General features: G+C 43.2%; 3 protein-coding genes across 17 annotated transcripts; 1 reads left to right on the top strand and 2 right to left on the bottom strand.

The window, feature by feature from the left end:
- Window positions 1-13,967: 13,967 nt before the first annotated feature.
- Window positions 13,968-37,470, bottom strand: LOC130841038 (protein SCO1 homolog, mitochondrial). The gene is made up of 6 exons (XM_057717220.1): window positions 37,146-37,470; window positions 36,039-36,129; window positions 32,988-33,185; window positions 32,174-32,266; window positions 21,077-21,192; window positions 13,968-16,574 (listed from the first exon to the last, which is right to left on the bottom strand). Exons 1-6 carry the CDS (start codon window positions 37,428-37,430, stop codon window positions 16,440-16,442), a joined length of 918 nt encoding a protein of 305 aa, XP_057573203.1. The 5' UTR covers window positions 37,431-37,470; the 3' UTR covers window positions 13,968-16,439.
- On the top strand, window positions 36,837-59,239 carry ADPRM (ADP-ribose/CDP-alcohol diphosphatase, manganese dependent). Of its 7 annotated transcripts, XM_057717213.1 has the most exons (5): window positions 37,514-37,593; window positions 38,224-38,439; window positions 44,122-44,739; window positions 45,586-45,702; window positions 48,630-51,538. In XM_057717213.1, the coding sequence occupies exons 2-5, from the start codon at window positions 38,412-38,414 to the stop codon at window positions 48,938-48,940; spliced, it is 1,074 nt and encodes a 357-aa protein (XP_057573196.1). In that variant the 5' UTR covers window positions 37,514-37,593; window positions 38,224-38,411; the 3' UTR covers window positions 48,941-51,538. The 7 variants fall into 7 exon arrangements, with proteins under 7 accessions (XP_057573199.1, XP_057573197.1, XP_057573196.1 ...); XM_057717216.1 differs by lacking the exons at window positions 37,514-37,593; window positions 38,224-38,439 and adding an exon at window positions 36,837-36,964; XM_057717214.1 differs by lacking the exon at window positions 38,224-38,439 and having other exon boundaries at window positions 37,459-37,593.
- Window positions 51,640-67,602, bottom strand: TMEM220 (transmembrane protein 220). Of its 9 annotated transcripts, none has more exons than XM_057717227.1 (6): window positions 67,463-67,602; window positions 66,776-67,011; window positions 62,711-62,771; window positions 60,743-60,866; window positions 59,362-59,421; window positions 51,640-52,886 (listed from the first exon to the last, which is right to left on the bottom strand). In XM_057717227.1, exons 2-6 carry the CDS (start codon window positions 66,776-66,778, stop codon window positions 52,751-52,753), a joined length of 384 nt encoding a protein of 127 aa, XP_057573210.1. In that variant the 5' UTR covers window positions 66,779-67,011; window positions 67,463-67,602; the 3' UTR covers window positions 51,640-52,750. The 9 variants fall into 9 exon arrangements, with proteins under 9 accessions (XP_057573210.1, XP_057573211.1, XP_057573208.1 ...); XM_057717228.1 differs by having other exon boundaries at window positions 66,776-66,895; window positions 67,463-67,514; XM_057717225.1 differs by lacking the exon at window positions 59,362-59,421 and having other exon boundaries at window positions 66,776-66,805; window positions 67,463-67,591.
- Between the last annotated feature and the right edge of the window lie 3,619 nt (window positions 67,603-71,221).

Genomic DNA, 71,221 nt, shown 5'->3' with positions numbered 1-71,221 from the left:
ACCTAGAGTCAGCAGGTGTGTGTTTGGCGGTGGGGAGTGGGGGTGGTTCTGGAGGGAACAAGCATTAAGGAGCATCTCAAATATCAGTGACTGAAGCTGAAGCGATGGAGCCAGGGATGCGCAAACACTTCTCGTAGATTAAAGTAGTTGAACTAGACGAGGTTTCCGAACCCAAATCCCACTAAGTCAGAATCCCCGGGGGCTAGTCTTGGGTGTGAGGGCTTTCCAAAGGCTCTCCAGGTCATTTTGAAAGCCCCTGATTAGGAACTACTGTCAGACCACCTCTTCAGTTCCTTCCGACCCCGACGCTAAGCGAGTCCACAAAGACCTTATTCCCAAATCCAGGAGGGCTGGGGCAGCCTCGCCCCTAACTGACCAGCCCTTTCCTTAGGGGGTGAGACACCTTCCCTGAGGGAACCCAGAGGCCTTGGGGAAAAGTAGGTGGCAGGGCTTCCCCCATCGTTGGGTCTAGACTCTAACACGGGCGGGGAGGGGGAGGGGAGGTACAGGGGCAGGAGAAAGGACACAAGCAGATTCCACCAAACATGTGAGCTGCCGGGGCAGGAGGTGGCATCTGCTGCACTCTGAAGGGGCAGGAGGTGAGACAGAGAATCGGCCGGCCCTGACCTGAGACTTCAGCTCATCTTTTCCCTTCACCAGGCCTCAGTCTCATCTGAGAAATGGTCTCTCTGATCTCCTAGGTCCCCCTGGGTCCCTCCTTTCTCTGATTTTACCATCCTCATCAGGGGGACGCACCAACATGCCCTATAAAGGATGAACTGGGCTGCGACGTGTCAGGCTGTTCATTCTACCCTCACAGTAACGTGGGTGGGAGGGTGTGCACACCCCACTTTGTGGCAGCCCCTTGGCCAATGCTGTCCCCTTGCGAGCCTGCCCGTGTGACGCAGGTTCTGACGTCCCAGACAGGAGCAGGCAAAGGTGTAATTGCCATTAGTACCCTTTAACAGAATGTATCTTTGTTTACACATCTCCACTTCCACCAGAGAGGAGAAGACTGAATTTTGTCACCGCACAGTAACTGCGTGGCTTCCAGAATTTTTTAGTGTTGTTTGGTGAACAGTCAATTCAGGATGCCGCCTGTTGCCCTTTCTCCTTCCTGTACCCCCAAACCTACCCTAGATTCAGGGAGGGGGACACCTTATGTTTCACACTGGGGGGATGGGAGAGGAGCCTCTGGTCCACAGTTGCCATCTGCCCATGGTGGTCTCTGCCCTGCCCCGCCTCGTCCAGTCACCACGGCCTCCAGACTCCAGGTTGGTTGACCACACTCTTCACCCAAAATAGAGGCTCCTACAGATGGGCTCAGGCCTGTACCAGGCAGCGGGAGCCAAGTGGTGAACTGAACGGACGTGAAATGTAGACTGTGCAACTAACTGATGAATTCCGTACCTTCGACCTTTGTGGTTCATGCTAAAGGGGAAATGCAGGGAGCTCAGGAAGGAGCCGGGTGAGGCACCTTAGTTAACCCCCCCGGCCCCAGTCAGCTTCCGTGCAAAACTCCAGTCCTCGCCTGCTTTCCACAAGAAACCTGGCCATGGCGAGCGTTCCACAGGTTATGGGACTCTCAAGAGGATGGGATGGGCAGGGCATCGCCTCCCTCCATGTTACTCCCCCCTCCTTCCAGATTCCCCTCCAACCAAGGAGCCTAAGTTCCTCTTCTCTTGGCCAGGCCAAGGAGCTTCCTCATTACCTCAGATCTGGACACAGGCCCCAGGTTCCCCCGCCACCCCAGTAGGGTTAGAAAACATTTCCTTACCAGACAGTTCCAAGGCGTCTCACACCAGGTGCCTCCCCAAATAACACTCCTTCCACTGCACGGCACTCTCACCCCACGCCCACCTGTCCCTACACTCCCTCCAGATGGGGCTGAAAGGGCCACGACCCTGCCCTCTGGCAGCAAATGTCAACTCTCCCCTGCCGGGACCCTCCCGTCACCAGGTCCGTCACTTGTCGGTAACCTCATCCGTTCCCGCGTCCCTGACTTCACGGGTTCCCTGACACGGGGCCGATAGGCACCCCTTCCCGTGGTCTGCTGGGGCTCAGCACGCCCCTCACGTGGTCTAAGATGCCCCTCCTGCCTCATTACGTCTCTCTTCCCAAAGTGGGAAAGCGCCATGGCTTTTCCCATCGCTGCGATGGGCCGGGGCTGGGGGCTCGGCTGAGAACGGGAGTCCAGGACAGGGATCACCCCTCTAGCAGAGTCGTCCGTTCTAGAAACGCAAACTGTGGGCCCTTCGGGAAACTGGGACTGAATGCGTGAAGAGTTACTTTAGAAATGACTTGGTGACTAGACCTTGTGGGAAAATGTTCCTTCCCCAAGGTTTTCTTCTGATTAGAAAACTAATATCCATATAAAAATTTAAATTATAGGACATATAAGATAAAGGCAAGTGATAATCTCCCACTCAGAGCTAACAGTCACTAATATCATATATTACTTCCAAACATTTTAATATGCCTATTCATATCTGTCTTTTCAGAATAAAAGGGGGCGGTTTTTACATATTTTTGTTAAAGCAATACATGCTCACTGTAAAAACAAATTCTATCATACAGAAATGTAATTGTAACCAACTTTGTTTCTACTTGACAAATTGTGGACATTCTTGTCAGGGACTTCAGATTCACATCATCATTTTTCATGGGGCCACACGATGCCATTATGCAAAGGTACTGCAATTTAATCCCACCTTTAAAAATATCATAGTGAAGAACATCCTCATCTCTTTGAACACTTATCCAATTATTTCCTTAGGGTGAACTTCCAGAAATAGGATTACCGAATCTAATACTTTTGGCACATACAACCGTATTAATCTGAAGGATTATATCCAATTCGATCTCCCCTCCCACTGTGTAAGGGCTTATTTCCCCACATCTTTGCCAACTCTGGGTCTCATCACTCCTTTGTGCCCGCCTTACAGGTGGTCACGGTAACTCACTGATGCTTTAATCTGCTTTCATTGAGTGAGGCTGAATCTCATCTTGCTGCTGCCGCTCATTTGTTCTACGAAGTCTTTGTGTCCTTTGTCCTTTTTCTCTTGAGATGTTAATCTTTTTCTATTTTAAGGACAGTCATATATCAGATTTTAGTAATTCCGCCTGTATATTGCAAATGTTTTCCCTATTTGTTCCTCATCTCATGTGAGTCTCACAACAATCCCAGGGGGTTGGCAGAGCAGGTGGGATGATCCCCACTTAACTGATGTGGAAACTGTGACTCAGTGAGGAATACTGGCCCATGGGGAGAGGGCCCCGGGAGGACTGTGGTTTCCCTGACCTGAGTCTGGTGCACCAAGCTGTCCGACTGCTCCAAAGGCCCTGAAGGCATCCTTTAGGATTATGGGAGAAATGACATTTCCCCTATGCAAATTAAAATGTTTTCCATATTTGGGCCTGTTTCCTCTTCTGTTAAAAAAAAAAAATGGAGTTGAACCAAATGATCCCTTATGTCCTCTTCAGCTCAACTATCTTCTGATTCTGTGATTTAAGGCACAAGAGAGATCCACCTGGATGAACTTTGTCTTTATCTTTTGAGCATGTATGGGGGGGCAGGGGCTGGGTTGTCCTTCTCCACGTACAAAGTACAGGGTGAACGTCCACAACAGCACATTACCAAGAGCCCTTCCTCCCTAGACTTGCCCAGGCGGGAACCCGGAGCTTGATCCTGGCCGTGTCTCTCCCCAGTCAAATCAAACACAAGGCAAGGGCAACAGACCCCAGCATCTGCACGTCTCGGCATCAAGGTAGCTACTGCCTCTTCCTAGGATCCCTGCTGAAGTGGTCACGGAGCAGGGCACACGCCACGGGAGCCTGGTCACAGCGTCCTCCTCCTCCTCTGCACCGTATCTCAGGAAGCAACTGCTGTTTGACCAAAATTGACGTGGGGACAAAACTACTTGTCTTCCTGATACCAGGAGATTCTTCCTAATGATGACTCTTTCTTATTACAAAATTAATGTGTTCGTTTAGGCAGGTTTAGAAAAATCGATCCTCGAAAATTAGAAAATCATTCATAAGCATACCATGATTATCAACATTTTGTATGTGTGTTGTTTCTATAAAAAATGAGATCAAACTTTTGCAGCTTATTCAGCATATACTGGGTAACTTTCCACATGACGGAACAGGAGTCAGCACCCCGTTCTCACGGCTCCCCGGCACTCCACTCACAGGTGCACCCTGGCCTCCTTATCCCCGGGATGAGGAGCGCCTGGAATCGGGCAAATAGTTTGCTTTCCATCATCTACTATTTCCATTGTTTTCTATCACAAAAATGTTGCGGTGAACAAACTTTCATGCAAACCTATGGTTCTTTTCATGGATAACACATGTGACCATGGAAGAGTGGGCTTGCTCTACGTTGACAAATTCCTGTCCAGAAAGGCTGCCATGCTATGTTCCACCAGTTCTAGGTGAGGGTCCACCTCTCTAGACCCTCATTCTCAATGGGTAACATTCTTTTTAGCATTTTTTCGACCTGAGAGGCAAAAATTCCATTGTCTTAATTTGCATGATTTGATCACCAGTAATGCTTTTTATTTTATTTTCAGTATGTACGGCTGTTACTATTCGATATTCTCTCCCGAGCTCATGTCCTTTGTCTGGCCCTCCCTTGAGGTGATCGCATTCTGCTTCCTTACGGATTCGTACGTATTCCTCATATATTAGTGATAGTGACTCTGTTACATGATTTTAATCAGGCCTAGCAATGACTTACTCTATGCTTTTTGCCTTTAGTGTCATGTTTACAAAAGCTTTCGCTACTATTTTAGCCTGCCTTTTATGGCTGCAAAAAACAGAAGCTCCTGCAGAACCTCCATGGAAAGGTGGGATGGGGAGGCCGGGTACTGTAAGAGTGCACGTAGGTGAGATCTAAACCCGGAAGCCCAGGAAGTCTAAACCACTGGTCTCCTGACTCAGGAGCACTCACAACACTGGAGTGTGGGAGGGAAACATTAGCGCCTCAACTTATGTGCACATACATCTTAAGTTTTTTTTTTTTTTTCTTTTAAGAACTTTTATTGAGATACAGTTAACAGATGATAAACAGCATATATTTAGATTATAAAATTTGGTATCCCAATCTCCCAATTTATTCGCCCCCAACCCTCCCCGCTTTCCCCACCTGGTGTCCATGTGTTTGTTCTCTACACCTGTGTCTCTATTTCTGCCTTGCATTTCCTCTTTCATAGTTGTTAGCATTTGCCTTATGTATTGAGGTGCTCCTATATTGGGTTCATATATATTTATAATTGTTATCTCCTCTTCTTGGATAGATCCCTTGATCTTTATGTAACAGCTTTTCTTGTCTCTTGTAACATTTTTTATTTTAAAGTCTATTTTATCTGATATGAGTATTGCTACTCCAGCTTTCTTTTGATTTTCATTTGCATAGAATATCTTTTTCCATCCCCTCACTTTCCGTCTGTATGTGTCCCTAGGTCTGAAGTGGGTCTCTTCGAGACAGCATATATATGGGTCTTGTTTTTGTATCCATTCAGCCAGTCTGTGTCTTCTGGTTGGTGCATTTAGTCCATTTACATTCAAGGTAATTATCGATATGTATGTTCCTATTACCATTTTCTTAATTGTTTTGTTTTTGTTTTTGTAGGTCCTTCTCTTATGTTCCCCGCTTAGAGAAGTTCCTTTAGCATTTGTTGTAGGGCTGATTTGGTGGTGCTGAATTCTCTTAGCTGTTGTTTGTCTGTAAAGCTTTTGATTTCTCCATCGAATCTGAATGAGATCCTTGCTGGGTAGAGTATTCTTGGTTGTAGGTTCTTCCCTTTCATCACTTGAAATATATCATGCCACTCCCTTCTGGCTTGCAGAGTTTCTGCTGAGAAATCAGCTGTGAACCTGATGGGGGTTCCCTTGTATGTTATTTGTCATTTTTCCCTTGTTGCTTTTAATAACATTTCTCTGTCTTTCATTTTTGTCAGCTTGACTACTATATGTCTTGGCGTGTTTCTCCTTGGGTTTATCCTGCCTGGGACTCTCTGCGCTTCCTGGACTGGGGTAGCTATTTCCTTCCCCATGTTAGGGAAGTTTTCAACTGTAATCTCTTCCAATATTTTCTCAGGTCCTTTCTCTCTCTCATCTCCTTCTGGGACCCCTATAATGCAAATGTTGGCGCGTTTAACATTGTCCCAAAGGTATCCTGGGCTGTCTTCAGTTCTTTTCATTCTTTTTTCTTTATTCTTTTCTGCATCAGTGATTATCACCATTCTGTCTTCCAGGTCACTTATTTGCCCTTCTGCCGCCGTTAATCTGCTATTGGTTCCTTCTAGTATATTTTTCATTTCAGTTATTGTGTTGCATATCTCTGTTTGTTTGCTCTTTAATTCTTCTAGGTCTTTGGTAAACTTTTCGATCTTTGCATCCAGTCTTTTTTCAAAGTCCTGGATCATCTTCACTATCATTATTCTGAATTCTTTTTCTGTAAGGGTGCCTATCTCCTCTTCATTTAGTTGTTTTTCTGGGGCTTTATCCTGTCCCCTCATCTGGTACAAAGTCCTCTGCTTTTTCATTTTCTCTGTCTTTCTGTGGCTGTGGTTTTCAGTTCCACAAGACGAAATACTGCTGATACTGCTTGATACTGCTGTCTGCCCTCTTGTGGAGGAAGCTATCTGGGAGCCTCCTGTGTGCTTCCTGATGGGAGGGACTGATGGTGGGTTGAGCTGGGTGGGCGGAGCTCAGTAAAGCTTTAATCTGCTTGTCTGCTAATGGATAGGGCTGTGTTCACACCTTGTTGGTAGTTTGGCCTGAGGCCACCTAGCGCTGGAGCCCACAGGCTCTTTGGTGGGGCTAATGGTGGACTCTGGGAGGGCTCACGCCAATAAGCACTTCCCAAAACCCCTGCTGCCAGTGCCCCTGCCTCCTCGGTGAGCCACAGCTGCCCCCCACCTCTGCAGGCAACCCTCCAACAGCAGCAGGTGGGTCTGGTTCAGTCTCCTATGGGGTCACTGCTCCTTCCCCCTGGGTCCTGGTGAGCACATATTTTTGTGTGCCCTCCAAGAGTGGAGTCTCTGTTTCCCCCAGTCCTGTGGAGGTCCTGCAATCAAATCTCGATGGCTTTCAGGATCTGATTCTCTGGGGATTCCTCTTCTCGTTGCTGGACTCCCAGGTTGGGAAGCCAGACGTGGGGCTCAGAACTCTCACTTTAGTGGGTGGACTTCTGCAGTATAACTGTTCTCCAGTTTGTGAGTCACCCACCCAGCATTTATGGAATTTGATTTTAACACGATTGCGCCCCTCCTACCGTCTCATTGCGGCTTCTCCTTTGCCTCTGGATGTGGGGTGTTTTTTTTTGGTGAGTTCCAGTGTCTTTCTGTGGATGACTGTTCAGCAGTTAGTTGTAATTTTGGTGCTCTTGCAAGAGGGAGTGAGCGCACGTCCTCCTACTCCGCCATCTTAATCCTATCTCACATCTTAAGTTTTTATAGGAAAATAGAACATACATACATAAGATGTACAAAATATGTGTTCGGTTTACCGAATAAAACAAACACTCAGGTATCCATTGCCTGTGCCAATAATATCATTTATCTGCTATCTCGTCCTTGCAAATTTCTGCTTTTTCTCCCCATATGCTGCCCCTGACAACCACTTGCCAAACGTCTGTGTACACGTGTGTAATGTGTAAGTAAATGCTTGTGTGCTGGGGGAGGCATATGTTGATTTGACTTTGAGGCCCCCACTCATCTCCGCCTGCCCGCTTCTTGCTTCCGTTGCTGAGCGGTTTGCACGTGCCTCGTGGTGGCCCCGGCTCCGGCCCCTCTTCATCATGACCTTCTTGCTTCAGCTCCTGTTCCTGATGGGCACAGCCTTCCTCTGCCCAGGTTCCAGAGCCGGCGCTGACCGGTCCGGCAGTGAACTGGCTGTCTCCAGGCTACGGGGGGTGCGACTGGCTGCTGCAGTAGGCGGCACTGCCCCCAGCGACCCACGTGGGTGGGCTGCTGCCCTGCAGCATGTTCATTTTAAAGGAGGATGTAGCATTAGAAACTTTCTTCATTTCATTAAGTTCATTAAATTCCAATATTAATTTTTAGTAATCTCTACCAGTACAATATACTACCTTTGTTACATTGTCAAGTTTTATAAGCCATGTATGTTTCCATACTTTCATTTGTGATTTGATCCACCTGTTGAATGCTGGGTAAGCACTAAACTTTAACAAGATCATTATGGCTTTGTAATATATTTTAATAATGGTAAGACAAGTCCTTTCTCCTTGCTCTTATTTTTACTACCTTCCTTTGTTTTCCTGTATCTTTCCTTGAAATATTTTTCAGTTATTTTTCCAGATTAATTTCAGAATCTTTTTCTTGCGCTCCCAAAAAATGCCACTGCAAATTTTTAAAGTTTATTGAGGTGTGTATCATGTATATACTAAGTTATACCCTACATACCTGTCTCTGTTAAGGGTGGAAGTTGATTCTTACAGGGCTCAGTGGCTCTACTCTCTTCTGTAACTGAGAGCCTTTCTGGAGTCTGATCTGACCAGGGGATGGGCAGGTTAAGTCTCTCCCAGCTTCATTTAATTATGTTGGCTGTTCTCATTGGCCTGACTGCTCAATCTGGTTTCAACTCAATATTTGAAAATGCTCAAATGGAAATACTGCATTTAGCCTTGATAAAGCCTCACAGGCTATCCAAACAGCATATCGCTGCTTTTTGCTGGAATTATAGCAACTCAGTGAAGAAACCCTTGGTATCCTATGCTGACTAGAAGTTCTGACAGGGAATGATATATTTCTTTGATTAAATATTTTAAGTGGAGTGATCAAATAATTACCAGAAAATGGAATTTGTTTACTTGAGAGATGCTTTTAAATCTTGTATTTCATGGAAGCGAAATTAATTCAAGAGCTTCCTGGTCAGGGGAAGATGAATTAGTTCATTATTCTTTACTTTTTCTCTTCTCTATTGGGGGAAAATTAGCAGACTCTGTGGTACTGGAGAGGGGAGCTGAGGTGCTGTAGAGCAGTGGTCCTCAAACCTTAATGTGCATAAGAATCACGTGGGGATCTTAAACTACAGATTCTGACTCAGGACACCTGGACAGAGCCCGACTCTGCGTTTCCAGTCAGCTCCCAGGTGGTCTGCTGGTCCAGGGACCCTGTCTGGGCAGCAAGGCTGTAGAGGGAGGTCTAGGGTTAGCTTTGCTTAAGACTTGCAGACAGGTCGCCCTCAGCCCTTCCTCTCCTACACAGTGAGGATGTACGAGATGGTCTCTGCCACGTCTGACACCATGATGACATGACAACCTCAAGGTCATCACAGAGACCTTGGCGCCCAGCAGATGCAGAACCCAAGGCTCTTGAGACTGGGAGACTCTCGCACCACCTACAAAGATCAGCTTGGCCCCATACCTTTGCGTCGTCCCAAATGGAGACTTGATAGGGGGCCCCCAGCTGCAGACCCCCTCTCCCTAGGAGCACTTCACATGGCTCATGTGTAAGGGCAGCACCCAGCCTTGGTCCACAAAATGCAACTCAGCCAGCACATGGATCAGCAGCCCGCGGGGAACACGCCTGCTCTCTCCTCCTGTTTGTTCCCCACTCGGCGTCCTGGGTCCCAGAAAGCCCCCCACAGCCTCTGAGCAAACTGCTCTGCCCCTCGGAGCCGGGCCAGCATTAGCTCTGCGGCTGGGAGGCACCCGAGCTGCTGAGTGGGGCTGAGGGGCCCTGTCTGACTGCCCGCATCAGCCTTGGCTCCATCTCACCTCTGCTTCATTGGAGCTCGCGGAGAGCCTCAGCTCATTCTTACCTGCAGCCTGGCGTGGCTGGTGGCCCGTGTCCCCGTGTTCACGCTGCAGCGAGTTGCTGAGTGATGCCCGATCCTTCTCCACATCGCGCTGTTTTCTTTTAAGCCTGCCCTTCATGGGGACTCTTCCTCCCTTCCTCCGTTTTTTATTTTTTGAGTTATAGATTACAGACAATTGAATGCAAGCAACTGAAGCTTATACTTAACACCTCCTGAGCTAGGCAAGTCAGCGCCCAGATCCAGCTACAGAGCGTCTCCGCGCCTCCGGAAGGGCGCCTGCGCTTTTCATGGTAAACGCCTACCTCCTGCCAGGTGAGCTCTGTTCTCATCACTACTGCAGATTAGCACTCCCTGTTCCCATAGCATCTCACCTCGCCTTCAGCATCTCACCTTGCCCTCAGTTACCCCTGTTCTACGAGTGAACAAACCCAGACTAGTGAGTTGGTCTTTCCAACCTGGTCCTGTAACCTGTGAGGCCTTCCCAGAACAGACCCCCTTCCCCCACCCTGTCCTCCACCTGCCTCTTGTCTGCAGAAGAGCTTTAGGCCTCCGAGGCTTTCCCAGAGTTCCAAAGAGTAAAATTAATCAGAAGTGAGACAATACAGAAAGAAAGGAAAACAGTCAAGTAAGACAAAATAAGAAGAGTTTAGTTATTAAAGTCTGGGACCTTTAATTCCTCCTTGAGGGCTACAGATAATATGCTGAGCCATGTCCTTTGGGCTGCTTTGCAGATACTGAACCCCCCACCAGGTGGGAGAAGTTGACTGCGTGCTGCCCACCAGCACGTAGACCCCAGACCAGCTGGAACCAGGTTGATGGTGTTGACTCCGGATTACCTCACCACCAACCAATCAGAGGAATGTCCATGAGCTGATCACACATCCCATAGCCCCCCTCCCCAACCCTGTCTTTAAAAACCTTTCCCTGAAAGCCACTGGGGGAGTTTGGGGCTTTTGAGCACTGGACTCCGTGCTTGGCGCCCTGCAATGAACACTGCACTTCCCCTCACCACAACCCAGTGTCAGTAGATTGGCTCTACTGTGCATGGGAGAGTGGACCCAAGTTCAGTTTGGTAACAGTCTGACCTGAATACCGCCTCCCCTGTGAGTGGGAGTGGTGGGGGGGTGGTGTTGCAGGGGTGTCTCGCCCCAAACCCCTTGTGTCCTCCTTGACTGGGTGCAAACACAGTCACATGTGCAACATGGACAGGACAGCCCTCCACCATGAGGTGTCGTGACTCCTTGAAAACAGGACCCAATTATAAACTTGACTTTTCACGGACTGGGTATTAAATATTAAGCAAAAGTAAACAGTTTTTGGTGTGATAATGAGATTGTGGTTGTTTTTAGAAGACTGAGTTGATATCTTGTATAGACGTGCACACATGTGGGACAGGGTTGGGTGGGAGTGGGTGGAGGTGTAGAAGAAATGAGCTCAGCCAAGTTGAGAATTACTGAAGCTCGGTGACAGGCATATCGAGTTCACTAAACCAGGCCACTCTCTGAGTATGTTTAAAATTTCCCACAATAAAAAGAAAAAAGAAAACTCAAGTTTTCCTTCAATTAAACATCCACAGAGATGTTCTCCTGAAATATGACACAGAGTGAATGACTTTTAAGACCCTCTAGGAGGGGCGACACTGGCACCCTCAGGCTCCTGTGTGAATCAAAGCAACGGTCGCAGTGGGGGCCCTGGAGGGTGGATCGGATCAGGCTCTGCCCTGGGCCCTTCCAGGGCCTCCCCGACACTGGAAATAGAGCCAGAGTCCACGTCATGAACTCCAGGGCCCGATGAATGTGGCTCCTGGCCCCTTCTCCGGCCTCCTGTCCTCCCTGACTCACCGGCTGCTGTCATGCTGGGCTCCCTGCTCGTCTTGAGTGTCCCAAGCTCACTCAGGGGTTAGGGCCTTCATGCTGCAAGGCTCCCCCCAGATACTCACAAGGCCCATTCCCAGTTTCCAAATGGCCACCTCCTGAAAGAGTCCTTCCATGACCACACTATTACCCATCCTTGCTGCTCTCCAAGCCCTTACTTTATTTTTCTTACCAGCACTTATGACTACCTGACCCCACTTTGTGTATTTATCTGTTGATGGCCTGTCTGCCACACTAAAGACAAGCTCGCCCAGGCAGGGAGGTGGTTCAGTTCCTCCCGGTCTCCCAGCAGAGAACAGTCCTGGCACGTGGCAGACTTGCGATAAATACTGAAGGAACAGACACGCAGGCTGCTGAGCATGGCGTCTTCAGCTGGGGGTCCTGGGGCCAGAGGAGGAGAAATGATCGCTCATGATCTGTTGCTGGACCCTCAAAAGCAACTAAGTACCACCTTGTGAGCCGAGCATAGGCGAAGATGGCACAGAACTAAACCAACTTTGCCCAGAGTGGCAGAAACCAGGCCCCAGGAAAATCTGAGCCGCCAAACACAGTGACTGGTCCTGTAGGTTGAGTGGGAGTGACACGCCATTGTTAAAGCCAGAAATCCTTGATGGAAACAATCACAGCTGCACCTGTGGTCAAAGCCTCTCTGAAGCCAGCAGCCCTCCAACAACCCGCCGTCCTGAGCGTCACATTCTAGAACTTGGAGGACCGCCCTCCTCCTTCACAGACTCAGAGCTGCTTGAAAACCCACAGCTTCACGGGGCCCCTGCGCCCACCCCACTCCAGAGGAAGCAGCTTCTCTGACCACGTATGCATGCCCTTCTGTTCCTCTGTCAAGACCAAAGGCCCCAAAGCTTCTGGTTTCAACCTGATGGTTTTTCCCAGAAACTTGTTTTCTTTATTTGAATACCATTTAAGAAAACAGGTATGAAGAGTTCATTAAGGCAACGTGACCAAGCAGCTCCAGGCTCAGATATGTGTATCAGGGTGCGGAAACAGAAGATGTGGGAGTTCCAGAAATGAGGATACTGCAAGGCAGGCTTAAGGGGGGTGGAGGGAGGGTAGGAAACACATGATCAAACCCACTTGTTGACACCACCTGCCAAGCAAGCCCCAAATCACTGCCCTCTTCAGGACTGAAAATAACACCAGCCATCACTTGCTGAGCACGTGCTGGTGTTCTACACGGCTTCTCCAACCCTCACGCCGACCCTACCACACCAGTGCTATTATATTCCCAGGTTACAGGTAAGAAAAGTAAGGCTTCGAGAGGTTACCTTAGGATCGTCAGGACTGAAACTGGTTTCAGTGCAATGAACTCCTGAGCAGCAACGCACGATGGACGGACAGGCTGTGTGCACAGGCTGCACACCGGCCGCACCTGCAGGGGAGAAGCCTGAGTCTGGCCAGCTCTGAGGTCACCGGCCATGTGGTCCCCAATTCCACGTCGCCATTCTCAGAGAATGAAGTTTCCCCACCAACACACCTGAAATGATGCCATCATTCAACAGTGGTGAAGAGACAACTGAAGTTTGCCCTGAAAACTGTTCTTTCTTTTCTCTAGTTAATCCACAACCTAACCTTGGCAAGAGGGGGCTATTTTGGGCTACCTTCAATATTTACCAACAATATAACTATACAAAAATATAACAAAAATAACAGCTACATAAAAACTGAGCACCTGTGCTACTTTAAGTGTTCCTAACTGGAGCCTGAGAACACGCCTGAGTGTGTCCTTCATACGCTGGAATGATACCTACCAACACTAAACAGCAGTTGCCTATGGGGATGGTGGGGGATTGCTGAGCAAGACTTGAACTTGACCTGTCATGTTTAAGTTTTTAAAGGGACACATTGGTGGATTTCCAGTACAATAAAAGATTAACGTTGACGATTCAAAGGAAATGCATCCAAGTATTTTTCTGGTGGTAGAACAATGGTGATTTTAAAATTTCTTCAACTTAGGATCCTGTATATTCCAAATTTTTATGTTATAATCATGGGAAGACAAGGTTTGAAATACATTTTTAAAATGAATAGAAAATACCTCCTGAGTTGTAAAGGGGGCATATTAAGGAACACTCAGCTGAAGAGGTTATTAATTGTACCTCATTAATAAACAGGAATAACCACCCATATCTTTACAGAGTAACGTAACTCAGAACTACGGGTAAAATGGATGAAAAATGCTTGTGTGACTGCTCTCTGAAAGGGTAGTGCACGCGCACTCTCACACACACACACACGCATTGTGCTATATGCAAATAAAAAACTTATTTAGAGCAGTATTGGTGATTTGAAATTTTTATTTTCTTTTAACCATGTACTTAAAACCAGTAAAAGATATTTTACAATCTCTTATGCAGATGCATTCACAATTTCAAATAACTTACTGGGTTCACATTAGCTGTCCAGCCCACACGTGCTTTTTTTTACTGGCGTTCAGTGAGTCTCGGCTCTTCCATCTGAGGTATCAGCTACCTCACAGGCAGCCAGACGCAGAAAGTACTTCTGGGCCTGCTGCGTAGACAGGATTCTTATAATTTTCAAATAAATGCCATTTCTTAAAATAGTAAACCCACTGAAGAGTCCAGCAAAAACACCATAACCTACCCAGGTCAAAATCTGCAAGTGGCACTTTGCTGAGAAGCAGCCTTGCTTCTAATTTCCCAAGATTCACAATGGAAAGGTTGCCCCAGGGGCACACACCACTCCCCTGCTTTGTCTGGGTTCACAAGGGCCCCGTGAGCGAGCGCCCCACAGCACTGGGACAGGCAGGGACTTGACTAGAAATTGGGACCCAAGGTCTAATTTAGGTTCAGGAGTGAAGCCAGCACCTTAATCTCTGGGATTGTCCCCTTATGAGTAGAGAGATGTGGACGTCATCGCTGAGGTCCCTTTCCGTGCTTCTAAGCCTTTAAACCTGACACTGGAATGGAGAGCAAATAAAAGCCTTTTTCAAAAGCTGCTGTTCCTTTTCTGGACCATGACACAAGCTCTAACCTGCAACAGCTGAGAATGAAGACTGAATTTTCTCCGGCACTAGCTGCTGCAAAGTGATCCACACAAATGTTCTGTGGCTTCAAACAGACCATCTTTTTAAATGTCTGGCATTTTAGATCCTTAAGATCTTCTTTGTTACATGAGACCAGTCTCCTTCTTGACAAGGTTCCTAGGAAAGTCATTCCAAACCAACCATTCCTGAGTTGAAGTTTATATAAGCGACATCTTGGTAGTTTCCCAGTAAAAGGAGTGAGGCACTGCACGCGTCGGCTAGGGCGGTGTCACAAAGCACCACAGCCCCGAGGGCCGCAACAACAGCCCTTGGCGGTCTCGGTTCCGGCGGCCTGGAGGCCTCTCTCCATGCCTTCACACGGTCTTCTCTCTGCCTGTGTCCCAGTCTCTTCCCATGTGACCACCACGCATGTTGGATGAGGGTCCACCCTAAAGGCCTCATTTTAACTTTATCACCCTTTTAGAGACCCTATCTCCAAACAGCCACATTCTGAGGCACTGAGGTTAGGACTCTAACGCACATAATGAATCTGGGGGATACAGTTCAGTCCATGACCGCTACAGAGTTTATGATTTTTCTTTTTCACATACCTTGACATAAGTACTATAGTAGGTTTAACGTTAAGTACTGAGAAGAGAATTTAAAAACCTAAAGACAGTGCTGTGTCACGTGCACAGAGCACAGAACTGAAGCGCAAGGGAAACGCATGTCTGATGAGGTGCCCACCTCTTACGGTTTGCAGTTTGCTGAGACTTTCAGAGGCTCTGCTGCAGCTTCGGGTGGAGGATGGCGATAGTCGAGCGCAGGCACCAGGAAAGTTAAACTCAAAAACAAAAGCCAGCGTCTTCCCAAATGGCTGTGTGCTCAGTACTCTGTGGATGGACGCACCAGAAGGTGACGCACGGAACTCACCCAGACCCAACCTGCTTCCCCCACCCTCAAAACACTCTCTCGAGGCCCCAGTCCCCCAGCCACTGCGTCAGACGCGTGGGATGGCAGGTGTGAACGCAGGTCTCTGTGTCCTTCCTCAGCTCGGTGAACCCAGCCCTGGGCCCAGGAACCTGCACTTTAACAAGCACCCACCTACCCACCCCCTTGAGTCTGGGGGTCTCAGCCCTGAGAGCTGTAAGCTGCCATCTCTGCACCCACGAGAAAGGTCAAGCTTGTCCAAGCTGCAAAACTGAGCACACCTTTATTTCAGACAAGTGCAATCCAGTACAGGCAGGAAGGTACTTTATACACTCATGATTCACACCCTCTTACACCCACTTGGCCCCTGAAAGCCTGGCACATCCTTTAGCTAATAATCAGCCGCCAAGAACTCAGAGAGGAAAGCAAGGTCACCGTGGAGGTTATGCTCCTCCTGGAAATTCAGAACAACCTGCCTGAGCAGGAGTCCAAGTCACTGGAGAGGCAGCAACGCTGATGAGAGACCCCTGCTCATGTGGGGAGACGCCCTGGCTGCGTCCTTTCCAGCTGTGTCCTTCCCTGAGGTCCATTCCACTGGCTTCACAGCAACTTGGTCCTCTGGTCTCAAGGCTACCATTTGGGAGATTTTTGGTTGTAATCTTTACAGTTTCAAAACCCATCCTGGATGAACCCAAGAGTAACACTGCCCCATCCAAAATTTAGATGTTCTCCTAGTATGAAGACCATCCTGTAGGCTGCATGTATATACATGTATGTGTCGGCTCCTACAGGAGACAAAGCTTCCTTCCTCTTTAGCAGCAGAGCAGTGCATGGCTGCGCTGCTTTGGCTAGCTCTTTTTCCTGTGTTGCCTCATGTGCGCAGCAATTGAACCAGCTATTTCTCCATTCTTCTTGTTCTGGCCAAAATAATCTAGAAACTCACCATCTGGTCCAATCAAGTACATTATGATTGTATGATCCACCTGCAGAGAAAAGGGGGGAAGCAGAGATGACAAAAGGTTCACCAGAACAAGCTGCTTATTTTACTGAATAAATGTCGCAGGATAAGAGACATCCCATTACTGGTTAAGCAACCTCTGCAGCATTATGTATGGAATGGGCCTAAGTCTACTACAGTCAATTCACGGTGACAAATTATCTAAAATCTCTTGTGACCCGGAAATTTGCCCTGCTGGACACACGGGCTAGAACGTGGGATTCTTTTAGTTTAACCCTTAACATACACATGCACACAATTTCTAAGAAAAGAATGCATGTCTAAGAGACGGCCGCTGCCGATCTGCATAAAACAGCCAACGCTTGTGGAGCGGCAAAGCCTGCTTGGGAAGAGCCTAGCTTTACGAGTAAAACATTTCATCTGACTCCCTAACCATATTACAAAGAGATGTCACATGGGATTTATTAAGTTCTTGGGTATATTCTTTTCTGTTTTAGGAAGAACTAGTTATCATTCAACGGGCTAAATTCTGCTTACCATGTTTTATAAGAAAAAAAAAACCAGAAAAGTAACCACTAAATATATAATATATAAATTCTAACAGCTTTTAGTCCTCATATTAGTGATTCAAATGGAAACATGAAACTGAGTGTTATCCTCCACTAAGAAATGTTTATACTACGCTGAACAATCCTACATGAAGCAAATCACCTGGAAGTTCCTTAGGAGCCGTATGTGCTACACCCCCAAGGAGTTACCTTAAATCCATTATCCACTTTCCTGGCAAAGTTCTTAAAGTGTTCCTAGCTCCATCTAAAGTTTAGACTAGCCATCAATTTCTTTTTTTTTTTTTTTTTAGTTATATGCTTCCACAAATCCAATTTTAAATGGGCTGAAGACTTGACACTTAGAATCCTTGGAATTTATTCCAGGCTTGATTGCTATTTGGCAACACAAAAAGAAAGACAGGAATGAGATCACACATACCAAGCTGGAGACACCCCAAATATACCCAGACACACACGATGGGTCTGTGAGGTTATCGTATTTTTATACACACACATTCATAAAGAGACAGCAAGTGGAAAGAGCCACTTGTCTGTTCACATAAGGAAAGAATGTACACCTCGACAGCTGTCGGGGGTCTGGGAGTCGTTCATTGTGGGAGTACAGGGAACCTGTGTTTCTCCAAACGTCTGACAGAGTCAGAACCAGGTCTCCAGGTGTCTGTCGCTTCAAGCCCTACTCTGTAGCTTACACCTCTTTCTCTCAATTTCTTCCTTTTTCCTATTCTTTCTCGTCTCTGTTTTCTCTCCCCCTTAAAAACCAGAATTTCAGTGTGTGTTGGGCTTATTTTATGAGTGTTGTTCACATAAATTACTTTCTAATACATAATAAAAATATTGTTCTACCCAAACTGTCAAACCTGTCAGTGGTCACGTCTCAGTGTTCACTTGGGTTGTGGGTGGCGCAAACTGTGTGTACATGAGAATGAAAGAATATATAGTAAACGTATATAATGAAATCTTCCACTCCTTCCAGACTCCCAGAGCCCCTCAGTTCTCCTGATAGGGCACCACTGCACCAGTGCCCTCTGTACTCTTCCAGGGAAACCCTCTGCGCTGATTAGTGTGTCTACGCCCACCTATTTCCTTTTACACACAGTTTAACAACACATGATACTGGTCTTCTCACTTAGCAAATACTGGGCGTTGTTCTGTATCAGTAGATATGCAGTAGACTTTTAAAGAATGGTTGCTTGGTTTTCAGTCTTTTTTACAAACAATGCTGTAGGTTATATCTGAAGGACAAATTCCAAAAAATGGGGTCTCTAACCTAAAAAGTATTCCACTTTAAATGCTGATGATACTGACAAACGGCCTTCTGAAGAGGGCGTATCAGTTTAATTCCTATCAACAATGCATGGAAGCACCAGCTGGTCCAATTTCACTCCAACACTGTAGCATTTTCTCTTTTCCTAAATTACATTTTGACAATATATTTGGCCTTTCTGATCTAACAGGTGAAAAAGGGCATCATAGTATACAATTCACATTTCTTTTATGATGAATAAAACTGAACATGTTTTCTTAGGTTTGAAAGCTACTTGTATTCTTCAAAAGTATTTCCTAATTAATATTTAGAAAATAACGTAATATTATACACATAATGCAATGATGTGGACATGTAGCATTCAGTGGAATCCTAAACGTGTGGCACCCCCAAGTTACACATACTGTCGTCTGAGGATGCCACTTGTATTCAAAGCCAGAAGCTTACTTCCGCTGCTACTGTCTGAGATTAAGAAAACTTCATTCCTTTATATCTCAACCTTTAAGGCACTCTCTCACTCCCCATACCATCTTGTGGCTGAAAATCGGTGGCCTCAACGGACAAAAGTCATACTAACGAGAAACCCAAGCAGCTGGAGAGTGTCTCCCCCTACTGGTTGATTTAGCAAATGTATAACAGTGAACTCACTGATTCTTATCAAAGGTCACATTCTTACGGCAGCAGACCAGTATTTATTTCTCAAAATGGGGATGGATGGGTTCTAGAGGATCCAAGAAATCTCCATAAGATGTGAACATTTACATTTTAATATTTAAGATTAAAAACAATCATATCCATATTCTGGATTGTCTGCATGTCCCTTAGAGGTCAAACCTCAGTGCCCAAACCTCATTTATGTTTACGAGCTCACTGGTACCTTGCCATATACTGCTTGTTACAGTCAGACAAGAAAAAGAGGCATTCTTACTAAGTTAAGACCAACCAGCCAGGGAGGCCACACAATCAACAGTTTCAAAGCACTTTAAATAAAAAACCACGAGGGGCAGCTAACTGAGGAGATGGGTGTCTAATGGCAGTGCGACCCAGACAGCGTTCCTGTGGTGGGCAGTGCTTTGGTTTCAGCCAAGTATCTATTATTACGTTAAGTGACTGTTTTACTTGAGTTTTATAGGTTGTTTGGTCTAATTTGTAAAATGTATTTTAACTTTAGAATTATGAGCTATAGCAACAAGACCAAACGGTGTTACCTAGTTTACAACTGTACATATGTAAACAATTTAATAAAACTATTCAAGGCTGGAAGTCAGACTGATTAGCTCAACTGCTCCCACTGTCATCATAAGTTAAACTCAAAACTAGTCAATACAACTCTCTTGTATAGGAAGAGTAAAGAAGTCTGAAAAGCTCTCCAGTTTCCTCTCTGCTCTCCTCTCATTCTTCTCACGCAGCTGGTATGACAAGAGGAAACCACAGTAGGGTCCCTTCACTTTCCCTAAACTTAGGGTGTAAGAAGAAAATGCTAATTTTTCTCATCTTTCTCTCCCATGAACCCAAGTTTCCCTAAGTCGATGAGGCACCAGAACTAGAAAATAAAGATTACTGTGCGGACTTACGGCAAAGGGACCAGAAACGTGCTTTTAATTTAGGCCAAAAGCTACAGCAGCACACATGCTCCAGGTTCAAAGGTAGTAAGGAAATCACAGTGGGCTGCAGAGACAAAGCACCACAGTGAGATGTCACCCCTGCAGGTCACTCTTGGGAGCTGGCCATGGTGCTGCCGGCGGATCAGTGATTCAGGGTTCTGACCATCTTTCTTTCTACAAAACCAGCTCTGCGGCTGGGAAGGCTCTTATGATTGATCACTTTGTCCAACCAATATTATAGAGAAACTAGAGCATGACAACAGAGGAAAAAACCTGAAATAATACTAAAACACAACACCAACTCTTCATGTGATAGGGAAAAATGTCCATATTGAGAAGAAAACTGGTGGGTAGGGGTGGCGCTTATGCTTCACTGTGAAACCACTGACGAGAAAAGAAGCACATGATTCGGACTCCTGGGCAGCGCTGATGACCGTGAAGACCGCTCTTTATTGTCAGAGTTGCAGAAGAGCCACCTAGCAACACTTGTTCTTCATCATGAAAGAAACACTACTAAACACCTCATTATGCAGAGCATAACAGCTGCACATGCAACTAAACACAAAATTATGCAAATACATAGTTGGTGTGAAAAGAAACCTTATAAGAAGTCTAGCTGCCTATGCCTTTCTTTTCTCTTGCTTTTCAGAATTCTTACTCAAACGCAAAATGCAGCTGCCTATCGCCTAACACTCCTTCTCAAAAGGAGCATATTTCTTACACCTCTTCACTGAGGGCAGAGAGAACCAATACAATGTTTATCAACTAAAATGAGCTCTGCCTCAGATTATAGTCTATCCTACTGAATCTAGACATCCCTGACTTCATGCTGCTCTATAATCTTCTGTGTCACTAGTAAAGAAAAGCAGGCAAGTAAACCATGAGAACAATGAATATAAACAATCACCCTTCAAAATATACATATACCACTTCTACCCTTTCAAATATCCTTGATTATTAAGGAATTTGCTATAATCTGAGATTATCTATCATTTTCACTTCATTTTTAAAGCTGCTCATCACAGAAAGCTATATGAATGTCTGGGACCTGGGAGCCTGCCCAGGTGTTGGAAGCTGAGCGTTTACTTACTATGTAGTCCTCATCTTCGTCCTTGGGGCCAGGGCTGTAATACACTCTGAATGCTCTGGCCACTTGGTCAATCTCTTCTTTTGTGCCAGTCAAGCCAATCAGTTTGGGAGAAAATTCTAAATAAAAAATGAGAAAAACAGTGAAAAAGAAGAAGCAAGCAAAACAACTATCCCTACTTCAAAAAACAGTGCCAGTGACAAAGCAGCCCTATTGCCACTTTCTTCCTGTGAGTCCCTAAACATTTCTTCATGTTTCAAAGAAAAACAGATTCACATAGAACAAATGAAAATTCTCCTCTGTAATATATGTCACTTTCACCAAGACAGATCACACTGGAATTAAACTAGAAATCAACAGCAGAAAGATTATCTGGAAAATCCCAAAACACATGGAAATTAAACACACTTCTAAATAACACATGGGCCAAAGGAGAAATCTCAAGAGAAACTAAAAAATACTTTGAATAAAATAAAAATGGAAACACAACTTATTGAATGCATATAGTAGAAAAGAAGATCTAAATCAATAATTATAAGATTCCACCTTAGGATCTAGAAAGAGAGCAAATTAAATCCAAAGTACGGGGACTCCCCTGGTGGTGCAGTGGTTGGGAGTCCGCCTGCCAATGCAGGGGACGTGGGTTTGAGCCCTGGTCCAGGAAGATCCCACATGCCGCAGAGCAACTGAGCCCATGAGCCACAACCACTAAGCCTGTGCTCTGGAGCCCGTGAGCCACAACTGCTGAGCCCACGCCTTGCAACAAGAGAAGCCACTGGAATGAGCAGCCCACACACCGCAACCAAGAGTAGCCCCCACTCACCACAACTAGAGAGAGCCTGTGCACAGGAACGAACCCAAAGAAGCCAATAAATAAATAAATAATGTCTAAAAAAATCATTATTAAAAAAAATCCAAAGTATGCAGCAATAAGAGAATTAGAGTGGAAATCAATGAAACTTAAAACAGGTTATTAACAGAGAAGAGCAATGGAACCAAAAGCTGGTTCTTGGTAATATACAGTCAAATCCTTTGAGGACTATCCAGTAAAGAGTTGAAATATACTCTAATTATTTGAGTCACATTTTTTGTTAGTTTTTTTAAATACTTAGGTGTAGTTCTGAGATATGCTGACATTTAAAGATATAATTATGAATTAAGCATGACAATTTTCCATTGTATCATATGAGAAAAAAGTTTGCTGACAATTAGTTCATACCAAGTAGAAATACCTACACCTCATTCTCCAGCACATAATCACACAGCATGCATTTGCTATTAAGTTTCTGGAATTTATGTAAGCCAGCTGGGGAAATCACTTAAGACACCTGGACTCATCAGACTACTGAGCTGAGTCTAACATTTAACAGCAGTACCCTCTTCCAAAGGTAGAGAAAGCCTATTTTCATTCTTTGGACTAACTCCTTCTAAATTGAAGAATTGCTCGGATACTGAAAAAGTGAGGTGGCTTGTCTTTCTTTCCCACTCTCTGAGTAAATGAAGAGAAGGTGAGTGAAGCCTGAATTAGTTACACATCCAAACCTTTTAGAAAAGTTGTTGAAATTGCAGTAATTTTCTAAATACCAATTTAAATATTTAAAAATCCCACCCCCCAAATGCAACCAGAAATGATCACATCATCAATCACTGTATGGACTTGCTGATGAGGACTGTTACCACAAGGCTTTGGTATTTCTGTTAGGTTCGGTAACTCAAATATCTACTCATTTGGGATTATCTAAGGTTTGGCTAATACGTGATAATAAATAATTGCCAATATGACACACATTTAAATTGGAGATCATTTATCACCCAATGAGTTATACCTGCTTTTTACTGCTTGAGAAAACAATGATGCTATTGCTCAAATTTCTGACAAACCTGTAAACTGTGGACATAAATTCTGCTTATATATAATAAAAACTAAAACTTCAATGTGAAAACAAACCTTTATAACCTTGGGTTAGGCAAAGATTTCTTACATATGAAACCAAAAAAATTATCTATAAAAGAACAAGCTAATAAACTGAACTTCATCAAAATGGAAACTGCTCTTCACAAGACATGGCTGACAAGAGAAGCCACAGACTGGGAGGAAATATTTGCAAATCACACACCTGATTAAAAGACTTGTATCAGGAATGTAAATAGTGAACAAATAAATAAGTAAAAGTAAAACAAACAGCCCCATAAAAATGGGCAGAAGAAGCGGAGACACTTTACCAAAGAAGACGTACAGATGGCAAATAACGGCATGAAAAGATGCTTAATGTTAAAAGTTACTAAGGGAAGTGCATTATTAAAACCACAATGGGATACCACTAAACACCTAATGAAATGGCTAAAATGAAAAAGAATGACCCCACGAAGTGTGGCAGGATGTGGAGGAGCTGGAGCTCTTATACAGTGCCATTGGGAGTGTAAAAATGTACAACCTCCTTGGAAAAAAGTTTGTCGGTTTCTTAAAAAGTTAAACATTCACCTATCATAGGACCCAGTCACTCCACTCCTAGATATTTACTCGAGAGAAATGAAAGCATGTGTCCACACAAAGATGTGTACATGAGCACTCTTAGCAGCTTTATTTGCAATTGTTGAAGACTGGAAATAACTCCAATGTCCATCAATGAGATACTACTCAGCAATAAAAACGAATGAACTATTGACACACACTACAACATGGATGAATCTCAACATAATTACACTGAAGGAAATCATTTAAAAAAAAAAAAGAGTATATACCATATAATTCCATTTACATAAACTCCTAAGAATGCAAACTAGTCTACATTGACGGAAAGCAGATCAGTGGTTGCCTGGAGACAGGAGGTGGGTGCAGGGGAGGGATATGAAGGAGGGCTGAGGAAGGGCACATGGAAGCTGCTGGGGGTGATAGATATGGTCACTCTGACTGTGGTGACGATTTCCCAAGCGCATACATGTGTCAAAAGGTAGGGGAGGACCTTCAAGATGGCAGAGAGGTAAGACGGGGAGATCACCCTCCTACCCACACATACATCAAGAACACATCTACATGTGGAACAGCTCCTACAGAACACCAACCAAACACTGGCAGGGGACCTCAAACTTCCAAAGAGGCAAGAAAATCCCCATATAAGTGGGTAGGGCAAAAGGAAAAAAAAAAGAGACAAAGGAATCAGGATGGGACCTGTCCCTCTGGAAGGGAGCAATAAAGGAGGAAAAGTTTCCACATACAAGGAAGCCTCCACACTGGGGGGGATGGAGGGGGAGGGGAGCTTCGGAGCCTCAGAGGAAAGGGCAGCAACAGAGGTGCGGAGGGCTGAGTGGAGAGATTCCCGCAAGGAGGATTGGTGCCAAACAGCACTTCCCAGCTTGAGACGCTTGTCTGCTTGCCTGCTGGCATGGGTGGGGGCTGGACACTGAGGCTTGGACTTTGGAAGTCAGACCCCAGGGAGAGGAGTGGGGTTGGCTGTGTGAGAACAGCTGGGGGGAGGCTAGTGTGCCACCGCCAGTTGGGGCGGGGGGGCATCCAGGGGGAAAAACCTGGGCCTGCTGCAGAGGCAGGGGACCTTTCTTGCTCCCTGCGCTCAGAGATGGCAGGGCAATGCCTACGGGAGCATGAGCCACGGCTGTTCTCTCAAGACCCCAGAGGCTGCTACCACAGCCACCAAGGGTCCTGGGTGCAAGGTCCCAGGATAACACACGGCACACGTCAGGGTCTTAAAAATTCATGCAGGCCTCTGCTGCTGCAGGCTCTTCCTGCACGCTTCAACTGTGACTGCCATACCTCTCCTTCCCCCAGGCCTGAGTGAGCAAGTGAGGCCTAAGCAGCCACTGCTTTCGCCTCCTCTCGCCTGGGTGGGGTACAGACACCCGAGGGCAGCCCACATGCAGAGGTGGGACCAAAGCCAAAACTGAGCCCTGAGGGCTGTGCGACCAAAGAAGAGAAATGGAAACCTCTCTGCGCAGCCCCTGGAGCAGTGGGTTAAATCCCTGCAATCAGCTTGGTAAACCCTGCATCTGTGGATTACCAGAATAGACAAGTGTTCCTACAACTGAGGCTGTGGACTCTGGGGGCAACTGTGGACTACTGGGACAAATACATGCAGAAGTAAGGCCAAATCAGGGTCTGAGCTGGCACTACAGTGCCCACAGCAGGTCCAGAGACCTACCTAGAAGTACTGGAGGACTTCCTGGATAGCTTTCTGCATTTGACCTGTTTCTAGTCTTATGTTTTTGTTAGTTTAATTTGTAGTTTGCTTTTGTTTTGGGGTTTGTTTATTGGCTTGGTCACTCTCATCTTTGTGTTCTCCCTTTGTTTTTTCACTTTTCTTTTAGTGAGTATGTGTGTGTGTACGCTTCTTTATGTGATTTTGTCTGTTTAGCTTTGCTTTTACCATTTGTCTTGGGGTTTTGTCTGTTCTTTTTTTTTTTGCTTCCTCTTCTTCCTTTTCTTCTGCGCCATGCAGCTTGCAGGGTCTTGGTGCCCTGGCTAGGGGTAGGGCCTGAGCCTCTGAGGTGGAAGAGCCAAGTCCAGGACGCTGGACCACCAGAGAACTCCCAGCCCAATGCAAAACTAATTGGCGAGAGCTCTCCCAGAGGGCTCCATCTCAGCACTAAGATCCGGCTCCACCCAACAGCCAGTAAGCTCCAGAGCTGGACGCCTCATGCCAAACAACTAGCAAGACAGGAACACAACCCCACCCATTAGCAGACAGGCTGCCTAAAGTCATATTAAGTTCACGGACGCCCCAAAACACACCGCTGGACACGGCCTTGCCCATAAGGACAAGGTTCAGCTCCACCCATCAGAACACAGGAACCATTCTCCCCCACCAGGAAACCTACACAAGCCAGTGGACCAACCTCATCCACTGGGAAAAAAGAGTAACTATGACCCTGCAGCCTGAGGAAAGAAGACCCCAAACACAGTAAGTTAAACAAAATGAGAAGACAGAGAAATATGCAGCAGATGAAGGAACAAGGTAAAAACCCACAAGATCAAATAAATGGAGAAGAGATAGGCAGCCTACCTGAAAAAGAATTCAGAGTAATGATAGTAAAGATGATCCAATATCTCAGAAACAGAATGGAGGCACAGTTGGAGAAAATGCAAGAAAAGTTTAACAAGGACCAAGAAGAACTAAAGAGCAAACACACAGTGATGAGCAACACAATAATGGAAATTAAAACTATTCTAGAAGGAATCAATAGAATAACGGAGGTATAAGAATAGATAAGTGAGTTGGAAGATAGAATGGTGGAAATAACTGCTGCAGAGCAGAATAAGGGAAAAAGAATGAGAAGAATTGAGGACCGACTCAGAGACCTTGGGAACAACATTAAACTCATGAACATTCGAATTATAGGGGTCCCAGAAAAGAAGAAAAAGAAAAGGTCTGAGAAAATATTTTAAGAGATTATAGTCGAAAACTTCCCTAACATGGGAAAAGAAATGGTTAATCAAGCCCAGGAAGTGCAGAGTCCCATATAGGATAAACCCAAGGAGAAACATGCTGAGACGCATACTAATCAAACTATCAAAAATTAAATACAAAGAAAAAATATTAAAAGCAGCAAGGGAAAAACAACAATTAACATACAAGGGAATCCCCATAAGCTTAACAGCTGTTCTTTCAGCAGAAATTCTGCAGGCCAGAAGGGAGTGGCAGGATATACTTAAAGTGATGAAAGAGAAAAACCTACAACCAAGATTATTCTACCCAGCAAGGATCTCATTCAGATTTGATGCAGAAATCAAATGCTTCACAGACAAGCAACAGTTAAGAGAATTCAACACCACCAAACCAGCTCTACAGCAAATACTAAAGGAAATTCTCTAGGCAGGAAACACAAGAGGAGGAAAAGACCTACAAAAATAAAGCCAAAACAATTAAGAAAATGGTAATAGGTATATACATTCAATAATTACCTTAGATGTCAATGGATTAAATGCCCCAACCAAAAGACACAGACTGGCTGAATGGATACAAAAACAAGACCCATATATATGCTGTCTACAAGAGACCCACTTCAGACCTAGGGACATATAGACTGAAAGTGAGGGGATGGAAAAAGGTATTCCATGGAAATGGAAATCAAAAGAAAGCTGGAGTAGCAATACTCATATCAGACAAAATAGACTTTAAAATAAAGACTATTATAAGAGACCAGGGAGGACACTGCATAATGATCAAGGGATCAATCCAAGAAGATATAATAATCATAAATATCTATGCACCCAATATAGGAGCTCCCCAACACATAAGGCAAATGCTAACAGCCATAAAAGGGGAAATCGACAGTAACACAATAATAGTAGAGGACTTTAACACCCCACTTACACCAATGGACAGATAATCCAAACAGAAATTAAATACGGACACACAAGCTCTAAATAACACATTAGACCAGATGAACTTAACTCATATTTATAAGACTTTTCATCCAAAACCAACAGAATACACTTTCTTCTCAAGTGCACACAGAACATTCTCCAGGATAGATCATATCTTGGGTCACAAATCAAGCCTTGGTAAATTTAAAAAACTGAAATCAACGGGGATATGTGTATAAAAACAGATGATTGAACTTGGTGTAACCCCCCCAAAATAATAAATAAATAAATAACTGAAATCATATCAAGCATCTTTTCTGACCACAATGCTGTAAGACTAAATATCAATTACAGAAGAAAAAAATGCAAAAAATACAAACACATGGAGGCTAAGCAACACGCTACTAAATAACCAAGAGATCACTGAAGAAATCAAAGGGGAAATCAAAAAATACCTAGAAACAAATGACAATGAAAACACAATGACCCAAAACCTATGGGATACAGCAAAAGCAATTCTAAGAGGGAAGTTTATAGCAATGCAATCCTACCTTAAGAAACAAGAAAAATCTCAAAAACTAAATGCTGGTTCTTTGAGAAGATAAACAAAATTGATAACCCATTAGCCAGACTCTTCAGGAAAAAAAGGAAGACTCAAATTAACAGAATTAGAAATGAAAAAGGAGAAATAACAAATGACACTGTAGAAATACAAAGAATCATGAGAAACTACTACAAGCAACTATATGCCAGTAAAATGGACAACCTGGAAGAAATGGACAAATTCTTAGAAAAGTACAACCTTTCAAGACCGAACCAGGAAGAAATAGGAAATATGAACAGACCAACCACAAGCAGTGAAACTGAAACTGTGATTAAAAATCTTCCAACAAACAAAAGCCCAGGGCCAGATGGCTTCACAGGTGAAATCTCTCAAACATTTAGAGAAGAGCTAATACACATCTTTCTCAAACTCTCCCAAAATATAGCAGAAGGAGGAACACTCCCAAACTCATTTTACGAGGCCATCATCACCCTGATACCAAAACCAGGCAAAGATGTCACCAAAAAAGAAAATTACAGGCCAATATCTGATGAACATAGATGCAAAAATCCTCAACAAAATACTAGCAAACATGATCCAACAGCACATTAAAAAGATCACACACCATGATCAAGTCGGGTTTATCCCTGGAATGCAAGGATTCTTCAATATACTCAAATCAATCAATGTGACACACCATATCAACAAATTGAAGGATAAAAACCATATGATCATCTCAATAGATGCAGAAAAAACTTTCGACAAAATTCAACACCCACTTATGATAAAAACTCTCCAGAAAGTGGGCAGAGAGGGAACATACCTCAACATAACAAAGGCCATACATGACAAACCCACAGCCAACATCATTCTCAATGGTGAAAAACTGAAAGCATCTCCTCTAAGATCAGGAACAAGACATGGGTGTCCACTGTCACCACTATTATTCAATATAGTGCTAGAAGTTTTAGCCACAGCAATCAGGGAAGAAAAAGAAATAAAAGGAATACAAATTGGAAAAGAACAAGTAAAAGTGCTACTGTTTTCGGATGACATGATACTACACATAGAAAATCCTAAAGATGCCACCAGAAAACTACTAGAGCTAATCAATGAATTTGGTAAAGCAACAGGATACAAAATCAATGCACAGAAATCACTTGCGGGGCTTCCTAGGTGGCGCAGTGGTTGAGAATCCGCCTGCCAATGTGGGGGACACGGGTTTGATCCCTGCTCCAGGAAGATCCCACATGCCTCGGAGCACCTAAGCCCGAGTGCCAAAAAAAAAAAAAGAAATCACTTGCATTCCTATACACTAACAATGAAAAATCAGACAGAGAAATTAAGGAAACACTCCCACTTACCACTGCAACAAAAACAATAAAATACCTAGGAATAAACCTACCTAAGGAGGCAAAAGAAAACCTGTACTCAGAAAACTATAAGACACGGATGAAAGAAATCAAAGATGACACAAACAGATGGAGAGATATACCATGTTCCTGGATTAGAAGAATCAATATTGTGAAAATGACTATACTACCCAAAGCAATCTACAGATTCAATGCAATCCCTGTCAAATTACCACTGGCAATTTTTTTTTTCTTACAGAACTAGAACAAAGAATCCTAAAATTTGTATGGAGACACAAAAGAGCCTAAATAGCCAAAGAAATCTTGAGGGAAAATACTGGAGCTGGAGGAATCAGACTCCCTGACTTTAGGCTATACTATAAAGCTACAGTAATCAAGACAGTATGGTACTGGCACAAAAACATAAATATAGATCAATGAACTAGGATAGAAAGCCCAGAGATACACACACACATATGGTGACCTTATCTTTGACAAAGAAGGCAAGAATATACAGTGGAGAAAAGACAGCCTCTTCAATAACTGGTGCTGGGAAAACTGGACAGCTACATGTAAAAGAATGAACTTAGAACACTTCCTAACACCGTATACAAAAATAAACTCAAAATGGATTAAAAACCTAAATGTAAGGCCAGACACTATAAAACTCCTAGAGGAAAACAGAGGCAAAACACGCTATGACATAAATCACAGAAAGATCCTTTTTGACTCACCTCTTAGAGTAATGGAAATAAAAATTTTAAAAAATGGGACCTAATGAAACTTAAAAGCTTTTGCACAGCAAAGGAAACCATAAACAAGGTGAAAAGACAACCCTCAAAATGGGAGAAAATGTCTGCAAACGAAGCAACTGACAAAGGGTTAATCTCCAAAATATACAAGCAGCTCAATATCAAAAAAACAAACAACCCAATCCAAAAGTGGGTGGAAGATGGAAACGGACATTCCTCCAAAGACATACTGATGGCCAAAAGGCACATGAAAAGATGCTGAACGTCACTAATTATTAGAGAAATGCAAATCAAAACCACAACGAGGTATCACCTCACACCAGTTAGAATGGCCATCATCAAAAAATCTAGAAACAATAAATGCTGAAGATGGTGTGGAGAAAAGGGAACCCTCCTGCACTGTTGGTGAGAATGTAAATTGGTACAGCCACTATGGAGAACACTATGGAGATTTCTTAAAAAACTGAAAATACAACTACCTTATGACCCCGCAACCCCAGTACTCGGCATATACCCTGAGAAAAATATAATTCAAAAAGATATATGTACCACTATGTTCACTGCAGCACTGTTTACAACAGCCAGGACGTGGAAGCAACCTAAATGTCCATCAACAGATGAATGGATAAAGAAGATGTGGCACATATATACAACAGAATACTACTCAGCCATAAAAAGGAACAAAATTGAGTTATTTGTAGTGAGGTGGATGGACCTAGACTCTGTCGTACAGAGTAAAGTAAGTTAGAAAGAGAAAAATAAATACTGTATGCTAACGCGTATACATGGAATCTAAAAAAATGGTACTGATGAACCTAGTGATGGCAGGAATAAAGATGCACAAGTAGAGAACGGACTTGAGGACACAGCGGGGGATGGGGAGGCTAGGATGTAGTGAGAGTGAAGCACTGACATATATATACTACAAAATGTAAAATAGATAGCTAGTGGGAAGCTGCTGTATAGCACAGGGAGATCAGCTTGATGCTTTGTGATGACCTAGAGTGGTGGGATGGGGGGTGGGTGGGAGGGATGCTCAAGAGGGAGGGGATATATGTATAAATACAGTTGATTCACTTTGTTGTACAGCAGAAACACAAGATTGTAAAGCAATTATCCTCCAATAAATATGTATTAAAAAAATAAAATGAAAAAATACTATAAGAAGCAAATAAGATAGAAAAACTAAAAAAAAAAAAAAAACAAAAGTAACACGCTGCACTTTAAGTATGTACTCTTTTTATGTGTCAGCTATCTCTCAATACATGTTTTATATAATAAAATATACAGTGGGTCTTACCTAAAATACATTTCAAAATAACTCAAAGTTTTAGAGGATATGCATTAAGGGTCATATATTAAAAATAAATAACTTCATTAGTCCTTCTGAACAGTAGCTTAAATCAATTTCACCATAATTAAATTTGAAATTTCTGATTTTTAAGCACCCAGTTTCACACACTATTATAACAAAACCCGTCTGATCAGATTTTTATTCTCATCACTTTTTTCAGCTGCAGAAACTTGAATTCAGAGAAATTACCCAAGCTCATAAGAACCTAAATACTCACCTTTAATTCTACCATAATTTATAGTCTTTAAAAGCATCTTTTAATAGGTTTTAAGTGCATGTTGAGATATCTGAATTAAAATTCTTCCTCAGAACAGTTACAAATGTGTTTATCGTTAATATTTTAGATTTATAAAATAAGCACTATGAGTTCAAAATGTGTTTATATTTAATAATCTTTCTTCCAACTCTCAATGAACATACTCCCAGAATGTATGTTTGTCCTAATTTTACAAAGGGGATAATAAGGTACTGAGCTGGAATCAGAAGCAATGTGTCCTCTCAATTCAAGGATCCCTTTACTTTGTTGATGTGTGAAGGCAAGTTCAACCCTTCCTCTATCAAAAAATAAAAAGAGCCTTGCCGCAGGAATTGAGAGACCTCGTTCTTATTTATTTACTTATCGGCCACAGACACAATTCTGAGCCTCTTTCTGTCACCTGTAATACAGGTGACAGCACCAGGTCTCCTGTATCTCACAATGCATTGCAAGGTTCAAATGAGATGATCTTTCAAAAGCTGTAAGAGGTAAACAGATGTAAAGTATTGTGAATAAAACACACCTTTTACATAATTTGCGATGGCTTCTTTTGTGTCCCTCTCCGGGTCAATAGTGATGAAAAGCGGAGTTAAATTTGGCAGAGTTGGAATACTGTCTGAAAGAAAGTTCTCATTAGTCAGTATTCACAGTCTAAGGGAAAGACAAACAGCAATTACAGCAGCGTGTAGTGAGTGCTACAGCAAGGTGTTAAGGCAACACAGAGGGACAGCTAGCATGGATGGGGAAGGGGATGGGACAGCCTCCAGGAAAGGCAGATGTATACACATCTGTGATGCAGCAGAGAAATATCCTATCAAATACCTGCACCAGTGCATAAATGCTGTCAGAGTCATGTCACGTGGGTATCCTGCCTCCTAACCCAATTCAATGTTTGTAGGATTTCCACCTCCCCACCATTTCTCAAGGGCAAGGAAACTATTAACAAGGACTGAATATCCTGGAACAACTCATTTTAAGAAGGGTTTACATCATAGACCATACCACGGATTTCCTAGTCTAACCATCAGTCACCAGGGAAAAGGCAATGGCAGTGTCAGTGATGGAAGGCTACAAAAAGGAAGGGACACAAGGCAGAGTTAAGGGAGACCCAGACCACTGACATGTTAAAGCAACCTAACATTTAGCATCAAAACAAGCTTCCTTTGGTGGAGAATAAGTTCACAGAAATCACAGCAACTAACAAGCCTGACACTGAGATTTTTTCACAGACTGAATAATTACAACCCTCCACCTAACAGTGATATAAGAATGTGCATAGCAACGTTGAGGATATCAAGGAAACTCATACTTTTCACAGGAAGAGATGGCTTTCTTACCTATTTCATCCACGACTTGAATCATTTTTTCTAGTTCTTCTGGACAGATATCAGGGCAATGAGTGAAACCAAAATAAATCAATACCCATTGACCCAGGTAGTCCTTATCAGTTCTGGGCTCGCCAGTATGAGTTGTGAGGGAAAATGGGCCCCCAAGTAAAGGCCTTCCAATGCTTCGCTGCCGTTGCTTCTCCAGCCCTTGAAGAGACACAAACACACACCAAAGGAAAAAAAGTCAGTCCAACCACAGGTACCCAAATGCCTGACGTCATGGGTCATATGATACTAATGACTGAGGGTACAAAATGTGGAAGAAACAGTCTCAGTTTTCAAGAAGCTTAAAAAATCTTTTAAGAAAAATAAGCATAAAATGAAATGAAATGCTATTGTACACAGTAATGACTATAAAAAAAGAAAGCGGTAAAAAAAATTATTTTCCTCCTCTTCGAGAACAATGGGGGTGGGGGAGGGAGCACAGCAGAGTCGAATGGGCTGTGCTCAAGTGGGCGAGGTGCGTGGCCTGGCAGTGGGTGTCTGAGCCTGAGTGTAGCTGCATGGGGAGAGGACAGCGGTAACGGGACCTTAGTTACACACAGGGGCCTGATACAACAAGCAAATACATTAAAGAGTTACAAATGGAAAAAGAGTGAGAACGATGGAAAGAGAGAAAACTAGAATGAACATTCAAGTATTGGAAAGAAATGGGAGATACAGTACGAACTTATTTGAATATATATAGATACAGAAATAAGTATAGCTATAAACATACACATCTCTCTCCTAGCTCTGTCCACTGCAAGGACCCAGGGGCGGACACACCCCAAATAGCAATGAGCTCACATCCTGACTTTTAAATATCATCCTCCACTAAAAGGAAGTGAGGCTTTTTAGAGAAATGGCTGGTACCAGAGAAAGTACACGAACCGAGAACATCCTATTGTGCCAGAATTAAGGAAGAACTCAAAGAATATTGGAGGCATGTTGGAAGGAAACAGAAGTCTGTTCGAAGGGGCTCCCACTGACCAACCTGGGACATTGCGAACACGAACCTAAAGAGAATAATGGATTACAACTCACTGGTTTGCTAGGAAATCATACGTCCACCCTGACATAAATAAATGAATTGAGAGTTTGATGGGGAACAGAATATTTACATGCATAAACATAAAATATTTACACATGTAAATGTACATCACAAAATACACATTAATTACATTTTCAATAGAGAAGCCTAACAGACACCACCTTTATCAAGCGATCAAACTGAACTTTATCAGTAATGGGACAAACTGAAATGATGTGACACCTGACTAAATGCCATGAGAACACAGCACCCAGAATCTAATCATAAGAAAACACCACACAAACCCAAACTGTGGGACAGTCTATAAAATAACTGGCCTGTACTCTCCCAAGCTGTCAACGTCATGAAAGTTAGGTAAAGGCTTGAAGGAGACCAAAGAAAAAAACTAGGTATGAGGTGTGGTTCTGAACCAGATCCTTTTGCTATAAAAGGAGGACATCAGTTGGGACTTTCTTGGTGGTCCAGTGGCTGAGACTCTCCGTGCTCCCACTGTGGGGGAAGGAGTGGTGGTGGGGGTTCGATCCTTGTTGGGGGAACTAAGATCTCACATGCAACGAATGAGCCACGGCCAAAAAATTTAAAAAAATTTTTTTAAATTAAATAAAAGGAGGGCATCAGTCGCAAAACTTGAAGGAGGTCTAAAGATTGAACAGTAGTAACATACTGACATTAATTTTCTGATTTTGATGGTTGTATTGCAGTTATGCTGGAGAATGTCCTTGTTTGTTGAAAATATACAATAAAGTATTTGGCAATGATGAGGCATCATGTCAGCAAATACTCTCAAACAACTTAGGAACACTTTTAATACTGTTTCATACTACAAGTTTTTATAAAACAAAATTAATTGAAGGTGAAATTCCAAACCGAAGTCAAAAGAAGCTTGGGTTTTCTCAAATCGTTTCTACCATTACTTTCCTAGTTTGTCAGGTTTGTTTCATTTTGAAACTGAATGAACTTAACTCATTAAAATATGAAAATTGTATCAATAAAACACTGTTTGTTATGCACGCAAAAGAAATATATCTGTGTATCAATACAGATCTTATATTCCTAAGGTTCTAAAGCCTATGAATTCTCACTCCCAGATGTAAACATTATCCCTTGTATAATGGCATCAAAAGAGACTGTCTAAAGAATCAAAACAGAGTAAGTGATACTTTAAAGACTTACTGGAAACTTCTAAAACAAATCTTAAAAGTCCCGAAATACTCACTAAAATATAAACTTCTTGTAAACAATTTCTAACCACTCCAGGTGTTAATCCAGAGCAGTTCCTGGCAATCCCATACCAGGTTCTCACCATGGACTGCCCTCCCGCCTGGTAGAACCTCATTCAGTGAAATCCTTTACTTCTGTGTCTGCTTCACTGTCATGTGCGCCCCAATGACTGGACTGCACCTTAGTCATCTTTGTACCCTCTGGACTTCTTACTATCTACATCCAAATCCATCCACAATAAGTCTTTTCACATGGTTAGACGGTGTGCCTTGAACACATGAGACAATGGAAAAACAGGTAAAATTCAAATAAAGTCTGTAGTTTAGTGAACAGTATTGTATGAATTTTAATTTCTTAGTTTTGATAAACTAGCCATGGTTATATAAGATGTCAACATCAGGGGAAGACAAGTGAAAGATGTGGGAACTCTGTCACTTTTACAACTCTTCTGTAAACCTAAAATTATTTCAAGTTAGGGACTTTCCGGGTGGTCCGGTGGTTAAGACTTCGCTTTCCAATGCAGGAGGTGTGGGTTAGGTGATCCCTGGTGGGGGGGTGGGGCTGAGATCCCACATGCCTCACAGCCAAAAAACCAAAACATAAAACAGAAGCAATATTGTAACAAATTCAATTAAGACTTAAAAAAAATTATTTCAAGATAAAAGGCTGAAAAACAACAACATAAAGATGCTAGTCCATAGCCAGGAAGGATTTTGTTCAGAGCTGACCAGGTGATATCTACTTACTCTCCGTCTTTTCTTTCTTGAAGTACTTCATTCCAGCCAATAAAGCTCCTCCAATAGCAAATGTGATGGCTAAAGACTTCCAGGAAACAGGCTACTGGGGCAGAGATTTCAAAGGTAAAAATACTAGTAAGATGCAAACATTTAAATCACACTAAACTTATTACAGTAGTTTTTAAGATACATGCACAGGTCTTGATCTTGTTAAACGGAGAGCACGTTTCATGTTACTTTGGGATAAGAAAATACTGAAAATTTCTGTGGATGCAGCTGCGTCTGGGCTCCAAACACAATTACAAAGGCACTTCTTTCCAAGGGAACGTTCCCTAAGTCAATTTATTTTCACCTGAAAAAACGACCCGTGCATGGCTCAAGTACCATGATTGCTACCACGTGTGACCCAGATACCAACTGCTGATTTAAAAACCAGTTAATTCACCTGCTTCTGCTGATACTGAGAATGCACAGAAATAAACCAAATAAATTTGGCAGGTTAACCTAACTCTGGCTTCCACAAGTAACAAAGCCAAAGTAGAAGAGAGCTAATAGGGGAACTTCTTGCAAATTGCATCATTATTTCTCTGTACTTTTTCCGAGTCCCAAGATAGGTAGAATAACTCATTAACCTTCCCCCAGCTCCAAAGACCACTTCTCTTACCAACCACTAGGGCCTAGGGGCTCTTAAGTTCTTTCGGGGTCAGAACTAGAACCTAGGAGGAACCAAAGGAAAAAGGCACACCCAGCACGCAACCACGACCCACGTCTGCGAAACGTCAGCATATACACCGAGCCTCTGAAGGGAGACTCAAGGGACACATTATAAAAATTCTCTGACTCTTCGATCACGGGAGCCTTAAGGTTGAGACCCCCCCTCAGGAAACCCGGAACTTATTTTCTTGGCGCAAAGGCTAACTAACATCCAAGCCCAGGTATCCAAACGCGTGGAGAGGCTGTCGGGTCTCCGGTTCCCTCCTTCACGCTGTGGGGACGTGCAAACCGGAGGGGAACGCGGGCTGAGACTCTGCGACCCAGGCGAGCCGGCGGAGGGGACAACTCGGGGCCAGGACCGAGTGGGACGGGCAGGGCGCAGGGCTCCCAGTGCGCACTCACCCCGGGCTGCGAGGGCCGCGTGGGGTCCCTGCCGCCCCTCGCCTCCGGTCCCGACGACCCGGGCGGGGGCGGCCTCGCCGTGCTGAGGGCGCGGCTCCCCAGGCAGCTGCCAGCGAGCCCCGGGGCCCGCCGCGCCTCCTCTGGCTGCGCGCAGGGCCGCCCCAGCCAGACCCGAGCGGTCCCCGCCCCGGGGCCCCAAACCCTGAGTCCGTGAGGCAAGAGCCGCCATAGCCCGCCATCCGGAAGCTGCCTCGGACGGCCGCGCGCGAGCCACAACCCCGCCATGGGCTTCAGAGACCGCGCCTCCTTCTGCCCCGCCCCTCGACTTCCGCCGCCCGTTTCCGCTTCCGCCGGAAGCGAGGGAGAGCCGCTCCTTCCGCCGCGCTCGATGGGGAGGCGGTAGCCTAGCCGGGAGTCAAGGAGCCCTTCGGCAAGGAGCCGGCGCGCGGTGGGTGGTTCCTCGCGGCTGGAGGCGGGGCCGGGCCGGGCCGGGCCGGGGGGACGGCGGGGCCCGCGGGAGTGGGGGGAGGGCGGGCCTCGCGGCGGGAGCTGGGTGGGGAGGTCCGTGTGCGGCGCGGGGGCCCGGGGCCTCGGCGACGACCGCCGCTCCTCCCCGGCCGGGCGCCCCCAGCCTCGGCAAAGAGGCCATGGCGGGCGGGCCGGGTTCCCGCCCCGTCGGGCGCCCGCCGCTCGCCTGGCCTACGGCAGAAGCGGACTCGCAGCCCTTGAAAGGATGTTTGCCTTTAAAAAAAAAAAATTCTCTGATTGGGATCCGTGAGTGTTCGGGGCGACGAGGCCTCGGCAGGGGGGGCTGGACGGCCTGGGACTCCCGCTCCCGCGTTCGTTCGCCGTGGCAGCGCCGTACGCAGCGGGGCCCGCGCTCGGGCCCCCGGGCCCTGCGGCTCGTGCCGGGGCCCTGCGGCTCGTGCCGGGGCCCTGCGGCTCGTGCCGGCGCCCTGCGTGGAGGAGGCGGGCCGCTCCCGCAAGGGAAAGTTTAGCTCGCGTTCCTGCCGCTTTGCTTGTGTTTCTGTCTCGGCGTCTGCGGTCTTAATCCCTTCCCTCCCCGCCTCTGTGGCAGATGTGCAAGACACAGAAAAAGGGAAAAACGAAAACAAACCCAGAACAAACAAAAAGAACGCCTTCTCACTTCCTTACCTGCGGGTCCCACTCCGGCGGGGATTATTTTTCCAGGGCTCCCGCTGAGCAGAAGCATCCGGTGCCTGGTGAGGATGGGTGTTTTTTTTTACGAACAGTCTTCATGAGCCGATGTGCTCCTCTGCTTGCCAACCAGGAGGTTTGTAGTGGTCTGTTATTGCCTGTGCTGCTTGATTCCTGAATTCAGCTGGGATTCTCCGGAACGTCTGCTCAAAGTAAATGTTCAGCACTTCAGACCGTTTTTTCACCAAACTAAGTTTTCTGTCTTGAACTTGCGTGTGCTTAAGATCTACGCCCCCCCCCCCCCCATTTCTCCGTGTTTGTTTCCCTAGGGAGAAATTATTCCTCAAATTGATAAAAAGCCACAAAAGTACCTTGCTTATTCAGGCAGTGAGCGTGTGAAATTATTGTTCACCTCTGCTCCGTTTATAGGTTAATTGGTCAGACTGCCGTCAGACACGTTAAAATTGAATTCGGTGTTTTTTCAGCTGGTCTGTTAACTTTTATTTGCCAGAGTGATTCTTTGAATGGCTTGACCCTTTATTTGTTTACCAAAGCATTTTTACACAACTTCTTCATGTTAACGTGAAATAAAATACTAGCTTCTAAAACAGTTCCTGAGTGAAAGTAGGTGTTTTATAACTGTATATTGGATGAATTCCTAACACCCCTGAGCCTGACCTCATGGACCTGTAAAACTTTAAGTGTTAAAGGTTACCTAAAACTCTGTCTAGTGTAAACCTGTCACTTGTGAAAGGAAGGTCAGCATCGTGCTGGTATTGCTAAGAGAGCTTTCTGCAATGGAGCTGGGAGGCCCTTGAGGACATGTGACTTAGGCATGTCTCAGCCTGGATGCAGTCTGACCTTTTGACCACTTATTGCCCTAATGAAGTCATCCAGAAGGTGTGCTGGAAACTTGGGATATCTAAGGGACCCCTACCCTGGAATAATTCATGATTCCTCAAAGACAAATATTTCTTGACCTGTGTTGAGTCAGCCACAGTTCCCAACAGGCAGCTCTGTGGCTTTTTGTACTTTGAGCCCCCGACTCTCTTCCCCAGAACACACTCAGTTTTACCTGAATCTGTGTCTTCTGAATTGCAATTCTTTAGACCCCAAATAAACTCATTTCTTACTTGTAGTCTCCTGCATTGTTTTTTGGTTGACACAGTTTTTTATTACTATTCTTAAACCACCAAGATCACAAATGAGGTTCCCCCCCCCCAATTTAGATACTTTTCTTGAAAGAGAAAAAACGTATCATCTTATATTTGTTCTGTCAGTAGTGACAAGGCTGATCAGATTCTGTGCTTGGCATAACTTTAGGCTGATTTCATTAGGACAGTGAGGCCTGATTTCGTGTGACCTGCCGGGACCTGTAGTTCCTTTGCTTCATCCCAAGTGCAGATTCCTGCCCCCGTGCCTAGCCACAAACATTTCCTGCCCCACCTTTCCTGTTCCTGCTGTATTTAGCACAAGTGAGTGTCAAGGCTGTCTCCCTGCCCCCTCCATTTCCCACAGCCACGTAGCCCGTAGGGGTCTGTGCATAAAAACTTGGCTCACCCATCCCCTCCCTGAGATGCTTCTGGCTTAGGCTTTGAGTATCTCTTTATTGCATTAGTTCCCCTTAGCAAAGTCTCTCCTCACTAATGTCCAGACTTGTCACGTTTTTTTCCTTTGACAATAGTGTGAAGGGCTGTCTTTCTTCACAAACTCACCATAGATTCTTGAGGGCTTTCTACAAGGACCTTGAGCCTTCTGCCAGTCTTAAGTGTTACAGAAGTTTTTATATCCTCTTGTAGCAAGTTTTCAGCAAGTAAGCATCCCTGGGTATTTCTTTATATTCTTGAAAATCATTGGTACCTAAAGTGGTTTTCACAGAATGCTGACTGCTTATCCTGCACCATGATTTTTTGTACGACTTTTTGATGAAATCTTGTAAAGTTTTCTACATTATTCTGGTATGTAAGAAGTTGGGTTAGTTATATTTATCTTGAGGTTCACTAGACAGATATATAATTAAAAAATAATTTTCTTAACATGCATAGAGTACTTTATGATTTACAAAGTAGACCACTGTGCATTAGAACTCAGCTGAATCTCACAAGTGATGAAGTTTCTTTTGCTCTAAGAAACTGGAACTGCAATCAGTTCTAGGTTTTTCAGCTTCACAGCTTCTAGCAGTTCATCATGATAGCTCTAAACTAAAACTTAGATAACTTAGCGTATATAAATGGTGCAGGCAGAACTTCCAGAACCACATTCACGAAAAACTTACTATTTTGCTTTCTTTTCAAAAGCAAATTATTTTCTTAGATCTTCAAATTCTTCCAGAATTTATTTGTTCCTAAGCTTTAGGATGCTTTTAAAAAACTTTATATTATGGACATTTAAAAACAAGCGTAAAAGTAGAGAGACTGAACCTCATGTTCCCATTATTAGCTTTAACAATTATCCTCTACTCATTTACTTTTTTGTGTGTATTTGGTGAAGGATGGGGAGTATTTTGAAAAAGTTCTGTGGTACTGGAATGCTTATTCTGTCTCCCCACTAGAGGTGTCTTTGAGTTTTTGATCTCTCTGTCCACCAGGATCAGCCTTTCTGAGCTCTTGGCATCTCCCTGAACCATAAAACAAAAGACTGAATTGGGAGAGTCGATTCCCTGCCCACTTTGTTCTTTTTGCCCCAGCTCACTCGCTATTAGTTCCAATCATCTTTCCTTGAAAGTGGTTTTGTCCTCCTCCCTTCGATGAGGAAAACCTGGAGTTCATACCCAGCTAGAGAATAGCTTTCTGCCTGCTCTGCTTCTGTAAAACCTGCTTGCTGCACTAGAGTGAGGACAAAATACTTTAACAATCAACTGGAACCTAAAAGATGATCAGATAAGTATGGAATATTCTGTTCCTGTCCCTGCTCTCCTTTGTTTGAAAACCCTTTGCATGTAACCCCTAGCAACTCCATGCTCTGTAATCACCTGTAACCTATGGAAACTGAGTAGCCAATCAATTAATGCCAACTGTAGCCAATCAGTTAATGCCAACTCTAGCTATGTGTCTTAGCCTATATAAGGAGAGAATTCACCTGGAACGGGCCCAGAATTTTGGAGCGTTAGCTCGTCTGGGTCCGCTGGCTCAATAAACCCGAGTTCTCCAACCCTCCGAGCATCATGCTTGGTTTCTCGTGGGATCGATTTCTGCAACACCTTGTCTCTTTTCTTTTCTTTAACAGATCATGGTATAAATTTGAGTTTGTGTTTTACAAAATAATATCTGTGTTTAATAAAATGCATATTTTCTGTTGTTAACCTTATCTTTAAAAGCTATATGTAGTGAGCGTTTCGAATCTCCTTTCTGCCCTGGAGCACATCACTGCTTTGTAGTGTGTGGCCCTTGCTGGTTCTCTTCCCATTGCTTAACTTTCTTTAAAAAGTTGGCAAATCTTCATATACCCTGGAGTTTCCCTAAGCTAAACTGTGTTCCAGTGCAAGGTGTGTCTGACAGGGCTTTTGGTATCACATGACAGAAACCTTAAAGCCAATTCACTTTGGCTTTACTCAGAGGAGGCTTTATTGGCTGATGTAACTAAATGACCAAGAGTAGTTCTAGCAGGGACAGGTGGATCCAAGTATTCAACTTGTGTTTCCAGGACTTGACTTCCTCCCATCGGGCACATTTGCTTCCTTCTAGGTTGGGTTTCTTCTTAGTTAACTTTCCCTCAGCAGCTCCATTCTTAGCAGAAGTGGTTGCAGTAGTTTTGTTAGTAGTTCCAGCGAAAGTCCCAGGGCTGATGCTTATAGATTCCTAACTGACCAGAGAGAAACTGGGCTTTTATAGGCCAGGCCTGGGTCCTGTGCCTTCCCCTCCCCTCCCCATCCCGGAGGCTGAGGTTAAACCACACAAACTGAGAGTGAGAATTGGGTAGATGCCTAAAGAGACAATGGAATTCTGTGACCAGAACAGGAAATGAATGCTACGTCGGCAGTGACGGGTGTCTGCTGGAAAAGATCAAATTAATTGGGTCCAGGTGCCTTCTAGGAGATCCACAGTACATATTGTTACCCTAAAGGCACTGAGTTTAAAGGTAAAAACAAGCTTGTTTGGCCGGGGATGAAAGCATTCCCAGAAACCATTTTCTCTTAAACTCTGGTGATAATGTTCCAGTGACACACTTGCTAAGTTATCTTCTGATTTGATTCTCCTATTAACCTGTACTTGGAATCCCAAATGTTTGAAACCTAATAAGACTAGGGATTTTCAGCTTGGGATTTTCAAATGAATTTTGTATTTATTGTAATTGTATCTCACCTTTCAAATCAGATTATCTCATCTATACTACCCCTCATACATATTCACTGACTTGGTGTTTAGTGGGGTTTTCAGATGGGACTGCAGGAAGAAATGAACAAATTAAAAAACAACAACAAAAAATGAAACAAAACAGTATAAGAAGGCCAAGCTATTTTTCAGGATTTTCATCACTTTTTCTGATTCTGATTTACCTGTTTTGCGGGCTCATTCTACCCAACCAGATTAAGGAAGAAATTTAGCTCATAATTGGGTAGATCAGATAGAAAGTATGTCCTTGGTGACAAGAGTTTTAGAACAAAAAGGACCCTTAATTCTCAAAAGTGTCAGAAGTCTAGCCCTTATTGCTGATTGTGGAGTTGTTACCTCCACCTCCCAGGAGCACTCTGACAGGATTTCAAATGTCTGTAGAGGGTTAAAAGAACTCAGGAATATTCAGCAAATGACTGGCGACCAGGAGTTGAAAGTAATTTTGGAAACTACAAATAAATTTTTAGAAACAACTAGGTTTTAATAACCTAGACACCACAGCACAATTTGTTACTGTAGTCTTTGTAACAAGAACAGTTGATAATTTAGGATCTTAGCCTTAGATTTTTATTTTAAGGCTTAGTATTCTTGGCTCATTTAAGAGATTACAAATGGTTATAAATTTAGATTGTAAACAATCTAATACAGCAACAGCGTTTTCAAGTCTAAATCCCTAGCACTTGTTGACCACTGAGGCAGGGCAGAGATCATGTATAAGAAAAAAGAATACATGTTTCCTGCTTTGGTTAGAGAGAAGGGGAGTGTGTATTCAGGCTTTAAGAGCTGGTTCAGATTTGAATCCAACCATTGAAGAAGCAGAAATCACTACTTGTAGAAATGAAAATAGTCACATCCAATGTCATAGTTTTTTGTGCCAGATTTTTTTGTTTAAATTAATCCTCTCATCTTTTTTTTCTTTTTGTTGTTTCATATATAAAATATGAGAAAATTATTTCAGGTGACCTGCCCATCAATGAAGAGAAAAGATCTAGCCTAACATAATAAACCCCTAGTGGGAAAAATGTATAAAGTACAATGAATAAGTATAATATACAACCACCCACCCACCCCCACCCCCCAAAAAGTCCTGGGCTTTTATTTTGGCGTTTGTGGAAGAAGAGGGTGTGTGTGTGTGTGTAAAACTGGTGTATATTTATTAAAAATTGTAAATTACACCAGATTTGAATTTGACTTCACTAGAACTAGAATGCCCATTCACTAATGGGATAATACCCTTTTGTAAATTGCAGTTCTTCTGCAGAATAGAGGTTATCTGTTTTACAGATGAGAAAACAAGCATTTTGAGGACTTGGTGATTTGGACCGAAGACCATCAGACTCTAAGGCCCATGCACTTTTCTCTGTACCAGGCTACCTAGTGGATCGACTATTAAGTTTAATATTCATCTTACCATTTTCTTCAGTCCAGTTAGAGAATTAAGATGTTTATAACTTAGTTATCTTTTTCACTTTCTTCACTTTATTTAGAAAGCTGTTTGGAGGTTATGGATGGTAAGCCTGAACCTGGACCCCTCAGTGAGAACTCAGAAAGTCTCTTTTCCTTTGGAGTGATAGCAGATATTCAGTATGCTGATTTGGAAGACGGCTATAATTTTCAAGGAAACAGACGGAGATACTACAGACACAGTCTTCTTCACTTACAGGGTGCTATCGAACACTGGAATAAAGAAAGCAGCCCACCCTGTTGTGTACTTCAGCTTGGAGACATCATCGATGGATATAACGCGCAGTATAAAGCGTCGGAAAAGTCACTAGAGCTCGTCATGAACACATTCCAAATGCTGCAAGTCCCAGTTCATCACACATGGGGAAATCATGAATTCTATAACTTCAGCAGAGACTATTTAACAAACTCCAGACTTAACACAAAGTTTCTGGAAGACCAGATTGCCCGTCATCCTGAGACTGTGCCCTCAGAGAATTATTACGCTTATCACTTTGTACCATTCCCTAAATTCCGGTTCATTTTACTAGATGCTTATGACATGAGTGTCTTGGGCGTGGACCAGTCTTCTCCAAAATACCAGCAGTGTCTGCAGATGCTGCGGGAGCACAACCCAAATCCGGAGTTGAATAGTCCTCAAGGTGAATCATTCCTTAGAGCTGAGAATCTAATACATTGTCTTTAAATTCTCCAGCTACCTTTTATTCAGCAGCAAGATGGACGATTAAGGTAAAAGTATATTGTCCTGTTGTTCAGGTTCAGGATTTCTCACGCGCCTCGTGGCACACGGATTGGTGGCAGTTGGTTCAACGTGCATTTAACCGATACCTGAGTGCCTGATATTCTGGCCAGGCACTTTTTCTAGGGCAGCTATTCAGAGGCATAGGCAATATTGACAGTGCCACTTTGTTTTTATGGATGGAGTGGAGGAAACGAGAAGAAAGTGGGCAGAACAGATAATAAATGCAATAGAAATAAGTGATAAATGCCACGGAGAAAGTAAAAGTACAAGATTATAGTAAAGGACTAGGGATAACATTTTAGTTAGGTGGCCAGACATAGCCTCTAAGGAGAAAAGCATTTCAGCTGAAACCTAAGTGACAGGAAGGACTCATCCTTGGGAAGAGTGGGTGGGACAGAGCGTTCAAGACAAAAACAAACGCAGAGGCGCAAAACAGACTAAGGCACTGTTCCTGAAGAGCTCAGGAGGCCACGGGTGAAAGCTGATTTTATAGTGGCTCAGTGGGCGTAGAAGGCAAGTCTTTTTTACAGTCAGTGTAACTAGAAGCTAGGGAAGTAAGCAGAGGAATATCAACATTAGGAGTAAGATACAGTGTGATTTAAATTCTTGTGGTTTCCTATTTTAAGTCAATTGCTGCCAAATATTCCTAAAGAAAAGTACAAGTGTCCCCATGTTAGCTAACTTTGAATGCCCAAATGAGGGAAAATTGACATTTGATTGATCTAAATTACTGAATTCGTTTCAGGACTTCCTGAGCCCCAGTTCGTCCAGTTTAATGGAGGATTCAGCCAAGAACAGCTGAACTGGTTGAATGAAGTTCTTACGTTTTCTGACAGAAATGAAGAAAAGGTGGTGATTGTGAGTAAGTATTTAAATGATTCGATTCGCATTTTAGAGAGTGGGTTTAGTTAGGTTTCAAAGCATACTAACAATATTTAATACTGTGATGTCTCTTTTTTATAGAATGAAAGTTCAGTTTAAAATTTCTTATTGAGAAACAACCTGAATATAAAATTAACATTTAAGTTTGAGTCAGGAAAGAATTGTAAAATAACAAAAACATCTTGGTGTTTTAGGTTTCAAAGTAGAATTTCCCCAAATGGAATCAATTTGTGTAGTAATATATATAAGTAAAAGACTCCATCCAGGCCCGAGACCAAAGCCCAGCCCCAGGAGACCTACCTGTGGATGCAGTGGCCTCCACTGCCCAGGTGGAAGCAAAGCTGATGTCACAGGGGATGAGTGTGAGAGGCTCGCCTGGCAGATCTGTAACTATGTTCACCACGTGATTGCAAGGAAGCAAAATGTGTTGCTTTCATTTAGAATTGTTTTTCACAGGCATACTACCATCAGACACCCCCCCCCCCCACACACACACACCCCCCCACGAAGGACTGAATTTGAATTTGCTGTCAGGCTGGTGTACTTGGTTTGTGGGCTGAGATTAGTTCTCTCGTTTAAAATCGATGTGGCCTGATGGATGAAAAGATTGGACTGAGGGTCACAGTGATGGCATGCCATTCTGGCTTTGTTTCTGTGACCTGTGTGACTCTGGACAAATGCTGAACGTGGAAACTGCAGTTTTCTCAGTATTGTATCAAATGAAATTATGAACATGAAATCCCTTTGAAAACAACAGGCTATTCAGATAGTTGGTAATATAAAGTTATATTTCAGGGGATTCCCTAGCAGTCCAGTGATTAGGACTTGGTGCTTTCACTGCTGAGGCCCGGATTCCAGCCCTGGTTGGGGAACTAAGATTCTGCAAGCCGTGCGGTGTGTCCAAAAAAAATTATATTTCTATAAATCAGTTTTTACTTATCTTTCACTGATGTGGTAAAGATATGAGATGGAGTAAGGGTATTTCTAGAATATCAAACGTCATTCAAGGCTTGGAAAATTGTAAGGTACCCTCAGGGGTTATAGGCATGATGTGACACTATTTGGCTCTATGATAAGTGGTCTCAAAAATGGGATACTTCTTGTCTCTGCCTTTTAGTTTTCACTGCCAAAATGTACCTGTTACTTTAGAGAATACTGGAGCCAAAAGGAACCTTGAGATCATGTAGTCAAACCTTTTAATTTTAAAGATAAGGAAACTGAACCCAAAGAGCTTCAACTGTGTAGCTCAAGTCATACAACTCCTGAGACTGGAGCCCTCTTTTGTCATCTCTCCCTCCGTGCTCTTCCCTTTTCTTTGCACGTCTGTCAGTGTACCTGTCTGCATTAGCGTCGCGTACAATTCTTCCATTTTACTCTAAGCTCAGACACTAGATGGACAAACCTTTAACAGCTGAGTGCCTCGGATTTTCTCTAGCAAAGTTTAAAATAGCTAATGACATTTTCTTTTGTTTCTGTTTGCTTCCTCAGTTTCGTTTTGGCTACTCAGAGGTATTTGGCCTACTCAAGTTTTGGCCATGCAGTTGGAAGGACAGAATTGCTGTCAGCTGAGATATGGAACACTGCAGTAGGAGGGGTTTGGGGTGAAGGGTTCAGGAGCTCACGGTTGAAAATGTTGTTTCAGATGCCTATTAGACATCAGGAGAGATGTTGAGTAAGCAGTGGGGACATGAGATTCGGAAATTCACAATAGAGGTTTAGACCAGGTATATAAACGTGGAAGTTGAAAGAATTCAGATATTTAAAACTGTAAATTACTAAGAGATCACCAAGCCATTATGTGTAGGTAGAGCAGTGAAGCCCGAGGACCAAGCATTCGTTTGCTCCTGATAGGACAATGGGGAAGTGAGGAAGCAGCAAAGGAGGGTGAGAATCTGAAGCGTTGAGGCTGGGAAAAAACTAGGGGGAGAGCAATGTTCTGGAAACCAAGTATTTCAGGGAGAAGGGAGCGACTGATTGTGTCAGATGAGTCCAGCGTGGCATCTGGGTCTGCAAAGTCACACAGCCTCCTGGGATGCTCAGCCCTTACCACAGCTTGAAGAGTGGTTTTGTGTGTGTGTGTGTGCGCTCGCACGTGCACTCTGTTACCACCCTCCCTTTTTTACTTATATTATAAACTAATAGATATTAAGCAGAATAAAAATACTCACAGTAAAATTTCAGAATAAAAATAAACAGTAACAGAAAAAAGGAAAGTGATTTGATGGGAGGAGGCAAAGCCCAGTGAGCTATTGTACCTGTACTTCGAGTAAAAGGGTGGCCCAATGTCTGATGTGACCTCATACGTGTCTTGGCATCAAGAATTTGAAATTCCCCTGGCTCTATCTCCTGTGGAAGCTAGTGTGAATGTTCTCTGCTTTAAGTTAGTTTTCTCATCTGTAAAATGTCTATGGCCACCTGATCTCATGGAGGTGTTTCCAGTCAGTTCTTCATAAAACATTGAGTGTTTGTATAAATGACATATAATCCATTGGCCCATCCCTAAACCGTTGTGTAACTTGGGAGTAGCTCTCGGCTGTGTAACACTCACACACTTAGGGAGATCAGCGAGGCTGGGTCCAGCACAGCCTCTGCCTCATCTCTGGCTGCCTTCGCAGACCCCCTACCTGGGATGCCCTCGGTCTCCCGTGGTGTTTGTGCATCTTGAGACTCTGTAGGCCGTAGATCTCGGGGTTTCTGCCTGTGCAGCAGTGTCTCTCCCCTTGGATGCTCCAGAGACGTGGCTGTAGATTACCTAGTTTTTTTGTGTATGTGGATTCTCTCTGGTCTCAGTTCATAATTAGTAGCAATGCACATTTTCTTTTTCCTAAGTACTAGTTCCTAGCCTTTTTTTTGGTGAAAGAGGTATTTCTTAATTGGCTCATAACTATTCTTCTCTTTAACTAACAGGCCATCTTCCCATTTACCCCGAGGCCTCTGACAGTGTGTGCCTGGCCTGGAATTACAGAGACGCCCTGGCAGTCATTTGGTCTCACAAGTGTGTGGTGTGTTTCTTCGCTGGTCACACTCACGATGGTGGCTACTCTGAGGACCCTTTTGGTGTGCACCACGTCAACATAGAAGGGGTTATTGAAACGGCTCCGGACAGCCAGGCTTTTGGCACAGTTCATGTCTATCCTGACAAAATGATGTTGAAAGGGATGGGCAGAGTTCCAGACAGAATTATGAATTACAGGAAGGAAAAAGCTTTCCATTTTTAGTCTGATTTTATTTACTTTTATAGAAAGAGACCGACTTGGCTTTGTGGTTTCGTTCCGCAGCCCCATCCCCAAATCCTCAGTCTCGTTGTTTAGTGTTCTGTTTGCATAACAAATAGCCATAACTGACTTCAGTGTGTGTTAGCTCCTAAGATATTCTGAAATGTTGTTTTTGGATAATATAACTTATGTTGAAAATTGGAAAGGAAAAAAAAAAAGAAAACAAAGAAAATTGGAAAGGAAATGAATGAAAGTAGCATGAATAAACCAGGAAGGAGACTGGGGGAGGGAATATAGTCCTCCAAACAGACTATTTAGCCTTACCTGAGTTTTTTTAACTTTTTACAAGGAGAGTGTACTCATTGCTGATTAGCTATGTAACTTAAAATTCATAATAAAAAAGATATAAAATAAGCTCGGGTAAACTTTTTCCGTTTATCCAGCTGTGTGCATGAGCTTTGGACATTTTTTACTCAGAGTACCCATCATATTTGTACTTTCATACATTTATACTCCTATTTTGTAGGTCCAAAATATCACCCGTTAACTTCACAGATGAACAAATGGCACCCCCATTCACACAGGTGAACGTGGGGTCTCCCTTGAGAGTCCACAAAGCAGGACCAGTGCAGCTGTGTGCCTGCCAGCATGTCTGTCTGGCCCCCCAGCTGGTGCTGCATGAGCCTATAGTAGGGAAATGAATTTACCCTTGACTCCCTTTATAGGCAAACGGGGCATGTTTAAGTGAGTTGTCATATATTCTAAGGCTTATTTGCAGAAACACTTACTCAGTGGCAAATGGGGACTGTTCAAGTGTAGAGAAAGTTTTATTCAGGGCCTAAAAAAACGGGAAGACAAAAAACCCAGTCAGCATAAGTGTGCCTGCTGAGTACCGAAGCTATGGGGGTACAGAGGCGTTTTAGTTTCCACTGGCTGCTGTAACAAATTACCACAGACGTGGTGGCTTAAACAACAGTTCTGGAGGTCGTAAGTCTGAAAGCGGCTTCCCTGGGCTGAGATCATGGTGTTGTCAGGGCCATGCTCTCTCGGGGGCCCTGGGGAGAAGCGGTTTCCTCGCCTTTTCCAGCTTCTGAAGCTGCGTCTCTTGCATTCCTTGGCTCATGGCCCTTTCCTCTGCAAAGCCAGCAGCGCAACTTTTTCCAGTCTCGTGCGGCTTTGTCCTCACATGCCCTTCTCTTCTATGTATTCAGATCTCCCTTTGCTTCGCTCTTACAATTGTGATTACATTGAGGGCCCACCCACATCATCCAGGATAATCTCCCCATCTCAAGATCCTTCATCTCATCTTGTGATGTAAGGTTACATTCATAGGCTTCAGGGATTAGGACCTGGATACCCCTGAAGGCCGTTACTCAGCCTATAGACATGACTGAGGTGCTCCCTGCACTCACAGACTTTCCCCAGGTGAGAGACAACCCTGGATACAAGTGTGTGAAGAAAGGACAGTGGGAACACGAGGAGGGATTTAATTTTGTTTGAAGGGAATAGGGATGTCTTGAAGAAGGAAGGAAAATGGTTTAAACAGGTGTGGAGGTGCATTTCAAGTAGACAGAATAGTATAGTGTCACAGGATATGCTGAGTTTAGCAACGGCAAGTGATGCTGTGAGGATTCACTGGACGGCGCTGCAACGGCAAGCCATGAAGCAGGGCAGGACAGGCTGGGACTGCATGGGGAAGAGCCCTGAGTGACCAACTAGAGTAAGAACTAAACTTGTCAGGTGGCGAGGAACCCTCAGGAGTCTGAGCTGGGGGATATATGAGGAAATCTGTTTCAATTCCAGGCAGTGGATAACGGAGAGGCTGATGTAGAAGAATGACAATGGGGAGAAAAAAGATTGTGAGGGTGGGAAGACAGATTTTGACAATAGAACTATTAAACTTACTACTAATAATTATTATTCAATTCAGTTGAAAAATAGAGTTTAAAAGCAATTTCAGTAATACTGTCTTCAAAAGGCAGTACTTTTCCAAGTTAATGCCTTTTATGTGCTTATGGGGATACAAAAGGAACTGTGTATAGTCGCAGAATTCATAGTGTGATGTGGGAGATGCAGATATGATGAAAGTGTGTTTTGAACATTAGTTGTTTAAAACACTGGAACATTACAGTCTTTTAAGCACAGAATCAAGCATTACTTGGAGGATGGGTAGGTCCTATATAGAATTTGGAAATAAGCCTGTATCTTCAGATCTAATAGTTATACTAACAGAGGTAAATAAATATGCAAGGCAGATGTACACCACAACACTGAAATCCTTTATTTGTATTTCATTGACCCTTAAAATAAATTTCACTTTAATTGCTTTAATAGCAACTAGATTTTTTTTCTTTACCCTCATCCAGATCTTGATAGAGAACTTCTGACTATCCAGTGGCTATTGTGTAAAACAAAAAACATGCCTATCTCCTTTAACAAATATTTATAGAATACTTAATATCGTATTGAAGGCTATAAAAATAGAGACAAACTACCAGGCTCGTTTTCATTCTGCTAATGCTTTTTGAGTCAGATATTTCCTAAATCTCATGAAACTGTCTTCACTATGGAGTCTGATGTATATGTGAAAGAGTTGCTGTCCAGATGCTGTAAGACAGCACTGAGCAACGGAAATATAATGTGAGCCACATAAGTAATTTGAAATATTTTACACTTTAAAAAGTAAGTAGAAACAGATAAAATTAATTTTAATAATATACTTTATTTATCCCATACATCTAACATACTATTTTAACATGTAATCAATATAAAAATATTTTACATTGTTTTTATACTAAGTCTGTAAAATCTAGTATTTTATACTTATAATCCATCCATTTGGACATTAAATTTTCATTGGAAATATTCATCTGTATTTAGATATAAAATTTGCAGTTTGAAGAAGTAGATTCACATATCCAGGTTGTTCCAGACATACTTAAAACGTGTTCCAAACACATAAGTTTTCTCATAACTGAATTGATGTTTTTAAATTAAAATGAAAAAAATTAAAACTTCTTCAGTAAGTACATTTCAAGTGCTCAGTATAGCACGCAGCCAGTGGCCAGCAGCCTGCACACTCTGAAGCGGCCTCCTTTCCAGGGCTGCTCTTGACATTCATTAAAAAACGTGCATAGATTTTGGTCTTATTTTTTCATTTACAATGTAATTAATATTCCCTATCTCCTTTTTGGACCCAAATTCCTTTATTCTAGCTAATTTTGCTTTCTTTCCAAGACATGCTTGTTCACTTGGTTCTTCTGGAGTCCTCATTTAATTCACAGCACTGGACCAGTTCAGTACACTGAGGTTAGTTCAGGAGTACAGCCCTCCCTTGAACTCCTGTTTCTATCACTCCCCAAACCCTGCTTCCCTCTATGTTATCATGTGCAGCCCTTTGTCGGCACTTTATATTGTGAATGCTGTCATATTTAGTTCAACCCTTGCAACTCTATAAATAAGTAGGAGGTCTGGTATTAATCCCATTTTATAGGTAAAGAATTATCCACAGGCGCTTTATACATTTGCCCAAGTCACATGGGTAGTGATGAAGCCGAGTCAGAATTCATATTTCTTAACTTTTTTCTGCCTTTTCTACTACACTATAACACAATAGAATGTCAGACCCCTTCTCTGACTAGTCCCATCCAGTCCTTTGTTGTAGACAGCCTTACAAAGTTCTTAGGATTTAAAAAAAAAAATTATCTCTAGTATTAACTCAAATTACCTGGAATAAATTCCTGGGAAAGTGGCTTGTTACAACCATGTTTATAAAAAATTGAAAACTCTCATTTTAAGAACAGGATCCTTCATTTAAATTACTGTCTTGCAGTGAGTTGGCCAGGAGGACCGCATCTCCTTGTGTATGTATATGTAGACCCATGAGATAAATGGGAAAAGAGCAACTATGATAGCGGTAGCCAACTGAATTCTTCCAGCAACTGGATTCCTGTAAAGACACAAAAATTATTGTAAATAAAAATCCAGTAAAAATTATGAATTGCTTTGGTAACAGATATGAAGCTTGAATTTAGTAAAGCACATCATTACATTTTTGTATGGTCTTTTTAACTTTTTAAATTGAAATCGAATTCTTACTTGTAGGAGTTCTTTATATGTTCTTACTGCAAATCCTCATTTTTTTGTGTGTGTTGCACATAGCTTTTACCGCTCACTTAATAATGTTTTTGGAGGAACTGAGGTAATTGATTAAGCAGTGTTAAAATAGATCTTTACCTAATGATTTTTGTGTCCTGTTTAAGAAAACTTTTCCTCCCCAAGGTCTTGAAGATACTAAATTATCTTCTCTAAAAGTTTTATTTCTTTTGCTTTTCACATTATTAGATCTATAATCCAGCTAGAATTGATTTTTATGAAACTTGTAAGGCATAGGGGTTGTTTCACTCTTTTCCATATGGATAGTCAATTAACCAAGCACTATTTATTGAAAAGATTACCTTTCTTTGCTACCCTGGAGTGCCACCATTGTCTTAAGTAAAGTGTCTGTATATATATATATAGATTGTTTTGTTTCATTTGTTTATTTTGCCAGTATGGGTTTATCTTATACTGCCATAGGATAATTATTTAGGTGTTCTTTATTTTAATATTGAGGTCTTTAATTTCTCCCATAATGTTTTATAGTTTTTATAGTTTTGTATATAATGATTTTACATATCTCTGCTAGATTTATTCCTGGGGAGTTGATTTTTTGATGTTATTATAAATGATAACTTTTTGTTTTTGTCATTTTCTGTTACTTGTTGATAAAAATACAGTTGATTTTAGTATATTGATCTAGTACCCAGCAATCATGCTAAACTCACTTACTTGAATAACTTTTTAGATTTTTTAAAAAATTTCTACATATGCAATTATGTCATCTGTGAATAAGGAAAATTTAATTTTTCCTTTCCTGTCCTTGGGCCTTTTATTTGTTTTTCATGCCTTATTGTACTGGCGAGGACAAGAGCTAGAACAGTGTTGAGTAGAAGTGGCAGCAGTGGCCACTTCTCATTCCTGATCTCAGAGGAAGAGTTTTCAGCTGCTCACCATTAAGTATCATGCTTTGGTGTAGATACCCTTTATCAGGGTAAGTTTCTTTCTAAATCTATTTTCAGTGAGCTTTTATTATGAATGGATTTTGACTTTTATCAAATGCTCTTTTTGTATAGACTGAGAAGATAGTTTTTTTTCTTCTGTTAATGTGGTGAAAAACATTAGTTGGTTTTCAACTGTTAAATTAAATGTATTCCTAGAATAGAGCCAATTTGGTGGTTGGGTCATGAAACGCAGGGCTTGATTTGCTAATGTTTTTGTTTGTTTTGCTAATGTTTAGGGTTTTCCCATCTGTGGTCAAGAGTGAGATTGCGGTGTAATTTCTTTTTTCTTTTTTTGGAGGGGTTGGTAATGTTATCAAGTTTTGGTATCCGGATTATTCTGCCCTCATAAAATAAACTGGAAAATATTTCTTCTTTTTCTGTTCTGTGGAAGAGTTTGTTGAAGGTTGGCGTTATTTCTTCCTTAAATTTTGGGTAGAATTCTGCAGTTACACCATTTGGGCTGGAGTTTTCTTTTAGGAAAAATTTATATTGTGTACTCAGTTTCAATCAATACTCAGACTGTTCTGAGTATTTCTTCTTGTGTCAGTTCTGATAAATTGTATCTTTCAGGGAATTTGTCCATTTCATCTGTATTTTCAAATTTATTGGGGAAAAGTTGCTTATAATATTGTCTTACAACTTTTGCAGTATCTGTTACATGGGTAATAACTTTCTTTTTTTCATTCCTAATATTGGTTATTTGTGCCTTCTTTTTCTTGCTCTCACTCTAATTATTTTTCCCTTTTTAGTCTTGCTGGGATTTATCAATGTTATCAATCATTTCAGAGAAAGAATATTTGGCCTTAATCCTTTATTTTTTAAAGTTGATTTTTCATTTCATTGGTTTCTGCTTTAAGCTTATTTTCTTCTTGTTTCTTTGTGCTTAATTTACCATTCTTTTACTAATTTCTTGAACTGGAGAATTCCTAACTTCTTGGAAGTTTAGCTCACTGATTTTAAGCCTTTCTTGTTTTTGTTTTTGTTTTTAAATATATGTTTTTAAGGCTGTAAATTTCCCCCAAGTATGCTTTTTAGCCACATCCCACAAATTTTAATATGTAGTATTCTCCTTATCATTCATTTCAGAATATTTTCTAATTTTCATTGTGATCTTCCAAATGTTATTTGGAAGTATATTTCCTGATTTCCAAACATACAGTGAGTGATTATCTTATTATTTTTGTTAATGATTTCTAGCTTAATTGCACTGTAGTCAGAGAACATACTCCATAACAGTTAAGTTCTTTGAAATTTGCTGGGACTTATTTCATGGCTCAACATAAAGTCTTTTTGTAAATATTCAATGTTTACTTGAAAAGAATGTGAATTCTGCCATTCTTGGTGCTGGTGTTCTGTATACGTCCATTAGGTCACATTTCTTATCGTGTAGCTCAGATTTTCTATATCTTTATTGATTTTTTAAATCTTCTTGTTCTGTTAGTAACTGAAGGAAGTATATTAAAGTCTCCCAAGATGATTGTAAATTTTTCTGTTTTTCTTTTCTGTCAACTTTTATTTTATTTGTTTTGAGGCTATATTATTAGTTATATATGCATTTTAATAAGTGGTGTTGAGATCACCAGAGAGCCAAAAGAGAAAAAGACAATATTGGATCCATTCTATTTGCCGTTACACTAAGAAAAATTGTAAATAGGTCAAAGATTTAAATGTAAAAATGAAACCATACATATATTAGAAGAAAATTTAGCTAAGTTACAACCTGAGAGGAAGGAAAGTTTTCCTAACTATGACTGCAGATCCAGAAGCAATAAAGGAATGGATTGATAAATTTGGTTACATTAAAAAAAATTTTTATACAGGGATATGTGTATAAAAACAGATGATTGAACCTGGTGTACCCCCCCAAAAAAATAATTAAAAAAAAAAAAAGAAAAAAAAATTTTTTTTCATGGCAGAGTATAGTTTGCATAAGCAAAGTAAAAGGACAATAAAAAAATGCAAAAAAATTTTCCAGCTTATATCACAAAGGGTTAATAGCCCTAGTCTGTAAAGAGCTTCTAAGAGTAGAGAAAACCAAGAACCTTAGATATTGGTTAAACCTATATCTCTCAGAGATGAACCAACATTTATAGAAAAAGAAATGCAAATGGCTCTTAATCATATGAAAATATGCTCACCTTTGCTCCTAATAATAGAAATGAAAACTAGTCATTTCCCAACTATCCAATTAGCAAAAATTCAAAAATTTGACACTACACTCTGTGGACACTATTTTTAATAGCAAAAGATTGGATACAATCTGAACAGTAGAGGACCGGATGAATATACTGTGGACCTGTCTGCAGAATAAGGAGAGGCTTAAAACACCACAGGATGATGTCCAGGATGTGGTATGGGGAAGGTCAGGAACACAGTTGTGAGTAATATGCTACCACTTCTCTAAGACGAGCAGGAATACCAGTGGATGCACATTTGCTCCACTGAGAAACCATGGAATGAGAAACCGTAAAGTCGAGAAAGTTTCATCTATAGAGAAAGGGAGGGTGTAGGGCTGGGGATAGAGAAGTTAGGGTTCTTTGAATGTACTCTGTTTTATAGATTTGACTTTGGAAACATGTAGATATTTTACATATTTATAAAACAAGATTAATATTTTTTAATAAAGTATCCCTAGAAATTGAAAGTAAAATGAAATAAATGAACATAACTGTGTATTCACTTGGTGGGATTAGCACACAGAGTAACTATTCCAAGTGATCTGAATGTACATCCCTTAGAGAGGTGCTCCCTAACAACACCACAAAATACTTATTTTCAGTAATTCTATTACAATCTCACTATTCTGAGATTGTGTTTATATTGTGGGATGAGTCAGATGAGTTACGTTGATGTCACTGAGACTAGAGATTTTTTGACATGATTAAAAGGAAATATAGATTTAAGATTGCTGATAAGGTAAATGAAAACTTGTGTTCTTGAATTTGAATTCTAGGATCAGTGTGAACTCAAAGGATTTTATTTTTAACTACATTTGTAAAAACATATATACATATGTATTTTATCTTTAAACATATATATTTATCTTTATATATGTAATACACATATACATATGTATACATGTGTGTATATATACACACACACATACGTATGCACATATATGTGAGTTTCCTAGTTCTGTTCACTTTTAAAAAGAACAAACTCAACCCAGTCACAGTGAGTACCATTTGTGCCCAAAATGTGGCCTACCAAAAGTAATGGAGGCTTTTTGGAAAAATGGTTGATTTCAGGTCTGGGGCATAAAATATACAATCTTAGCTTGGAACATTTTGTCATGCCAGGAAGCAAGGAAGCAATCAAAGTTTACTAGGGTCATGTCAGACAGAATTGTGGGGCCAACCTGCATAAGTGCCACTGGTCAAAGATGGGACAGTTTTAAGCAACTGCTTTGGACTGAAAAACATCAAATATGTTGAAATCCATGACTTTATAATGGTACTATTAAAACAAATAAAACTCATTGGTCACTTTTGGAAGATGCCCAGGCAAGAAAAACTTATTATTCTGAAAACTGGTGAATTAAGGGAATCAACTCCTTTTCCTCTTATGATTTGTATCTGAGTAGTCAAAGAATTGGTAAGTACAAGTTTCTCTTTATAGAAGTTTTCCAAATAATAATCAAGGAATGGTATAATTCAAGTATCACCATTTTGCAACTCAAATTAGTGGATTTAGGCAGTGATCATCAAAGATTTTATATTAACATTACAGAGAAACAGCTAGGTGTTAGGTACATTATGGATGTACATAACACCACCCATGAAATAGTCTTGCTTAGTTGTGATGATGATGATGGAGAAGGAGAAGATGATGATGATGGAGAAGGAGGGGAAGAAGGAGGAGATGATGATGATGGAGAAGGAGGAGATGATGATGATGGAGAAGAAGGAGATGATGGAGAAGGAGGAGATGACGATGGAGAAGGAGGAGAAGAAGATGATGGAGAAGGAGATGATGATGATGGAGAAGGAGATGATGATGATGGAGAAGGAGAAGATGATGATGATGATGGAGAAGGAGGAGGAGATGATGACAGCGATGACCAGAATCTGGCCAAGCCTCTAGATTTTACCAGCAATTGATAGGAAACATGGAGCAGAGCGGAACAAGAATTTATAATACAATTATAGAAATGTAAACATTGGCTGGAAAATTCATAATACTGAAGAATTAGTTTTATATTTTTGTGTGTGATGATGGTAGAGTGGTTATTTTTTAAGTGCTTACCTTTTAGAGAGACATACTGAAATATATAAAACAGAAAACAACATGATGTTTGAGATTTATTTCAAAATAATCAGGACAGTGGTAGATGATACAAGAGTGGGTATATGATGATAATTGTAGAAGCTGGGTGATGAGTGCATCTGATTCAGTGTGTTAGTCTCTGCTTTTGAATATGTTTGAATATTTCAAAATAAAAATTAAAACAAAAATTTTTAATTACCAAAAAAAGTCTTCCTTTTCTCTGATGCTGACCCTAAAGTCTGCTTTTTAAAATTAAAATGTCTATACTGGCTTTTGTATGGTTGGTGTTTGTATAGTATGTTTTTTCCATCTTTTAACTTTCAGTCTTTCTGTTTCTGTATATTGAGGAGTTCTATTTTGTAAGCAGTGTTTAATTGGGTTTTTAATCTTTTTATCCATTTTGAAAACCTTTGAATCTTTATTGGAATTTAATGTAATTTCTCATATATTTGAGTTTAATTCTTAACATCTGCTTCCTATTTTCCTCATCTGTTCTATGTCTTTTTCTCTTCTCCTTTCCTGCCTTCTTTACTCCTTTTCTTTTAGTGGTTACTCTAAGCATTACCACATGAATCCTTGACTTATCAAAGTCTAATATAAATTAGTACTTTTACCCTTCCCAGATAATTCAAGGACCTTAGAAGACCTTAGCTGCATTTATCCCCTGACAACTTATATGCTACAGTTATCATGTATTTTTATTTTTCTATTAGTGTTTTATAAAGTTAATATTCACTTACATGTACCCACAATTTTATATTTTGTTTGCTATTCACTGTTTCCTAAACCTCCAGGCTTCCTTTTGAGATCACTTTCCTTCTCCCTGAAGAATACCCGTTAGACTGGCAACTTCCTATGATGACACAGGAAACTGGTATTCATAAAAGTATGAAGGATCATGAAACACTGAACCAGCTGTTGTTAGCTTTCTTTAAGAAAAGGAAAGATTTCTCTCAAAAGATTCCTGTTTACATTGGTGTCAGTATTCTCACTCACCTACTTGATCTGACCACCCTTGAACACATCTGATCTTTAACTGATGAGCTGAACACTTACTTTGATGAGCCGCGGCACAAGCTCAGCCACGCGGCAATGATCACCAGACCCAGCAGCTCCCTAGAAGATAGCACAGGTTTCATACTTCGAAGTGGCTGCAAGTGAGATGCATATCACTCCATTTTCTCCCTGACACTTGATTTTGCTGATTGTCTGATGACTTCCTCCAAGATATATAGCATCTGCAAAATATTTTCAAGTCTGGCCATGACTCACAACTTACTTTTTTTGACTTTATAAAGCCCTATATGAAAATAAATTTCATCTTATGAGACAGATACGAACTTCATGATTGTTTCCCCAATTTATACGTGAGCAAAGAAACAACAAAAAACAAACAAAAACAAAGATAAGTCACTTACTTCATGTCACGGGGAGGAATACTACAAGCAAAAAGACAATCCCAGATTTGATCAGGCACTCGCTTCACATTGTTTTAAAGGGGTCCGTGATAGGCAGGTTGAGTTCAAATCAATAATTTAAGCACACATTGCAGGAGATTGGGTCACGTCTTAGTGGAGAGGAATGATTTGAGTATGAATCAGTCTAATGATTTTGGGATGAGTATATGCTCCTACAAATATGTGTTAAAAGGTCGTTATCTTTTACATAGAGTAGAAAATAATCATATTTGGCCACATACCACTGGAAGCCCTACCTTGATTTCACCGCACCTTATGGGCTTTAAGTTGGTGGAGGTGATTCAGACCATTTGGTCTGTGTTCCCATTAACTGACCCAAGCTGATCTCGTTTTCCAAGGATTAGGGTCTGTAATGTAGCAGCACCTCACCAGTGGTACTTAACCTACAGGTCTCTAAATCTTGGTGTTGGCAGATGTTAGCAGTGGGATAGAAAGGAAAGGAACAGGGCTATTCATCAGGCCAGGGAGTCAAGGGTGGGAGGAAGCAAAGAAGGAGGTGATGAAACATGAGCCAATGGTGGTGACAAAGGGAACAGAGGACAGGAGACATACAAGGGCAAGGCTGGCAGAGACTGAGGGGGCTGATCACACTTGTAAATAAGATTTTGGCTTGAATCAGGACTGAATGCAAACACTGACGGAGTTTTCACCTCATTAGACTGGACTGAATGTTACTGGATGCTATCCTTGCTCACTATAAGGGGGCCAAGGGGCAGCTGCCCGACGATAATATATTGTGATGTGAAGTAGTGATCACACAGTGTGGTAGGCAGTGCTGGGTTTGAACCCTGGCTCCACCATTTCCTCAGTTTCTTTAGCTTATAAAGGAGATAGTATCTTCCCTGCTCCTTGTGGTCTTAGGGGAATTAAATCACCATCGTGTACAGACAAGGTGTCATAAAGGAACAGATTTCTCAGTTCTCCCCCACCCCTTCCAAAGAGCAAAAATCACTGCTTACCTGCCTTCTTCCTCATGTAAGATGTTCTGTTTTGTATGAAGCAAGAGGTTGTATGCCAAGCCGACAGCCCACATGATACAAAGGAATATGTGTATTGCGGAGACACTCTTCCAAATAAAGTTACCTAAAAACAGATATCCTGGTGCTGTTAATCATGGAATCACATCCCAGAGAAAAATGATCCCTTTGTATTTGCTTTGCCATAATCTGCCTTTAGGTAAAGCATTCAGAAAAGGCTAGGTTGTTTTTGTTTCATTTGCCCTCAAATCAAAAGGTTCAAACAGAGGTTAAAACAATATTTATAAACTTAAGTGGACATTTATTATCATTATTATCCTGTGATGACAACCCTTGTTTTCTCTGGGGATCCACCCTTCCCATACTCTCAGTCCACGTGTCCCAGACAGCTGGACTTTAGCGAGGTCAATCAAGGTGTTCCATCCCCTCAGTGACAGTGATTTGTCTCAGGATGAACAGATAATGAATCAGGGCCAACAACTCCACTCAGAGCTTTTGTGCAGCTATCAGAGAAGCGGATTCTAGATTCTGTTGGACCCAGTGGGTGAAACTGTGAACTTTGAGCGGCAGGGCTACCACGTGGAGCCAGGGCTGAAGTGCAGCAGATGTGGAACTAAGAGTGCAGACAAGTTTAAGTCCTGAGCCACCACCAGGGCCTGAAGCCAGCACCACCCCAGCCTTTTCAGTAAAGGATCCCATTACATCTCCCTTTAGCTCATAGGCCATTTGAGTTGAGTTTTTTTCCTTGCTTGCAACTAATGGAGCCCTAACTGATACACCTTGAAGATGTAAACAGAGTTCTAGGGGCCTGTACAAGGAACCTATGCATCTCGGGGATGGGAGTTTCCCACGCCCAGGGGGAATCGTTAGTCTTTATTCTAGGGCCCTGAGAACTTTCAAGCCCCACTAGTAGACGCTGATTTAAAGAAAGTGAAGAATAACCTGCAGGACTGATAGTCCCCATTAATAAGAGCATGTTACTAAACAGTGTAAAAAATTTTTTTCTTTTATAAGACTGTTGCATAGAATGAAACCGTCCAAGTAAGGTTTATTGAGTTTTTTGGGCCAAAAAAGGTAAAGCAGCTACGTTTTGCCCCTCATTGAGGTAGGTGGCCTGTGGGCAATACAAACTAGCTATTCTAAGTGAATTTTTTATATGTATGCTCACCTGGGATATATATGTAAGGAGTCCAAGGAGCAGGTGACAAAACAAATACATGACAAAGCCTCTGTGTTACAGCCATTCATTGACTCAACAAGCATTAGGTACCTACCATATTCCTGGCCGTGTTTAAGCTACACTTGGGCAAAGATGGGTTAGACACGATCCTGCTCTTAAGGGGCTTACAGCTGAGAAGGAGGAAACATACAAAAGTGTGCAAAATTGCTGGAGTTACTGCAATAGTACACAAGGAGATTAGGGATTTGTTACAGACATCACAGTTTCTACACAGAAGCAGCAGCTCAGATACATAGGCGTTAAGTAAATTCAAAATCAGAAAGTGATTAATGGGAGTGGGATTGGGAGAAGAATTTGTATAGAGTAGACACACAGTCTACACATACTCACTGGATCACCAGTGAGTATGGAGACAGGTTAGCAGTTTGACTGTTGCTGACTTTCCATTAGCTTGGTGGCTTGAGAATTCAACGCGGTGACTGCAGCCCTTCTCTCTCAGAGACTAAAGGGCATAACTACTGTTCCACATCAGCGTCAGAGACCCTGGGCTCCAGACTGATAAAGACTGCCTTAGTACTGCACGTCCTCATTGGGTTTTCCTGAAGATGGGTGAGGATGATCTAGATTAGAATTCGTCTCCTCTCATGATCAGAAATGAGAAGAAACACATGGAGAGCTCCAGTTTTCTCCTGGGAGTTGGGCAGATAGACTCTCCTCATTAAAAGGAAATCTGATTTGCCATATCTCCATTCAGAGTCCAAGGTTCATACCTGTGACAAGAGGGTTAAGTCCAACAAGCAGGGTCAGACCGGCTGGAATCGTATACACAACCTGTTAGGAAAAGAGGGAATTATGTGGGTTGAGAAGGATGCCCAATATAGGAGATGTTCAGAGGTTATCCTGAAAGTAAAGAAAGATGACACCAGTGGCCGCCACGCTCCATGATTTACCTCCAGCTTTCAGCAACAGCTGAGGAAGTGGTAACTTCTGTTTTTAGGACACTTACCATGTCAGGCTGTAATTTTACCTGCCTTCCTCCTAGACTGTAGGCTATTCCAGGAAAGACTTCTTCATCTTCAGGCTCTGGCATTGAGCAGAGTTTTGGTCTCAAGACACAGTGACCTCTTAATCTCTCCCAAGCAACATCCATGCCTAAACGGCCTTTCCCTACTTTTCAAAAAATACTCTTTGAAAAGTGCGGCAGGAGCAGCCATAACTAGCTACATGGCCCTGCTACGTGGTCCAGCCCCATGGACCATCCAGCCCAATGTTCCATCTCTGTGGGTGAGACCACAGGGCGTTTACCGACAGTGTACGGGTCAGATGTGCCCAGTAACATCAGGCTCTTCATCTTGGAAACTGTTGATAAGTTGGTTTGGAGTTGGGAAGACTGGCCCTAAAGAGGCCCTATTTTCAAGCCTCATTCACAGCAAGCAGGCAGACTCTGGAAAACCCTATTGCCTGTGTGTTGTGGGCAGAGGGCAAGTAGGAGTGGTACGTTTATAAGAAGCATGGGGGCCTCCCCAGAAATGCAGCTGTTAACCACGTCAAGTGTGATGCTTAGTTGGAAACCTTTAGTTTATTTGGAAGTTGTCAGAGCTGAACATTTTAAGTGATTTGCTGTCACTATGAAAACATGTCTGTCTTGACCCTGGAGAAAGAAAGCATCTGGATTACAGACCATGTTCATCCTTCCTACTCCATCCTGAATGATGCCTGGAATATCAGCAAGGACAGCCTGCTGCCGAGGGTTAGACCAAACTTTAACATGCATACAAATTACCTGGAGATCTTATTAAAATGCAGATCTGACTCCAGAGGTCTGGGGTAGGGCCCCAAATTCTGCTTTTCTAACAAGAACGCAGGGGACACTGCTGCTGTTATTCTCAAGACCACACTTAAAGCGGTAAGGGGTTAGTTTCCCCTAGTGAAAAACTGCATGACTTAGCCACTGAGGGAGAGAGAGACAGAGACAGACAGACAGAAGTTAAATACGTGCACATCATGCAGTATTTAATTGTGCTCTCCATAAGAAATGTTTGGTAGAGCTTTTTAAATGTGCATTCAAATGTATCAGATACCTGTGATTCATAGATTAAGGGGTCTAAAGTCTTCTTATTTCAGTGTATTTTAAACACATGAACAAAACAAACCTTTAAACTAACTAATGGTTTCCCATGGTAGCTGTGCCATGTTAATGCTTATTTAAATGCTTTCTGTCTTGAATGAGATAGGATTTTTTTTACAGGCAGACAGACTGAACATAACTGTTGTTAGTACACCAGTGAAAACAATGCACAGTACAAACATTCAATAATGAACTCAGTAGAACCCACTTATGATGGCCTTTTATCATTTTGTTGGTGGATTTTTTTTAAACTAAAGGGTATCATAATATTTACTTACTACATTTAGTTTCATTGAACACATAGTCACTGAGCCCCAGCACAGTCATTCTTAACATTGCTCTCCCCTGTCCCCCTGCCACTGTAAGAACTGAGAAAGCCACTTTGTTTTCTCAGCCTCTTTAGCAGGGAGGGGTAATCACATTCCAGCGACGAAACGTAAGGAAAAGTCTCCTGGGGGCCATCCTGAGCCTCAACGCACTTAACCAATATGCGTGGGTGCTGACCAAGCAGGATGGATCCCACACCATAAACCACATCAGTGTGTATTAACTGAATAGCAGCTTGTCTGGGGGCTTCCTGGGAAGCCCCTGATGAAAGGGAGGAAAGCACAGGAGGAAAGCTGGTTTTGCCCCTGCCTCATTTCTTCCTACTTGGCATGCTGTTGTCTGGGGATGAGATGTTTGGAGCTGCAGCAGCCATTCTGTAAACATGAGGGGCTATATCACCTACACATTAAGGACTGGCCGAGAAGCAAGACAGAAAGCCCAGGTCCTTGATGACACTGTTGACCATTAAGCAGCTGCCTCTAGACTTCTTGTGAGATGGTCTGTATTTTTATAACCCGATGCTAGTCAGATTTTTATTTGCTCCTGTAAGTATGCTGATACAAGTATCCATGAGCAAGATGAGGTAGGAACATGGAAATCACTCAGGTACACTACAAGCCCCCAAGGCCCAGTAACCTAGTATTGGTTCATCTTTGCGTTCATTCTTTCATTCAGGAGTCAATGTGGGAAGCACTGCCACAGAAAGGCTCTATGCTAGGTTGTCTGAGGACCACCAAGAAAAAGGAACTGGCCCCTGGGAGCTGGCACATACAGAGAAAACTCTAATGCAAAGCAGAATGAGTTAGTGTTACAATGAAGATTCAAAGGAAGGATGGTTGGAACTTATGGTAAAGAGACAGACAGATTTTGTGGGTGAGATAGCATTTGAGACAGACCTGGAGGCTTACATAGAGTTTGACATACAGGAATTTTCGGGGCACGGCACAGAAGTACTATAGGTGGACTGGGCTTCCCAGAGCACATTGGGAAGGTCGGTTAGGGCCATACTGTGGTGGGCCTGGAATGCCAAGTTGGGAGTTTCAATTTAGGAAATAAAAGTTTTTGAAGCAGGAAGCAATATATGGGAAGTATTATAGGAAAGGAAGAGATTAGAGGCAGCTCGAAGAGTTAGGAAGGACCCACAGGGGTCCATGTGGGAGGTAACAGAGGGCTAAATGAGGATGAGAGAGGATGTCTGGGGGCCTGGTGTTTATTATTATTCACATTACATCACATCATCCAAGTGTGAGGTGAAGGGTAAAATGTAGAGATACCGTACAGATAAGAAATCAGACCTACATTTTTTTGTTGGAATGCTTTGTTCTTTGTTTTCTAAGGATATCTCAAAGACAGTGATGAGAAACAGATTTTAGAGATGGCTGAGGTTTTGAGCAAGGAAGACTCAGAGTGACTCTGCTGATGACAGAAATGGTGAGTCAGGAGGAGGAGTAGGTTTTGGAGGGAGAGATGTTGGGTAAGACCTGTGCATATTTGAGGAGCCACTATGATGTACAGGTGGACAGATCAAGCAGTCATCTGGAAATTCAACATTAAGCTGGATATTTGGAAATGCAGAAGAAATAACATTTGGAACTAAGAATATGGACCAGAGGGCTGAGGAAGAGGCAGGCTGATTTGATGTAGGGGCATGTGAATCTGGACAATAAGAATATCAGAATGTGGGGACTTCCCTGGTGGTCCCGTGGTTAAGACTCCGCCAAAAATAAATAAATACATACATAAGAATGTGGTTGTATTTATAACCACATAGTATATATAATTCAAAATGCTTTTATTTGTCACTACTCTATACACAGTCAACATTATTCCAAAGCCTAAAATCATGTCATTGGTGATACTGTATAGTCTTGGGTGTCTGTACTAAAAGAAACAAAATCCAGGTATTTCAGAAAATGTGTGGAACAAACCCCCTTTTTTAAATGGTTCAATCAGAGCATTGGTTCAGTGTATACTGTAGGTTTTATGGGCTTTAATTACTGTTTATGAATATAATCCACTGAATTAGCAGAATCACAAACCTTAAGCCTGTCATTTTCTGGTCATATGTTTGTTGGAGTTTCAGGGTAGAAATTCATGAGGTTTCGTTCACCTGACCTTGAGAAATCTACTCTGTGTCTTCAGAAGTGTCCTCAGTTGGCCCATTTTATTCAAAGGGCATACTGCTGAAAGGCCCCTGTATCTCTGGAACATTCTGAATTCTCAGTCCGATCCTTCTAATATTTTAGGAGAAAGCGCTTACTAAGGGTTTGATTTCTAAGTTTGTAAGTACACGAAGCAGGGAGGAGGGCAAACAGGTAAACCTGCGTGTTCCACGCAGCTCCGCAGTTCTTCCAGGTGCGGGAGTGCAGCTCCTACTCACCATCCACACTTCTGCATCTGGGTCGTTGACCTGGAATGCCAAAACGTCAGCATTAGCGACGTGCTGTCATGTTGCGTGCCAGCATCTGGTCTGTGCTGTATTCCTTTCATGTGCTGAACGCTGCAATAGGCGCCGAGGACACACACAGGAGGAAGACACACAGTCTTGCTGATGGTGACGGGGAAGGGGCTTCTGGCTGAACCCAGCACCTGGTTTGAACGCACAGCCACACCTAACTGTAAAGAAGCGCACAGGGGCCCCGCCAAGGGGGAGCTAAGCCCAGAGTGGGTATTTTAAGGCCCCTCCGTCTCAAGGAATGAGGAGCGCTCTCACAAGGGCGCCCCACAGCCCCCCCCGGAAGGACAGCCGGCTGTAAGAGGTGTTCTGCTTCCTCCCCTGGGGCCCCTAGCTCAGCCTCGCCCCCAGGCTGCCTCCGCTCGGTTCCCTGCAAAGGGACGCGCACCGAGCCAGCCGCTTCCTGCACGCGCGCGGGCAAGGCCACACGGCCGCGTGTCTGGGAGCGGGGTCCCCGAGCCTCCACCCTCACTCCCGCCCTCCCCTCCGCTCCCCTCCCCGCGTGCGGCCGCGCCCGCGACCCCGCCGGCCGGCTGGTCCACACCGCACGGGGCCCGGGGCCCCTCTCCCGCCGCCCGCCGCCAGCCGCCCGGCCCCGGCTCCGGCGCTGACCTGCACCAAGGCCGCCAGCGCGAAGAAGGCGCCCATGAGCCAGTGGCAGGCGCGCCACAGGCCGCACGCCCAGCGCCCCTCCGCCGGCGCCATGTCGGGCAGCTGTGCCCCGACGGCACCGCCCACCCCGCGGCCCCTCCTCCCGGCCCCGCCCCGCCCCGCCCGCTCCTCGCCCGCTCCCCGGCAGGCCCTCGGGCGGGGTGGGAGGGGCGCCGGCCGGGCCTTCCCCCAGGCCCCCATTCGCGCCTCCCGGAGCGTGGCGAGGCGCAGGTATCTGCCCATTTCTCAGACGCGGAGAGCGAGTCCCCCCAGCGCCTGGGAGGCTGGTCCAGTATCGCGCGGCTCGTCCGTGGGGGCGGGAGGTCGCGTGTGAACCCAGAGAGGTGCAGCTCCAATGCCAGTTTTCACTAAGGCTGCCTTCCTGACATTTTTTTTTTTTAATTAGAGGAAATTAAAGGGGAGGGAGGGAGGGAGGAAGGAAGAAAAATAGAGGCGCGCGCGCGTGTGTATGTGTGTGTGTGTGTCTGTCTGTGTATGTGTATGTATGCGTGTGAGCTTTCTGGTTAGTGTGTATGCATTTCTCTCCAAAGCTGAGAAACTTTCAAAGCCCTGTAAGCATTATGGTAATTTCTTAGAGTGACGACAGTTATATTAGCATCTCATACAGCTCACAGCTTTTCTGAAGACAGCCTCATTTATCTTCATGGGCTTTTATTATCAAAGGTATTTACATATTATACATATTTACAATTCTTTCCCATCACCAAAACCAACAAAATCTCCACACGCGTTGCTCATGAATTTCTTATGAACCAAAGACACTTGAAACATTCACTGTTCTCTCCTCGCTTGTTTTATGGCCTTTTTCTGTTTTGTAATTTACCCTTCTGATTAGTTCTTCCCGGGGCTCATTTACACATCCATAGGCCTCATCATTTTTGCTGTTCTAAAGAGTCTTTATCACTTCAAATCATGAGCACGTACTCCTGTGCTCCTCTCCTTTTCGCTAAATCTCCTAAAACTCTTTAGGAATTTTTTTTTTCTTTCTGTGTTTCAGTCCTTTCAAAGAATGCTTATTTCAAGAACGTTGTCTGCTGGATGCCTGGCCCCATGCTCGTGCTCGTGCTCGGTGCAGGGACCACGAAGGGGACTTGTGTACGCTCTCCGGGAAAGTTTGGAGATGGGGTCTTTAAAGAGAAAATTAAGTTAAAGTGAGGTCATATGGGTGGGCCCTTATCCAGTATGACTGGTGTGCAAGAGGACATTTACGCACAGATGTATACAGAGGAAAGACCACTGCCTGCAAGCCAAGGAGAGGGGCCTCAGGAGGAACCAACCCCACTGACACCCTAATCTTGCCCTTCCAGCCTCCAGAATTATAGTCAGAAAATAGGTGTTTGTTGCTTAAGCCCCCCCCCCCCCCCCCCGGCTGTGGCACGTTGCTGTGGCAGTCCTAGCAAAGTAATATAGGAAGTGATCATAATACCTGCTCTGCCAACCAAACGGAGGTGTGGGAGCAAGGAGAGTGGTATGAAAACGCTTTATAAACTGTTGTATGCTGTACAACTACCCTGGAGTTTTGTATTTTTCACTGTTGTCTGGGACATTCACGGTCACTGTGTGGACATGCGTTTTTTTGCTAGTGTAGGGTTCATTCCCCTTCTTATAGGGTCAGCATCCCAGTTATTGGGGAAGGACCTGTCTCCCACTGTCAGGGCATGTATACTAGGAGAGTTGACCTGCTGCCCCCTTTCCAGAGACGGGCAGGTGACCCTCGCCTGCCAGTGCACAGCTCATCCTCCTGACCACAGCGACTGGGTCTGGGATGGGATATGATCGAACTGCCCGGATTCAGTCTTGGGATCTGTGCTAGGGGGAGGCTTGCCGGATGAAACACAGGATGCTGAGTTACATATGAATTTCAGATCAACAAGGAATAACTTTAGTATTTAAGTGTGTCCCAAGTATTTGCTACATCTGGTAATCCTAGCTGAACCATTAAAGAGAAGCTTTCTTTTTGCTGAGTGTGTTGAACTGCTAGCATGTAAGCTGGAGCTGCCAGAAGAAAGCTTTCCTGAGGGTGAACTCAGGTAGGCAAAGCAGAGCTCAGAGATAAAGAAGGCAGATACCTGATAACATCACGTGAGGCTCTGGGTCCAACCCCACCGAACACTGGGAACTACCTCACCACCCTTCAGCTTTGTGAGCCAACACAGTCCCTTCTTCCCATATAAGCCTGTGTGACTCAGGCTTTTGTCACTCATGACACAGAATGATGACTTGTAAAATCATGATTCAGTAGTTAAGCTGATGCTTGAAATCCTCTAAATCCTCCTGCTGCATATTTGTCCAGATTTTGCAAACATAGGGAGGAGAAGGCTTAGCCTGAAAAGTCATGAGAAATAAGTTTAAGTGAATCCAGTATCCCAGAGAGCTCTGCTTGAGAAGTCACTCCATTTTCCTTTTTAACTGCTGCATTACACACTGCAGGGTTGAGGAGATTTGGAAGCAAGCAGGGGCCTGTCAGTGCTGGCTTCTCTCTGCAGAAAGGGCAGCACGCGGGACCGTCATCCTGCTGGGCTGCTCCCAGGCTGCCAGGTCAGTGACAGCGTCATGAAAGCAGTCAGAGTCGCTGGTGCCGGGGGACTCGTTTATCCTCCAGAACCTGCTGGTGCCTGGGCAGCACGCGGACGTCTGTCCTCCGAGAACTTGGAACTAGAGGTGCTTGCTTGAGCATGGGGGTTGGTGATGGCCACTGGATAACATGTTTGGGGACAGGGATGCTGGAGTAAGGGTCCCGGCCTGTGCCAGATGTTGCCTGTCCACCTCCCTCTGTCCACCCCCTGGGTCAGCAGGGTTCCCCGTCTCCCCAGTCTGCTGGTTCTGGGTCAGGGAGGCACTGGGGTGGGGAGGGGTTTGGAATAGGACAGCAGAGGGACTCTGCCTGGGCTGTTCCAGCTGCTCCTAAGGTCTCTGAACTCAGACACGCACCTCACCAGGGCAAGGATTGATTTGCCTCTGCCAAACCCACCTGGTCTCCTTGAGGCACTCAGGTTTCTCCTGTTAGCAAAATGTAGACCACATCATGAAAGCCCCGAGCTTACTCGTATCGACTGACATTGAAAGATACCTGGCTCAAACAGTTCCTCGAAATCCTGGCCGTCCCTTACACCCCCGGTAGGAGAACACGTACAGGTTCAAGGCAGCCTCCACGTGTGTTTCCCTCCATCGCCGTGCTCCTCATCTCATCAGGGAGAAATGTTCAACGAGCCGTTTATCTCATCCGTTCACTAATGTTCACTGAACACTCATCCAGGCCTTACTGCGTGCAGTCACCGAGCTGATAACTGATGACGTGACCGTGAACAGACGAGCCACAGGCCTTGCCCTGTGGAGCTTGCAGACCTCATGAGAATCATCCAGTCAGGTGGTCCCAGCAGGTAACTGTGGTTAGAGCTGTGAAAGAAAACCCAGGGCTGCTCGGGGTGATGTGTAAACAAGGGGAGTCGGACCTCTTCCAAGGGCTTCGAGAAACTTCCTGAGGAGGTGACTTTCGGGCATGGCCCAGAAGATGAAGGGGTGAACTGGGTGATGCAGGCTGCGCCACACTTAAGGCGGAGAGAGGAGCACGTGGGCAGGCCCTGCGCTCTCCAGGGTCGGGATGAGTGGACACGGAGGGGGCCGGGGAGGTGCCGCTTCAGGAGGCGGGCTTATCCTGAGTGCAATGAAGAGCTGGGGCCGCGGCTGGGAGAGCCCAGA

The sequence above is a fragment of the Hippopotamus amphibius genome, chromosome 17 (assembly GCF_030028045.1).
Source record: "Hippopotamus amphibius kiboko isolate mHipAmp2 chromosome 17, mHipAmp2.hap2, whole genome shotgun sequence".
Taxonomy (NCBI): domain Eukaryota; kingdom Metazoa; phylum Chordata; class Mammalia; order Artiodactyla; family Hippopotamidae; genus Hippopotamus; species Hippopotamus amphibius.
This window is presented reverse-complemented; position numbering and strand designations above follow the sequence as displayed.

Coding starts and splice junctions, on each gene's coding strand:
- TMEM220 (XM_057717221.1), bottom strand. CDS start 67,555: ATGGCGCCGGCGGAGGGGCGCTGGGCGTGCGGCCTGTGGCGCGCCTGC. Junction 67,012..67,462: donor CGCTGGCGGCCTTGGTGCAG/GTCAGCGCCGGA, acceptor GCTTCTTTACAG/TTAGGTGTGGCTGTGCGTTC. Junction 52,887..59,361: donor TTGTGCCGCGGCTCATCAAA/GTAAGTGTTCAG, acceptor GTGTCTTTACAG/GAATCCAGTTGCTGGAAGAA.
- LOC130841038 (XM_057717220.1), bottom strand. CDS start 37,430: ATGGCGGGGTTGTGGCTCGCGCGCGGCCGTCCGAGGCAGCTTCCGGAT. Junction 33,186..36,038: donor CAAGAAAGAAAAGACGGAGA/GTAAGTAGATAT, acceptor TGTCTCTTCAAG/GGCTGGAGAAGCAACGGCAG. Junction 16,575..21,076: donor ACGAAGATGAGGACTACATA/GTAAGTAAACGC, acceptor TTTTCTCTGCAG/GTGGATCATACAATCATAAT.
- ADPRM (XM_057717213.1), top strand. CDS start 38,412: ATGTGCTCCTCTGCTTGCCAACCAGGAG. Junction 38,440..44,121: donor CTCTGCTTGCCAACCAGGAG/GTTTGTAGTGGT, acceptor CACTTTATTTAG/AAAGCTGTTTGGAGGTTATG. Junction 44,740..45,585: donor GGAGTTGAATAGTCCTCAAG/GTGAATCATTCC, acceptor AATTCGTTTCAG/GACTTCCTGAGCCCCAGTTC.